Here is a 72089-nt window from a genome sequence, read left to right as displayed (position 1 = left end):
AATAAGGCACTGACATTCTTCCCAATCCTGACTATAATGATAAGAAAAATTAAAAAGAGAAAAAAATATTTATTATACATTACACATCTAACTAAAGAATTGTACTAGAATTGCTAATAGCCATAGATTATTACATTGTTAAATTTCGTATTGCTCAAAAAATCCATAAAGGTTTCCAATGTTTGAAATAGTCTTTAATTAACTTATCCTTTAGAACCCACATTAATTTGGCCATTTGGACTAACTCAGTAACTTTATCAGTCCGTTATTCCTTGTCGATGCTTCAATCCACTTCCAAGTTTGAACAAACAATATTCTTAGTGCTGTTGTCATACACTGAAGAACTGATCCATATTTACTATCCAATTATTTTATCCATAATACCAAACATTTCTGATAACATTACAAAATCTATCCTTAGAATTTTGTTAATTACCATTTAAATTTTAGACCTGTAACCTTTCTCCTTCTTACAAGTTCACTACATATGAAAAAAGAAGCCTTCATTCTTTCAACATTTTGGATAGATCTCTCTCTCCAAAGGCTTTATAGTATAATTTTTCCCACATAAGTGGTTATTAAACTCTCTGAGACTATCCAGCACAAAATTGTGTTGTTGTTTTTCTGTGCTTCTCCACCACAAAAGTATACTCTCTACATTTTCCTGCATTTATTCAGGAATTTCTTTAAACGTTTTTTAATTCTCATTTATTTTGAGTCTTTTCCTAAAGCATGCTCTCAGTATTTCATCTCTGACATTTTCATGTTTGAACCAAATTATCACATCTTTGATTTTTTCCTCTGTGCGTAAACAGGGTTTTCTCTATATATTTCTTCTATCTTCTTATCAAATTCCTCATCAGAGCAGTTTATAAGGTCCAACAAAATTTTTAAGACTCTTTTTAAAGTCAGTTGAGTCTTCCGAAATGGCTCTTAAACTAACCTTAATGAATCTTACAGTGGATAATGCTGTAGTTTCCAGGGTGCACAACTATATCAGATAGCTCCTCAGCCCACTGCTGTGCTGGGAGATTATTCAGATGACTGAATATCTGCCCTTGTGAAATCCTTCTGCATCTTTATATGCTTAAAGATAATAATAAATCCTGCAAAGCTAGGAGCAGCATGCAAATTGTACTACTAATGGTGAGCCATCTTGGCTAGAGACTTACTGGGTGGAGTTTTAGATTATGTGGAAGAATCTAGGAAACAGTTAGGTATTGTCAGATCATGTAGCATGTTCCAATTAGTGCAACTTTTTGAAATTTTGCTATCCTTAGTTGTCACTATCATTACCTTTGAGAGCCAGTGTGGCATAGTGGTTTGAATGTTCCACTGCAACTCTGGAGACCAGGGTTTCATTCCCCACTTGGCCATGAAACCCACTGGGTGACCTTGGGTAGGTCACACTCTCTCACCCTCAATGGAAGGCAAGGGCAAATCTTGCTAAGAAAACCTCCTGATAGCCTTAGGGTTGCCATGTAGTAAACGACTTAAAGGTACATAGCAACAAGAACGATCATTATCTTCATCATGTAGATGGAAAGAGTGTTTTATACTACAGTTCAGTGTCTAGTAGCATGTGATTAGTAGATAACATAATAATTTTATTCTCTTTTGATGACAGCAAAGTAAATCATTCCTATTTTACATTTTATCAGCTAACTACTATTTGCCCTTAAAACTCTAATGGTAACTAATTACTTTTGTCAAAGTAATGTTCCAAACTCTCTGAAAATTGCTAATTTACAGTGAATTACATAGAATGTGTTTTCTGTTGCACTGCTATTTGTAAATGGTGATGAAAGGGACCCTGAATTTCCCACTTGCTATTTCCAATGGAAAGCAAGGCTGCATCTGCACTGTGGAAATAATCTAGTTTGACACCACTTTACCATTTCTCAGTGCTATGGAATCCTAGGAATCATAGTTTGTTGTGGCACCAGAGCTCTCTGAAAGAGAAGGCTAAGTGTCTCACAAAACTACAGTTCCCAGAATTCCATAGCATTGAGCCATGGCAGTTAAAGTGGTGTCGAACTAAATTATTTCTGCAGCATAGATGCAGCCCAAGAAAGAAGAGGAAAGTGATGACGAGGACTATCCCAACACATTTAGAGACCAGGGGCATTGCAACAAATGATACAAAGTATGCACCCTATGCAAGACACATAGTATACCAAACCACCCAGGCTTTTTTGGAACATGAGGCCTTCTGCCCAGTACTGGTTTTCTTCAGTCCAGAGGCACTCTGAAGGACACACTTCATATCTATCACAGCTGCAGCATATAGCTGAGCCCATCCTGGCTTGCATGGTGTGTGTGTGTGTGTGTATCTTCAAGTCATCTTCGATTTATGGTGATCCCATGAATTTCATTGGGTTTTCTTTCACAAGGAATATTCAGAGGTGGTTTTGTGAGTCATATCCTCTGAAATGTAGCCTACAGTATTCATTGGCAGTCTCCACCCAAGTACTAATCAGAGCTGACCCTGCTTTGCTTCTAAAATCAGATAGGATCTGGTGTCATTTTAGGGTACTGTGGTTGCATTATAGTGTTTCGTTATTCCATTCTTTCTCATAATAACCATGTAGAAAATGCTTTTTTCCCATTACACAGACAGAGAGGGACTTCCCTTGATCCAAATCCAATATACCATTGGCTGGTTCTCACATGTGGCTTGTTTTTTTTCTCTGAAGCCTTTATTTACTGAAATATGTGTTTCTCTACCTATCTACAGCACAAAAGGTGAGCTGGAATTTCTGGATCTTAATTCACTTATCTTTTCACTGCAACCCACCCAAATTCCAGAGGGGCATATGCAGTTTTCCAGACTTTTGCATCCTGTGCTTTATCCAGACCTATTGTTTGATGTCCATGTTAAAGTTAATGTTCCGTGGTGTTCTTCAGTGATTGCCTTTATATTGCTCTGTTATATGCTGTTTGGAATTTATTGTGGCGTAGTTTTTATGGCTTTATTCTTGTGGCTTTATTTGTTTTTTGGTGTGTTGTTGCCTTTTTATCTTCACTGTAAGGTGTTTCTGAAAAGAGTTTTTGAACAGAAACACAACAATATGTAAAAGGCCTTTATAAAATGACAGAAGATCAATACCCTCTGTTTTACTGCTAATGGTTGTACACGCACCCCTCCACATTTGTGGCTTTGACTTTTGTGGATTTGATTATTCAAGGATTTTATTAATATGTTCTCTCTAGGAATATCTAGGTCCTCCAGCACAACTCTATGGCCAACTTTAACTAAGAGTCACACTGAAGGACCTAGAGATTCCTAGAGAGAACATTCCACTAGGCATTTGTAGGTCCTCCAGCACAGTTCTGTCCCTCTGCTCAGAGCCCCAGGCCACTAACAGGGGGAAGGAGGTAAGGGATTCCTGCCCCCCTGGGACACACTGTTGGGGTGCCAAGGGAGACTGGGCCAGAGGGTGCAGCTTGGGATCTGCCTTCAGAGATACCCTGATGTCTCCTCTGGACCTTCTGGGCAGCCCAAGGGAAGAATTTCCCCTACCCCACCCTGGCCTGGAGGCCTCTGACAACCACGGACTGGACAGCCACTGATGGGATGATCCTGGACCTTGGATGACAGGAAGAAAGCAAAGGGGTGGGCATGATCCACCCCTTGTGCATTAACTTCTCCCTTCATCTGCTCTGAATCTAAACAATAGCAAGTTCCCATTGGCAGCTGGCAGAACTACTGATTCCCCGTTTCTGAAAAACACAGGTTAAGAGAGATTTACCCCAGTTGCCCCCCCCCAAAAAAAAAATCAGGTCAGAAAAGTTCAGCACAAGTGTGAACGACTCCAGTTTAAACTGGTTCACAAACTGGTTCAAAACGTAGTGTGAACGACTGCACTATTTCAGTGTGCCCTCCTTCTCCATTCTTCCAGTATTAATGCTTGCTAAAAAAAAAAACAAAAGCAAACAAAAACAGCTAGACCGGACAAGGAGAAATGAGCTTGGGAAAGTGTTGAAAGATGTTATAAAAAGGAGTTATTTTGTTAGAGGATTTGAAAAATGATGTATGCCTTTTGTTTTGTTGTTGTCATTGCTGTTTACTGCATTGGTCCTTGCAAGGGAATTTTCTACATGCATTGCATCTTCTGCTTCTTTTCTTATCTGCTGGTGATAGATTATCCAATTGAACAGAGTCAATATATGCTAGGTCTTTGGTTAGCAGACCTTCTTTCTGTTCTGAGCTAGTAAGAAAATTGTTCCTCACCATATTTTGTTATTTGTGGAAGATTCAACTAATGTTGTCACCACACTGTAACCAAGCTGGACTTCGTGTACTGTTCCAGGCTCCTTGACTAGATAAGGGTCTCCCTTCAAAGGTTTTGATGTCTTAGCATTGCAGCAATACCATGTCATTATTTTCCTAGTTTACTTGGTATATACTGCTGGACTCAGAACTCAACTGGTTTTCATCAGTGGTAAGATCCATTCCTGGTGCATGCTACATTTGAAGCTGCTCAACACACATATTCCACATGTCTCAAAAAGCCAGTTTGCCAGTGATTCTGTGCATCATGCTTATTTCCCTGTTGTAAAACCTCAACTGGTGTGAGTTCCCAAAGCATCTTCAGAATCATAATTGATCTCTAGAGGTGGCATCCTTAGCCTGGATGCCACAGTTCCTCCACCCATGAAACACTCCTTCACATAGGCAGGAGGCCAATGTATACCTTTGCTCAGTGATGCTAAAGGATTTCCACTCTTAGCTCTGGTAGTGTTCCTCTTGTTCCAGACCCTGAATGGCTATTTTCATGGTTTATGTAATGCAGAACACTTTCTGTATCCAGTACAGAATGCTTTCCTTAATCAAAGATTTCTAGCTCTGTTTCATTATTGGCATCTTCCATTGGCTCTAGGCATTCCCAAATAATGCTTCTGGTTGCTCTATAGTGAATAGTAGTGACAGTTTTTATGCTAGTTGTTTTCTGTCTGTTAAAAAAAATAACTATACAAGGCAGATGACCGAAACTCAGGGTAAATCCTTTACAACTCTTCAGGTGATAAAAAGCATATCTTATAAGTTTATGTGAATTCTGCAAGAAAACATGACTCTGAGGGAATAAAATGTCCCATGTCATTGGATGATGGTTTTTAAAAAGTCTCTAGCCCTATCAGTTCTTTACATAAATAGAGCCAAAGCTGAAATGCAATGATTTAAAAATATAAAAATGTGAAATTAATGTGCTACAATTTCACATTATGTTAAAGTGCTTGTTTTATATGTTTGATTATTAATCAATATCTATTAACATAGTATGAAAATTAGGATACCTAGATTTGAGGAACTGGAATATGGCAAACCTACCAAACTTAATGGAGAATTGCCTTTGTCTTTGTAGAGGTTTGGAATGAAGTTTGATTAAGATAATCCTTTTTATTGAAGTTCATTATTTTTCTGCAAAGGCCTCAAGCAGGAGATTTGGGTACCATGAAGGCAGAAAAATGCTGCTTAAGTATGATTATGTTTTACCACCAGGAATGCAAGGAGGTGTTTATGAGATTTTCTGCCTCAGGTGCCAAAATAACCTGAATGACCTTGTGTATTACTCATGCCTCTTTAGAGACAGGAATCATTTTTTTTTCCACCTCAGACATCCAAATACCTTGAGCCAGCTTTTTTGTGACCTAATATATGCATAGAAACAGGCTAACACATGTGCATGTTGAAAGTCTTCAAACAAATCCAAATAAATGACAAACTGGTAAAAGACATCAAATTATTAAACAAAAAGAATCTTCTTCATTTAGTGGACATTATGTTAAGTGTGCATTATCTATTCTGTTTTCATGCTCAAAAGTGTGCAGAGAATAGAAAGCAGCTGAGAACCAAAAGATAAATGTTTATTTACCAGTCAATGAGGTATAATGAAGTAATTAAAGCTAGGTTCCTCAATATATGTTTGAGATGAACGTGGAGAAAATAACATGCAATTCAGAAGAATGTGAATGCCGTTTGGAGTAATTGAGAACATAATTCAGTACTTGTTTTAGAACAAACAGCACATATATCACAATGTATTTTTCCCCAGCATACTGTTTGGTAAACACAGCCTGCAAGTATATACAGGGAGAATGGCCAATTTGAAGCTAATTCTTTTGGACACCAGCCACTAAGCAATTTGAACAAATCCATTGCACAGTCTTGTTGTGTTATTTTTAAGGGAAGGGATGCCAGTATTGGACTGGTTTGGTGCCAGTTTCCAGAACTGGCACCTTGTTTGACAACAATCTGCAAACCTGTTCTATTTCTAATTAATTACTGGCTACACACACACTGTCTGCATACCTCACCTTTGCTTTGTGTTTGTCTCCTGCATTCAAAAAGAATGTTAGTCTGTGTCCAAACTATACATGTGCTTCCTCTTGCCTCCATCTACCTGTTGCTTTTCTTCTGGTGCCAGAAAGAAATATGATGAATATGAAATGATTCTGTTTGTCTGGAACCCATTCAGACCCATAGAGGCCATATTTCCTCGGGAGGATACCATCATAACTCCCTTTGTTTCCTTTCTCACTTATATGATTTTCTTTTTGAACTGCAGAAGCCATTGGACTATTTTACACAGGAGGCTTCTCATGAGTAAATTGCCATGAAATCATTAGAAATAGTAAAAGACGTGTGATCAGGGTTCACACCCCCACGTGATTCTCCCATGAGTAAATTGTCATGGAGGCATTGGGGCTCACTTCTCCCATCAGTAAGTGCCATTTGGTAATAAAGGGATCTTCCATTATTGCCAAATGGCGACTCCATTATGATTCACTGATGGGAGAAGTGAACCCCAACACTTCCATGATTCACGGGACAAGCATACAGGGGTGTGAAGCATGATCACCCTTCTTTTACCATTTCTAACGATTTCATGGTAGTTTACTCAGGGGAAGCCTCCCATATCAAAGAGTCCATTGTTGGTGCTGCCTCACCTACCACAACTCAGCAAACTTTGGCTGCCTGTGTTAAAAACATAACCAGAGATGTGATTGCTCAGACCAAAGGCTACTTTGTCCAGGCTCTTGCTTCCCACAACGGCTAACTCAGGCCTTTTCACACTACACAGTTATAGCATTATAATTTCACTTTAACTGTCATAGTTCCATCCTATGGAATCCTGGGATTTTCAGTTTAGTGCAAGGTGTTTTTCATTCTCAGCTACAGAGGCCTAGTGCCTCACCGAACTATAAACCCCATGATTTTATGGGATGCAGCCATGACAGTTCAAGTGGAAACACAGTGCTATAATTTTGTAGCATGAAAGGGCCCCAGAGACTTAACTGGAAGCCAATAGCATATCACAAGGGCAATCATAGTTCTATCCTGGCGTGTCGTGTTCCCTTCCTGCTGAAACTTGCATTCCAAGACCTGCTATCTCTGATTCTGGAGATAATATATGGCTATCTTGACTGGTCACCATTGATAGCCTCGTCCTCCATAAACTAGTCTAATTCCATTTTTCAGCTATATACACTGATGACCACTTCCCAGTCTTCTTGTAAATTCCAAGGTGAATTATAGGTTATGTGAAATCCTCCTTTTCTGGTTAACTCTGAATTTCACACCATTCATTCATTCAGGTTCACTGTATGACCTCACATTCTAGTATTATATGAGAGAGAGAGAGAGAGATTTCCCCCAGACTGTACAATTTTGCTTATCAGTGTTACTATTCCAGTTTGTACTCTGCCTTTCTTCATAAGAGCTCAGGAACATTTTATTTGATATATTTTATTACATTTATAATTTCTATTATTAATATGCCTTATTAAAATTTGTTCACATTATTCAGTTCAAAAATAGGAAACCTGTATGTGTGGGTAAGAGAAAGTAGAATATTTCTACTATATACTACTGATATTCATAAAGTATGTGCCCTCAGAGGAGAATGCCTAACCACAGCTTAACACAAACAATGACTTGTGTCCAGCATTCAAGTAAGAAGGATGTGTCCCTTGGAATACATGCCTAATTAAAGTAAAAAAGTTTAGTCTTCTGACAAATGGAAAACATAGTCTTAATAATCTGAAAAATCATTCTATCCTCTTCAGATTTTGCTCATGTAATGAATTAGATTTACTGAACTTCAGATCAAAATGTGTTAGCATTCCCCTCATCCACTCACCCACCCACCCATACATTTGTTTTTCATTCTTGGCACTTTCTATCTATATTTTTCCCTTACTCAGATTAATTTTGCACTTTAATATAATCTGATACTCTTGGAGTTTTTGCTCATATAACTTGTGCCTTCCTGAAAGAATAAAAGGAAGTATGAGAACCGCATGACTTATTAGTTTAACTGTCAGCTGAAATCAAGAATATTTTCCGTTAATAATAACCAATTAAGCTTAGTTAATTGGAAAACAGTAAGATAAAGCCTCTAGGGATCCTCAGTACATTGAAGTATTGTATCCAGTATGGACTGGGAACATTCTAAAAAGATCTGCTTCTTAGCTATATCAATGAACATATTATCCTTGTTAGGAGACAAGAGAATATATCTGGAGCAAATCCACTGAATTCAGTAAGACTAGTTACCCACTTTGTAAGTCCCACTGATTTCAGTGAGTGTACTCTACTTGAGACTAACATTGGATTTAGCCCAGACAGTGGTTCCACATGCATGGTGCTGAACCTAGAGTTATTACTATATAATATGTGAAATGGTCATAAGATATTTGATGGTCAAGGGATCCAACATTTTTATAATTTAATGTGTCACATGCGAGATTTCCATCATAGTGCTATCTTCCACCATGACAGTTTTTTAATGCTCCCATGAGACAAGAGGCTGCATTGATGGTGCCATTGCTACTGGTAGGGTCTCCCATGTCAGAAAGGCTTTTGCCAAACACCCCAATTCTGTGAAGTGAAGCAGCAATACTGTAGGGGTGACCCTGGCAGAGGATGTCTGGAACAGCAGTGGAACTTTAGTTAACTCTGTTTAGTGCTGCACAGATGGTTTTTAATGCCAGTTTTACCATTTCTGCATCTCATTTACCATGAAAACCCTATGATGAGGTATTCCAAACTGAAACAGAAGACAGTGCCAGAAGATGAGACTCCCAGGTTGGAAGCTACTCAAGTAGCTACTGGAGCAGAGCAAAGGACAAATCTGAATGGTGCCATTTCTTAATGACTCACCTGGACTCAGTCTGGAAGGACATTTGGCTGCTTACATGCTCAGCTATGAAAAAATCAAGCCTGAAGTTGCAGAAAGTGTAAACCACATCCTTGAGTTTGGAAGACCTGACTATTAATAATGGAGTTTTTTCAGGGGTTCCCATTAATAGGATCTCCATAAGTTGAAGCAAATTTGACAGCAATTAACAACAATATAGAAAGCGTGGAGCATTAGAGTGTGCAAGGCTGCAAAAGAAGTGAGATACATGATAGTTCCAGTTTTTAAAAAGTAACTGTTTTCCTAGTTCCCAACTCTAACTAAAATAGATACTTTTTAGAGGTTGTCCTTGCAGGCTGAAAGAAATACCTCACCCCATTTTGGAACATATCTGTTGAAACAATGTACATGGCCTAAATGAGAGCAAAACAGACCCAAACTGTGCTGAAGGGCTTGATACTTGAGCAAAATAAATCCTGGTTTGCTCCTCTCAGGCCAGAAAGAATGAACTATTTCACCAGCATGCAGACTGTGTGCAAGTACGGAGATGGGGGAGGGGGTAAGTGGCTGGCAGAAGTGATCAGAAGCAGGTTCTCTGGGAAAGGCAAGCCATCGATGCCATTGCATGGCATAATTTTTTTATTATTTTTTATTTTTTTGGTCACCTGCCTGTGAATCAATCAAACAAGTGCACAAGTGGTCAGCTGCACCAGTGAACCATTGCACATCCTGTGAAATGAAATGATGACAGACATGTCAGATAACCAACAATACACTGGATTTAATAAACACATCAACAAACTGGCTGGTCCAACAGGGGGACTTGGGGGGCAGCAGGGAAGAAAGTGGTATATGCAGGGGAAGCACCATGATCATGCTGTGCCAATGTGTCACTGGGTGCACCAATGTGCAGGATAGGCAGGCAATAAATCATGCAGTCAAGCAGCCATTATATTCCCCATTACCATGTACGTCCAATGGGCCGATGGCTGGCCAAATGGAAAGAATTGGCAGTTGCTGGGAGAGCGTACCTGTGCTAGCATACATACATTTGCAGAAGAAGGGGGAGGGATAATGGAGCAATGCAGCTTGTAGCCACAAATGCTCCATTATAACAGGTCCTTCCTCACAATGGGAGGGATGCAGTACAGACTGCATGTCAGTTGCTAGCCATTGTGGAAGCCATCAGTGTGGTCAGCATATTCCCTTTGTAAACTGGGAAATCCTAGGAGTAAGCCAGCTGTTCCCTTCTGTCTGCTCCTGGCCATAATTACTTAAGACACACATATATATATATACACACACCTCTGACTGTTACAAGCTAATGCCCTACTGGTACAAAATACACTCTCTTCTTGCCTAAGCACCAGAGCAAACGGCAACAACGTAAGGAAGAATAGAAGCCAGCACTTAAACCTCCCCCAGAATTTGTTACTTTGGAACACCTTTAATTTAATTTAATTTAATTTAATTTGTTTCTTTGAAACACCCCACCATTGTTACTGTGAAAGTAAAAGTATATAAGTAACTAATAAGCTAGTAAATTACTCCCAAGCATAGAGAGCCAGTGTGATGTACTGGTTTGAGCACTGGACTGTGACTCTGGAAACCAGGCTTTGAATCCTGACTTGGCCTCGGAAATCCATTGGGTGACTATGAGCAAGGCACACTCTCTCAGACTCAAAGGAAGGCAAAAGCAAACACCCTCTGAACAAATCTTGCTAAGAAAATCCCATGAGAAGTTTGCCTTAGGATCACCATAACTCAGAAACGCCTTGCAGACACATAGCAACAACAACACCTCCCAAACTTATAAACTGATTCTTTATATTCCTTTAGTGCCTGTCTCCCCTTCTGTCCAATGTAAACCTAGGTTAGTCTACTCTTTGATGATCACTGTAAAATATTGCACATGATTGAGCAACAGATCTGTCACAAACAGATGATTGCTTTTAGTGCTGACCATAGTTTGATTTACTGCTGTTTTCTTCTGTTTTATATGATTTCAGGTTGTTTTACCTCTCTCCTTAGAGTAGTTCATACTATTGCTTTGAGTCATATTGTTTATTAATTTATTAATAGCACTAAATAGACCTCACAGAAAAGTGATATGAACTGGATTAATGACAAGATATTTTGCTGTCTGAAGTCATATAGATAAGACAATGATGATGGTGGTGATGATGATGACAATGATACCCTGCCTTTTCCACAATTTCGGACTCAAGGCACCTTACAACAGTGTTTTAAAAATAGTTAAAAGTCCACAAAATACAAAAGTTAAAAAGTGATTAGACTATTAAAAAAAATTAAAATCTGTTAAAAAAAAACATTGCCAAGTATTCTATATCAGCTGCTTAGTTACATATCCATAACTATCTCATGACCTGACCCCCCAAAATCTAATGGATACATCATTCACTTGTTCTTTGACTGCTGGACAGAATGGACCTCCTTCTCCACATGCAGCTGATGCCTGGAATAGTAGCTTTTGGGGGGGGGGGGGGTTGCCATTGTGGCAATAGTGCTACAATTGTGACTAAGTAGTGATTGTGAATACAGAGGACAAAATCTAGATAATTGTTCAGTATTAACAATTGCTACTTAGTCACAACTGTGACTCTGTTGCCAGGATCATAATTCCCTCCCCAGCCTACTTTTCCAGGCATCCTGTATAGGGAGAAGTCTATTCTGACAGTGATCAGAGCATGGGTGAATGACATTTCCATCAGGTTTTAGGGGTTGGATCCAGTTCAGGCCAGCTGATATGGAATATCAAAATAATTAATATAAAATATAACATCTCTACAAGATGACACCTTCCTCAACTGCCAAAACACAGGAAACATATATCTGCCAACCTGAGTGTAAATGATCTCATTTCTCTTTTGATCAATGTATCACTCAATGTTTATGTACATGCCTTTAAGGCACCTGTTGATTTAATGTGCCTCCATAAATTTTATAGGGTTTTATTAGGCAGGGAATATTCAGAGGTGATTTTGCCATGTCCTTCCTCTGATACCAGCACCTGGTATTTGTTGGCAGTTTCCCATCCAAGTATTAGCCAGGGCTGCTTAGTTTCCAAGATCAGATCTGGTGCCTTTATGGTATTTAGGCATAGCTGTGTTAGTATCAGTAACAGCACTGCTGTGCAAATTGGCTGTGGGAAAGTTGCCATATTAAATAAAGTTAAACAATGGAATTGTATAATTGCCCCCTGAGGAATGGATGGTTCCTAAAATAAGAATTCTCTTCTTGAAAATGATGCTGATGTTGATCTTGTTAGTATTGCTACTTTAGTATGCCATACTATGGATGGAGAATACAGTGGACCTTTGGTATTTGCTGGCGTTTGGTTCCAGCACCCCCAGTGGATACCAAAATCTGTGGATGTTCAAGTTCCATTAAATACAATGGCATAGTTAAATGGTGTGCCTTAATATAAAATAGCAAAATTCAGGTTTGCTTTTTGTTATATATACACACACACACACACACACACACACACACACACACACGGAGTTGTTGATATTTTCAAGCCATGGATGGTTGAATCTGTGGATAAAAAAGTCCATGGATCTGGAGGCCCAGTTGTGCCTGACCTTCTTGTTGTTGTTAGACTGCAGCTCCCATCATAGAGTCATTGAACTGGAAAGGGTCTCATGGACCATTGAATCCAGTCCTTTGTTCAGTGCAGGATCTCCATCTAAAACATCTCCACAGGTAGCTGTTCAACCCCTTTTTAGAAATGTCTAGAGAAGGAAACCCCATCACCTTTCTAAGCAATGGTTCCACAACAGAACAGCTTTTACTGTCAAGATGTTCCTTTCTTCTAATGTTTAACTGAATCTATTCTCCTGTAACGTTATACTATTACGCCTGGTCCTTCCCTCTGGGGAAGGTGATAACAGGCCTGCCCCCACTGTGTGTGACAGCCCTTGAGGGTGCAGTCACTCACCATTTACTATGCTGCCTAAAGATGATTGGATTTATAGTCTAGCACCCTCCAGAGGCTCTCATGTTCCCTATAAAAATCCTGCAATGGGATTATAGTGCAAAGACAGCCATAGGCATTTCTCTCGGGAAGAGGCTTCAGAGTAAGTCTAGGTAATTACACAGTGGAAGCTATTACAATTCTAGCTGAGGATGGGTTTTATTGTTTTAAAGCAATCAGCCTATTAAATGTAAAAGGAAAAAATCAGAATGCGAACCTTGATGTGAACATTGAAGAGTGCTTCAATAGAGCCATATTTCTGTTTTATCTTTCTTTGAAAAAAAATTTCAGCATGAAGTCTGTCCTAAGGTTTTCAGAAAGAGTGGTTTCTATTGAAACAGCACTCTGCATTTACATGCAAATGAGAGAAACTTTTACTTGCCTCTTGGCAATGTGGGGACTGAGACAAAGGACAGTAAAATTTAAACTCCATTAGCAGCAGTAAAGTCACTCCTCTTAGGATTCAGGGTGTCTCTCTCTTTTGTGAAGCCACAGGCCCCTTTTGTTGGCAGAGAACATTGAATTTCTCAATTTGTCTCTGAACTGTTACATATGGAAAAACTTTTAAATGCTGCATAGGTCCAAGCCATTATATTCCCCATTACCATGTATGGATGAGAGAGTTAGACAATGAAAAAAAAAACAGATAAAAAGAAAATCCATTCATTTGAGATGTTGTGCTGGAGAAGAGTGCTGAGAATACCATAAACAACCAAAAAGACAAACAAACAGGTCCATGAACACATCAAGCCTTAACTCTCTCTGGAATCCAAGATGATTAAACTGAGGCTGTCATACTTTGGCCACATCAGGAGAAGGCACTGAAAATCATTGGAAAAAACAATCATTGGAAAAGACAATAATGCTAGGAAAGGTAGAAGGTAGCAGAAAGAGAGGAAGACTGCATGCCAGATAGATAGACTCAATTAGGGAGGTCATAGGCATGAATTTACAAGACCTAAGCAGAACCATGGAGGATAGGGGGGCTTGGAGATGTGTCATACACAGGATGACCATGAGTCACTGGAAACTCAAGGGCAACTAACAACAACAACAAAAAGGTAACCTTCAGTCAATTATAGTCCAAAAGAAAAAAAAAGATTTATCTTTGCTGGAAGTACAACTTCAAAGAGCTGTATTCTAGTCCTTAGTTCCCTCTTATTTGGGATTCCTCTGTTGAGACTAAGGAGATTATTGCACCACCAGTTCCCACCAGGATACACGCAGGTTGTAGTCGTAATAGACAGATCTTATTGCATTGCTCTGTGGTCAAGCAGTAAGCAGCCTGTATCTAACCCAGGCTTCTCCTGCAACTTTTCAATAATGGGAAACTCCTGTTCTTGAAAAGCTGCAGGAGAAACCTAGATTGGAAACAGGCTGCCCACTGCCTGGCCACAAGGCAATGTGATACAATGCATCTGTTATGGTTACAACTTGCGTATATCCTGGTGGGAATTGGCAGTGTGATCATCTCCTATATTAAGTATTTTCAAATCTAGGAAATCTATTCAGGTGTATTTGTTGGCTCTATAACATGTGAGTGTTGAGTAGTAAGTTAATGTTGATGTGTGAAAACAATAAATCTGCTTATAAAAAGTCGGTTTCCCTGGCTTCAGAACTCTCTTTGAGTATTTTTTGTGGGTTTTTGGGCTCTGTGGCCATGTTTTAGAAGAGTTGGCCACACAGTCTGAAAAACCCACAGAAAACTATGGATACCAGCCATGAAAGCCTTTGACTTCTTTCTGAATAGATTCGTTTTGTTATATGTGGGACCATCTAGATGTAAAAAAGACCATCACTCTTTCCTAGTTTGTAATAGTAACTCACCAACCTCAAAGGACTTTTTTTTTTGGGGGGGGGGAGAGCAAGAGAGAAAGAGAGAGAGAGAGAGAGAGAGAGAAGTAATTGGACAAAAATCCAGAAGAGTAATGCTTTGAGTAGACACCCAAGTGAGTAACACAAAATGGTTGGCTATTTACCACTTTTATTCATTTACTTAATAACAATTAAAACCTTCTGGAGAAACACTGATCTGAAAGTTCAACTTAAGTCAACTTTTTCATTTTAATAAACAAATTTAATTGTTGACCTTTTCCATCTACCGATTTCTAATCTAGTTCATAAGTTAATTGATTTTAATTAATTAGTTCCTATCACAGTCCTGTTTGAATTATACTTGCCTTCATGCAAACACATCCCAGAAGAGAACATCTTATTTGCCTGTGTTTTTAATTCTGTTTCACTTCTTATCATTGTCTCACATTATGTTTTATTAATCTATTCTTGTATTTGAAGATTTCATAGAATGGAACACAGCTGTCAATTCTGTTACATAATGAGAAATGGGATTCATTAACAACACATCCGTGGGACAGTCATCTTGCCAAGTACATTAATATGGGATTGTGTCGCATATGGTGCTTTAACACACACCTGCTTAACTGACCTGTTTTAAATCTGCCTGTTTGCTTACACTTTTCTTGTGGGAACTGCTAAATTACACTACAGACATTTTCCATATGAGAGGCACATTTATCAAGAGGAAAAAAAAATAACAAAAACCATATTTATATAATTAAGATAAATATATCCTATGTGGTTAGTTTCCCTGATCATAATTTGAACAGGAATATTAAAATCATAAGTGCATCATTTATGTATGATGTTGAGATTAAGAAATGAGAGACATCATGGTATAAATAAACTGGAAGTTCCTTTGAAGGCACATAAGAATAAATAAGGAGAAGAAGGGTTTCTAGAAATATGAACTTTAGAAAGGTAACTTGGCAATGCTTATAGGCAAACATATAATCATGTACTTGTGTGAGTGACCAACAGATAGCTCAAGCTTACTTACTAACTGACTTAACTATCTAATTGCAACCTTTACCAGTGATTTCAGGGGAATTTACAGATAAAACTCCCTTCAGCCCAGTGTAGCATAGCCAATGGTATTAGATTATGGCAATTAGAATCCAACATCATACAGAGGATTTCAGGTTGACTAACTTTATGTTAAAGTATCCCATGAAGAGAGTTACTTTCGAGGAGGAGTATGATTTGGTTGTAGACTACGTGTCTAGCCTACAGAAGTTCCTAGGGTCAATCACTGTTGTCACATAAAAAGCTTAGGTAGTAGCTAATGGGAAAGACCTATTATATGACGGTGACCTTGGAGAAGGCTTGCCAGTATGAGGAAGCAATGCTGGGTATAATGAACAAGTCATTAGACATGATACAAAGCCATTTCTGATATTCCTTTCACCACCACTAGAATATTGCTTCAGTCTGCCAGACCTTCTTTTTCTCTTACTTTCTTTAAAGCAAAAATGTGCCTGATTTACTCAACAACAAAAAAGACCTGGCAACTCTCAGCAGAGGGTTAGGCAGCCCAGGAATAGTGCAATAAATCAATGGCAAGACTTGGATGTGGCACATCCAGTTTCAAATCCCAGCTCAGTTGTCATGCTCACTGGACTGCCCAGGGAAGTCATTAAAGTTCAGTCTGTCTTAGCGTTATCTCGTGGTGTTGATGTGGAAAAAAAAAAGGCAGGGGGGAATGTAGACACACAATTGAACCTTGTGTTCTTTTGCACGGCTTAGATGTCTGGAAAAATGTTTTTCTAGAAACCTAAAAAAATTAAGTTAACTTAAATTTTAAAATGAAATTAAAGAAGATTAAATTATCTCCTGACTTATCAAATTATATTTTGAGAAGTCAGGTAACATTGGCATCAATCTTTTTCCCAAGGAAATGAAAGAAATACAGCTCTTTCCATTTTAATGGACCTGTTACGTTTTCTTCATAATCCTGTAGCCAGTTAAAAGCAAACAAAAATATTATTACAGTACTAGCTACTTTTTTAACAACAATGCATAGAAAGGTTTAGTAAGAATCATGCACTTAATAATTTCAAGATATGATTAAAGCCAAATTCAGTCTGCTCTTACTTTCATGATCTTTAATACGTAAAAAATCCTAAAACTGATTCATAGCAAGGACCTCAGCCAAACCACACTCTACATGTGAGTACCATTGCCAAACACTACTGAAATATAAACACTTTTTTTAAAAAAAACAACACATTTTATTTTAGATGTCAATGACTCTTACAAATTCTCTCAGGATGCATTTGGATGGCTGGCTTCAACTGTGAATAATCAGTGTTCCTCTGCTGTAAGATATATGTGGCAGTAGAACTGTAAGCAACTTTCTATGGTATTGGGGGACCTTTTGCTTATCTCATTTTCATACCTCTTTATGTAGCTGCTGTGACAATAGAATGGCCAGGGCCAGTTCACTTCAATTTCAGCATGCATACATTACAACTTTTACAGTAGACACATTTAAGGGCAGTTTGGACATCAGTTCTTATTTTCACATTGTCCTTTGGGAGGGGATTCTTTAGGTGCTTCAGGCAGTTGCATGGCTGAAAGGAGAAAAACTCACATCGCTTCTCGGACTTTTGGCTAAGATCCAGTGTAGAAAAACTCACATGCTAAATGTTTTATGTTTTAAATGTTTTATTTTTCCCATTCTTTTAAAAAAATCTTTTTATGTCACTGTGCCTCTGTTTTTCCCTCAGAGTGTAGTGGAGTCTCCTTCCTTAGAGGTCTTTAAACAGAGGCTCAGTAATGCAGTGCCATCTGTTGGGGATGCTTTGATGGAGGGTTCCTGCATGGCAGGGGGTTGGACTGGATGGCCCTTGTTGTCTCTTCCAACTCTACAGTTCTATGATTCTATGATTCTATCTTCATTCTCTCTTTATGTTTAGCAAAGCCAAGAAATCTGTCATGGCTTTTATAAACCAAAGGAAAAAAACAACATCTAAATCTGCATTTTGTTTTCCTCCAGTCTACAAATGTAAGCTGAGGCCAAGCAGAAGTGAAAGGGCAGTTCTGGAACATGGGGTTCAATTCATGAGAGAGTGATTCATGAAGGCTGGTGCAGAATTTTGTCTGCACTCGATATATTAAAAATGCACTGTGACACCAGTTATGCTGAAGGCATGCAAGCTGTGCCAGTTCCGGCTCTGTCTGCATGGCCAAATAAAATGCCTCATCCAACTTCTCAGCAAAGAATCTGAATGATGCCTGGTCCAAACCCCATGTCTTCTGGTAACAGACCTGACAATATCTGCCTGTTCAGCACCAAAGCCAGAGTATATCCTTCTTAAAACAGACTGTAAAAACTTCCTGTTCACTGCCACTCTTCCTGGAAGATCTAGAACCTTCCATTCCAAAGCTGGGAAGCTATTTAAAACGTATCTTGCTGTGCTGTCCAGTGTGGCTGCCACTGTAGCAGATCACTCACTCTGGTGTCAGAATGAGGCACACAGCCATTTTACTGATGATGGATGCTTCCTTCTGTCTTCAGAACAAGCAATTCACTGCCACCACAGCCACATCGGGCAACACAGCAGGACACATGTGTGAACAGCCACCCAGCATTGTAACAAAAGGTCCAAGGTAATGGGAGGAGGTCAGAGCAGCTCTAGGGCCAGGATAATCCAGGAGCATCCCCAAGTATCGTGGGCCATGCAGACACAATCAAAATTATATGGCTGGTAAAATATTTTGTATTGTATCCAATGGTGCAAATATAGCCAGTGTTTTCCAGATTAGGACTCTGTGTGATCAAGTTTAAAAGCTCTGCTTATCCATGGAAACCCACTGGATGACTGGCAAGTCACTCTTAATCAATCTCAGAGGAAAGCAATGGCAAATTTCCTTGGAATAGCAAATCTTTCCAAGAAAACCCAATGTCACTGTAAATTGAAGTTAACCACAATGAAAACAATCCAGTGGTATTCTGTTGCCCATGAGAGCACTAAAAGAAGAGAAAGAGGCATTATTTTTGCAGATCCCCTTTTTCATCCTGCAGGCTCTGATGACACCTTCCATTAAAGTCTGACAGATCCCCCAGTCCTCTGAAATGGATTGTAAGTAGTCTGTAGAATGAAGGAAGAATAGGTGAAAATCACATCCCCCTTTCTCAGATTAGCAAAAATGCATCCTGGATTAAAAACTCCAAATGGAAGGGCAGTGTTGGTTTCAGACCCTCTTTTCTGGCCCTCATTACTAAACTTGCCCATCTCTCAATAATGCAGTGCCAGAATAAATTGTTCTAGTTTAGAAGGTAATATATTTTGGCACATACAGAACTGACTAGACACAGCCAACAAGTATACAGCTCATGGTTAAAATGTACAATGAAGTGTAAAAAGAAGAAACAATGCAGGTACATTGTTTGACCTTCTTTGGTTTTAGGATTTATGAAGTCTTCCTCCAAAATTATCATAAAATATAATGCAGATAATGAAAATTCCAAATTAAAATCCAAAATGTTCAGGACAACAATGTATTCTATTAAAAATGCCCATGAAAACAAAGCTACTTGATTCAATATATTAGTCCCAAAAAGTCAACAGTGAGCAAGAAAGCCTGGCTGTTTTCCCCTGAGCTCTTTGAAAAACCTATTTGTCAAATACAAAACAAGCAATAAAAAAAAATATTGCTATTTTAAAATGCTAATAATTTGTAGCTGTAGCCTTCTCAGACATGTACAGCATGTAGTGTGAGAGTTCTACATTAATAAATCTATCACACTGTAATTGTTTGAGTTGATTTAAAAAGTAACAAGAACTGGTTATTCAGGTAGACACACTTGAAGTTTCCTTAGAAGTTGCTTATGAGGTATGAGAGGTATGATAAGCAACCTCTAAAGAAACCTCAGCTTTTGCTTCATGTCTTCCAGAGTAAAAATAGCAACATAGACAACATCTGAAATATAATGCCTTTTCCACAAATTTAGCCCTTTGTTGCAGTTTTATCGGTGGAATTATGCTTGAAGAGGCAAATACACAATTGTCATAGAGCTACAATCCTATGCCCACTTGCTTATAAATAAGAGTCAATAAACTCATTGAGGTATGCACAGGATTTAAATGCATATCTGCCAGTATCCATGTATCCTCAGCTCTTAAGGAAAGTTTCTTTTGAGGTATCACCATCATCATCATCACCTCTTCCTCCTCCATGTTCACCAGCTAGTTTCTTATTTGGGGCAGTGCTACTGAAACCAGGATAACAGCTGGTTAGTTCACAGAACCTACATTGCAGAGTTCTGCAATCTTAGTTCCAAAAGAGAAAGGACCTGTTTGATTAACATCATCAATACATCCGCAGCAGCAGAAGCCAGAAGCTAGAAAAACTGTGCGAGGCTGGTTCTCATTAAGAGTCATTAGGAGTAAAACTCTGTGTCTCTAGTTTATTGGATCTTGGAGATCAGGTATGATCTCAAAGGCTATGGAGACTTTTCTGTCCAGGATATTCTCCTTGCCATTGCCACTAATACAATATTCAAGATGTGTGCATCCCATTTTCTGTCATTATCTGTATGCTTATATATGCAGCCAGGTTTTCCCCTCCAATTTTATTTCATTCAACTTGGGTTGGGTATAGAGCAAGGAAAAGAGAGCCAGCATGGTGTAGTGGCTTGAACTATACTTCAAAAGAGTAATTTCTCCAGGCTCTGATTATTATTCAGAAAACTGTATTCTCAATCTTAATCTTTGACATAAGAAGTTGGAATTCCTATAAGGTTATTGAGAAGATGTAGACTCTAGTGCACCTTAGACCTGTTCTCTGGTAGATTCCCAAAGCTCACCAGCACTGTAAAAACTTCCCTACAGTGAATTAACATTACCTGGGTTCAAATACACAAATTGCTTCCTTTGCATCACACCTAGCGTCAGCAGCAGAATCTCCACGTCCAGTCTTCTTTTTTGAAAACTTTTGTTTGAACTCTGCATCTCATACTAAAGGGACAGCGGCAGCTATCTACAAACATCTCATGGAACATGTGTATGGGAAAGGACAATATATGCACTCATTTTGGCAAGGAGAAAGGAAAACCACAGTTTCAAACACTGCCTGGGCTAATGTTTGGTCTTCACCTCCATACAAATCCCATTCAGCATCTGTGAGGGAGAATACTTTGAAAACCATCCATAGACGGTATCTCACACCTGTAACACTGTCTAAAATGGTTAAGACACTCTCTCCAGATTGCCGGAGGGGTTGTAAATCTAGAGGCTTTTTTATGCATCTGTGGATTGAATGTCCTAAAGTGAGCAAAAAGTAACTTTTCCAAACCCTGAACAAACTCAGCCGATGGGATTCTGTTCATACTAAACTGGGATTTAAAGTTATACCAACTCAAATTAAGTGTGATAATCCAAACACTATAACACAAAGTTCTTTCACACTACTGTACAAGCATCAAGGTAACACTGCATTGCAGTGACTGAAGGAGTAACAAATCAATCTTCCTTGCTTAGGCTTGAGACAGACAGAATGGAAGATCCATTGTCGGGCTGAAACTAGGGTTTGGGAGCGTGCAGTGTTTGCACACTCCCAAACCCTAGCGTGCCACGGCAGTACCATCATGGCGGCCACCCATCCACACACCACATCCACACATGGCACAGCGTCCACACATCATGGTGCCACGCTTACATCACGAACATGCCACAGTGTGCTAATGGTGCACTGGTGGCAGTGTGTGTGTGGCAAAAAGAACCCGCTTTTAGCAGGTTCTTTTTGGTGCGGAGGAAGCTCATGTGGTTTGGTTGCTGTGGGCTCCCTCTGGAGGAAAAATGGGTGGCTCCAGACTGCCCTTTTGGGGTGGTCTGTCAAGCCCCTAACTTTCCAGAATAGTCTATCAAATGAAGAGACACACATACAATAGAGGATTGTCCAATAGGCCAGTGCAGCTAATAGTCCCATATCAGTGGGGAGATGTTATATCTTTATCCCACTGACCACAATGAGCATGAGTGGCCTCTGCATATACAATATATAAACAAGAGAATTTTGTTTTAAGCCTGTGCTCATGTAGCATTGATCCAGGGCCAGCCCATGCATTAAAGAAGGACAGTCTTTTAAAAACAAAAGAAATAGGAGTGTGTTGAAATAATGTGACACTGGCGCAGTGAGAGGAAGAGAGTTTTATTGGTATTGGTTGACCACTTTGTACATGGGAGAAGACTTATATCAGTCATTAAGGGCACCTGCACACTATAATGGATATATTAGCTCAGGGCTGGGAAGCCTATAGCTTTCCAGAACTTTTTGGACTAGAACTTCCATCATCTCTGACTTTAGGCTTGGATGGGCAGGGTTGATGAGCTGCAGTTTCCTTCTCACCGGACAGTGGAGGGTACTTTCCTCACAGTGAAAAAAAAGCCCCCCCCTCCCAAAAAAAAACAGCTTTGGAGAAAGATTGTTCTGCCATTCTGGGGAAAATATGACCATCTTTTCTCTGACAAGCAAGCAATAGTTGCATAATTACTGAGTTTACAAACTTAAACACTAAGTCTGCACTGTATTTAGTATATGAATCCATCTAGCAGGGGCATACTGCAAAATATGAAGTAATGACCATCTGTTATAGATTTTTAACCACAGATTGGAGCATTGCCAGTCTGCTTCACCCCAGTGACATTTGAACATTTCCACAGAGTTCCATGGATGAAGGAAAGTGATGACATTAATTCACCTGAAAGTACCACTTCAACTTCTCTTCAAGGAAATACATTCTCAGGTAATGTCAACATGAACCCACATAAGGAGATATCTTATTCTTCTTTACAATTTTGTGAAATAGTCCTCCTAATGGAGACATCCTTAAGAAACATCTTGAGCAAGGTAGCAGGGCCCTTTGTAGAAGTCAGGCTAATCTTATAAAAAAACTAATTCCATTTTTAAAAAATTGTAGGGGTGATACGGTTTGCTACCTCAGTACTCTACAGAGTATACCGAGAAAGACAAGCTTTTTCAGATGATATGCTGTACTTATCTCTGCATTCAGTGAAAACCAAAATGGGGGTGGTAGGCTTTTGTCCCTTCTTACTGTTCTATATGAATTTACTGGCTGTCTGTAGGATTCTCCTCACAGACAGCTGTATTAACATCCAGGTGAATGGGAGAGCCTTCTACAGAGTTGTCATGTGTAGGGGTGCTGATTATGTGCTCAGTGAATATATGTAAATAAAAGGCAGTGGGGTGGGAATTGTGTAGCCAACCAGTGTTGATGCAATGTGGGTCCCAAAAAGATCTACTCAGCACAACGAAGCGTGTTGAATGATGGGACCATCAAGGGTCCTCAGCCAAAAAGTTCTGAGACAACAGAGTCCATAGTGGGTACATTTCTCTACCATAAGCAAATCAGTGGAAGAATTATACTAACCATTTGCATAGCGTGTTCTGTGCATTTAGAATATCTGTCCATTGAGCATGGCCTTGTAGGTATAGTGACCTCTAACCATTCCGATGATCACAGGCATAGCTCTCTTTCTGTTGTTGTTTGCCTTCAAATCATTTCCAACTTATGGCAACCCCAACTATCATGCAGTTTTCTTGGCAACTTTTTTCAGAGGGGGTTTGTCATTGCCATCCTCTGAGGCTGAGAGATTGTGACTTGTCCAAGGTCACCCAGTGGGTTTATATGGCTGAGCCTGGATTTGAACCCTGGTCTCCAGAGTCATAGCCCAGTGCTCAAACCACTACACCACTCTGGCTCATAGCTCTATCTCTGTTTCTTTCAAAAATTAGAAGGCTGGCCCAGTTCCATCAGGGGCTAGCCTGAAGAAGAAGAGCCCTCCCTCCGGTCCATCTGCCTTGGTCCAGGCCTCAGAGGGAGAGAAGAATGCTGGACCTGATTCCCTCCCCCCCTCACCATTCCCTTCTCCTTTTGTGTCGTGTCTTTTAGATTGTAAGCCTGTGGGCAGGGAACTGTCTGTTACCCCTCTACTGTAAACCGCTCGGATTCCCAGTGATTGGGCGGTATATAAATAAAACCTATTATTATTATTATTATTATTATTATTATTACCCCAAATGCATAATCTAAGGAAAGAGCCATCACTTTTCTCTTGTCTCCCCATACATGAATGCAGTTATTGCAGAAAACAGTCCAAAATACATCTAAGCAGTTAATTTAAGTCTCACATCTGAAAGCCATAAATAAGGGCATGCTAGCTAGCAAGTTCCATTATTCGAAGTGAAACAACCTGCAAAATAACATCCCTCCCTTGGGAAATTGAACAAGACATGATAAACTGGCCATGTGAGTTATCATCTAATTGTTGGAGTTAGACCTATAAAAAGAGGAGCAATCAATAATTTTATAGGAAGCAATAAACAGGAAGGAAGAAGACATTTTATTTCATTTTTTTTAAAAAAACAAACGGGATGTCAGAAGCCAGGAAAGAGGTGGAAGCAATGAAACAAAAACTTGATAATGTCTTTTGACATAATATCATTCATTTTTATTTTTGACAGAGCCATGACGAATGTAGATAGAGAACTGTGTAACAATACCCCATCATCTGTTCAAATACTGTAATCTGTTTTAATCCAGATGTTTGAATCATAAATATACTGGCTGTTTAAAATGTCTCTCCTGAAGTTCTAGCCTGAAGCAGACTTAAATTGTTATGAAGAAAATAAAGCAGAGCTATGCTTCTGATTAGTAGTCTACCAGTGACAGTCTGCTATATGCTAGACCAATGGGTCTCCCGGCTGAGATGGAAAGTCTGCGCTATAGTGGTTGACAAGAGCTACATAAATAATCACCATTTCATTATGACAAATCTTTGCATTTCTATTTTTGAAGCTTTCCTGTAAGTCAGTTAGGCATTTCTAAGAACAAGAGCTGACTAATATGGTCCAAGGGATTAAAAGATAGGACTATAGAGTAAAAACAACAGGCTTCTTTCTAAGGGGGGGGGGGGGGTAACCAAAGAGGAAATGAGAAGTGTATCTATTTTAGTATGTGTTTTGATTTCTTGTTTCACAAGTAGATGATGACAATGAAAAAAAGTTGTAAATGGTCTTTCTACTTTGTTTCTGCCGGCCTTCTCCTAAAAAGGTGATGGGAAACACAAAAGACACAGAATGGTTTGGATTCTTGTGTTGTTGGGTCCAGTGTTGTTGGGTCCAGTGGCTTAGAGTTTTGCTTCGAATATTTTATCCTTTCCTTTTAAGATACTATTATTCTGTACAATATTCTGAGTCACTTGGAGGCCTGAAATGTTGCCTTCTTTAAACCTGGGTTTAAATATAGAATCCATTTCAATGGATACTTCCAACAAGTTACTTTGACAATAACTATTAGGAATACCAAAATTGACAGTAATGCAGCCTTTATTAGGAATAACTAAAATGGCACAAAAGCATGCAAATTATTGGGTTGTCCAGAACTTTGTATCTGGTAATTTTGTAACAGGTAGCTGATACAAATAATAGACGATGAGAAAGATTTAAAACAATCAAACCAAAAAAACAACAACCCCTTTCCGCTTATATACCTCCCAGAAGCACTGGGAACTATTGAAAGTATCAGATTGCACTATCTCTATGAAACCTTTTAAAGCCATCTAAGCTCATACCCATCTTCAGAACTTATGGCAATGAACTCCATAAAGACAATTATGGCAGAAGATAATCATCTTCTTCACTGAGTGAAACCAATTTCTAATGTTCGACATTGAAGTGACAAATTTTTTTATTCTAGTCACAACTTTGAAAAGTTCTATTAAGAACAGAAAAGGTGTAGATAATAGATCTATAAGTAATCATTTCCCTGCATGTCTCTATCTGCTGTGTGGCTGCGCAGGTTGGGGGGGGGGCTCTTTACCAGTGTGACAAACTCCTACATTCTGCTTTAACTCAATAGCCTGCAGAAGTATACATCTTGTGCTGTCCATTTAAACAGGCACCACAAATGTATGTTCCTTGATATTTTAATCAATCAGCTTTTTTGAGATAAGCAGGGGCCAGTGATGGATCCATCATTGAGAGCACAATGACTCTATTCTGCTATTCTGTGTCAGCTGCTCTGAGTGGAATGCAGGCTGTGCCAGCTCTGGACCCTACTTTAGCAACTGTTGGAAGAACATAGGTAAAATCAGGAGTGGGTTTACTCCAACCACAGTGAGGAATCCACTAGCTGCTTCTGGATGTTAAGTTCATCATTACCATTGCTGCCATCATGGTCTTGTTTATTTAGACCTGGTGCCTAAAGATCAGTCAGTCTTGGAGAACTGAGACCAGTTTTAGACTAGGCTTTAATCCTTCTTGTAGTTAGAAGTCACTATATAGTTGATGTGTCCCCCGTCCTCTTAACCCATTTTCTGAGCTAAGGAAAAAGAGGAAAAAGCCATTGAAAACAAAGTGAGGGTTGTGCCTGGAAGGCTGGAGATGGAATCCTGCACTGGGTGATGCAGGTCTGGCATATAGCTATGTCTCTGTAGCCACATCTCTGAGTCTTGCCCCCACAAGCCACTTTTTAGGAGATGCAGTCCCCCAACACAGCTATATCCATGTCATTGGAGGGTGTGATGGGGGAGCAAGGGAAATGCATCTAGCTTTTTTCTGTAGCTGGACTCACTGCAACTGGCATCTACAGGGACCTCTCAAGGGTCCTTGGGAAGCCCCTGCAGGTGACCTACTTGCTGCATGTGCAGCTACAGGATCATAGTTGGAAGCATTTCTGCCGACCTCTCTCCCACTCTCCAATGACACAGAAATGGTTGTGTTTGGGACTGTGCTGTTCCAAAGATACGTTTGGGGGGGAAGGGATTGTTATTGCACAGTTGGTAAATCATCTCAAACTCCACAATGACCCTACAAGTGAGTTACAATGGTGTAACTATTCCATTGTGATTCACCAACAGGATTATGTAAGGCAAAATTGCCAGTATACTTCTGGTCGAAATCTAGGTTCCCAGTGACAACATTCAATGCCTTAAAGTGTTTGGGAACTTGATAGTTGAATGGGGGCTTCTCCCTACAAATGACTGCCCAGTGACTGAGGTCTCTGGAGGGGCCCTCCTCGGTCTCCTAGTACACTGCAGGAGGAGGACATGAGGGAGGGTTGTCCTGTTTATAAGAATGCCTTCCCCTTGAAGATCTGCCTGATGCTGCTCTTCATTTCATTCCAGCTGCAGGATAAAACATTAAAGCCTTGGGGGCCTAACTGATTTTCCCCAAAAAACATTCATGAACATGGTTCTAAACAATTTTTAAAAATTGAGCTCTGTTAACTTCTTCAATTGTGTAACACGTCTTTGGTCTATTTAAAATATGTTTTCTTGTAATACATTCTGAATTGTTTTAACCTGTTTAAATTGACTATAGTTGTATGCTGCCCAGAGTTTCCACCATTCAGAATGGGAGATAAATATATTAAGAAACAGAAAAAATAAATAATGCATGTATTAAATTCAGTCAATGATTCTGGGCAGTGCTATGCAGAAAGCTTTATTTGTAACTGAGCTTAGCATCTGTTTCTTTGTCTGGCCCATTTTTCAGACATATAGAGGCCTAGCCATCCAGAAAACCAATTGACCAAGTGGTTGTATGCTTGCCTGGAAAGTTACTGTTTAATAAATGTAGCTACAAGAGAAGATTAAATCAGGGCATTTCCCTCCAGATAAGAATTCTGCCCGCCATCCTGAATGGACTCCCGTATCAACTCATTATCAGCATGGTCAAAGGGTAATTACATATTCCCAAGGCTTGCCTACACTGGTGAAAAATGCTGCACACAGTCCAAAGCTGGTGCTGTTAGTCTCCACGATGTATAGCTACTTCCAGAAAGAATCCATGTTTTTTTACTCTTAGCCCAACATTGCTCCAAAGTAAACAAAGTTAGAGAGAACAAACAGGGAACCTCTCAGCATTTTGGTGATGTGGACAGTTGGATTGGGTCTGATTCAGCTAACCCAGTTGTTCACATGCCAAGAACCATGCAATCCCATTTACCCAGAGCTGAACAGTGCAAGGAAAGGGATGGATCCCCTTCAGAGCCACCACTGCCACATCCTCACCAGCAAAGTTGTTCCATATGAGTGCCTGCCTGGCATCCACTGCATCTGCTGAGGTTATAACAGAGTGCCCATGCAATTAACAAGGAGTAAAGTGGCCAGTGCAGGCATGCTCAGAGTCAACAATCTGGAGTACCAGTTTGAAGCCACATGAGAAAAGGTGCATATTTTTTTACCCCTTGCACTAGTAGTTATAAGATAGCTCAGCTAGTCATTCCCTTGCCCATGCATTCTCTTCAGTAATGAAGAACAGAGAAGAAGCAGTGGAGTGGGGAATCGAGGTTTATGGGTGGATTGAAGCCACTGTTGGAAGCCTCTGTAAAATTCAGTGAGTGAGCAAGGTATGGCATGATAAAAGCTTTCTTTGAAATTGCTCTGTGAACAGGAGATAAAGATAATCCACAATAAAAGGATATGAACTTAGAAATGGCATAGACATATTTCTTAGCGCAGTTATTTACAGAGTAGTTCCTTAGTTTTAAACACAAGTACCATTGAAATTCTAACTAATGTATTTGGAATCAGAGTGTAATATGTAGCATCCATTACTTCATTTCCCTGTTTATTTCTTTACTTATCAGTACCAAAAGATGCAGAAACGGAAAACTGTATGTCTTAGGCATTAGTTATGGATATACTTCAAACTCTGGAAGTTACAGCATTGCTGCACAGGTTGCACAGATGGAAGCTTACTGCAGTACAGTCTACTAACTTTTATAGAGCAATGTTATCGTTCTCTGAAACATAAAACGCACTATGCACTACAAGCAATCGAGCTGTCCAATAGCCAAGGGCATCAGGGTTGTTCTTCATTTTTAGTAGCAGAACAGAATGATTAAAAAGCCAGATTTCATTAAAAAAAAAACCAGTTGTTCCACTGAGAGAAGTGATGGGCCATCCAGTTCTATTGCTACACCATTACTACCTGTATACCAGTGGGAAGCTTAGGCTCTTTTCTAGTTTTAGCCTTAGCAATAGCAGTAATAGCAGCTTCATTTATACCCCACTTCATACCACCTAAGCAGTGTCTAAGCAGTTTACAAATTATAAGCTAATTGCCACCAACAAGCTGGGTACTCATTTTAGCGACCTCGGAAGGATGCAAGCCTGAGTCAAGCTTGAGCCCTTTCACTGGTATTGAACTCGCAACCTTATTGTTTGTGAGCTGCTGCAGTACAGGCATTTAACCACTGCACCAAGCTATTTCCTAGTTTTAGCCTTACCATAAGGCAAAATGGAGCAACTTCCTCAGGCATCAGATGCTGGGAGACAACTGTTCCTCATAAAGTCTCTGCTTGCTATTGGAGGACAAAGCCTGTATAAGGAATACAATTTGTCCTAAGACCCTTAAAGTAGCCCATGGTCTCTAGTGTGTTAGAGGCTACTGTCCTGTCACAAGGACTGTAGTATATTCAACTTACTCCTATATGGGACATGAAATGGGTCTCATCTTTTCTTCCTCTAGTGGTTGCTGGTGGATCCAATGTCAGAGGGGCAGTGGTTATTCCAAGTTTTGCTAGTTTTGAAGGAACTGTCCAAAGTGCTGCAACTATTTATCAATAGGGCTTAGCACCTAGAAAAGTTCCCTTAAAGCCTGGAGTGAATTCATTACCCTACTGACATGGATTCCAGTAGCCACAACTGTTGTTCTCTTGAAGCAGTAAAATGTCTCAGAGCAGCCCTGTCCCCTCAGCAGCAAATCAAATGTCTCAAGCAAACAGGCAGTTTTTTGTTTTTTGTTTTTTTAAAAGCACTAACCAAGGAACAGTAGTTAGCTACTTGTCTCAAATCACTGGAGACAATAACTGCTTAGGAGTTATGAAGTATGGTTTAACTATATGCAAGAAGGAAGGGAATCTGCTAGATTCTGTCCCCTATCTCAGTGGTTTTTGATGGGAGACACCTGATAGGAAAAGATCCTCTTGGTATGTTACAAAGATTTTATTCCAAAACATTTTTAGCTGGGGGGGAATGTATGTGGCTTTCTTTAGGTGTTGTTAATACAGGAGAAAGGATAGTGTATATAGATTACTAACTTTAAAGATAATGTGAGTTGAACAAGTACAAAAACCACCTGTGCATATATGCCTCAAGCCAGTCAAGTGAAACTTAGAATCACAGAATCATAGAGTTGGAAGAGACCACAAGGGTCATCCAGTTCAATTCCCTGCCATGCAGGAACTCTCAATCAAAGCACCCCCAGCAGTTGGCCATCCAGACTCTGTTTAAAAAAAACTCCCAAGAAGGAGACTCTCTCTGAGACAGCATATTCCACTGTAGGATAGCTCTCACTGACAGAAAATTCTTCCTAACATTGAAATAGATTCTCGTTTCCTGTAGCTTGAATCCATTGTTGCTTGGCCTAGACTCTGGAGCAGCAGAAAACAAGTTAGCTCCATCCTCAATATTACATCCCTGCAAATATTACAGCATGGTTCTCATGTCACTTCTTAACCTTCTCTTCCCTAGCAATTGAAGTCCCTCCTCATAGGGCATGGTTTCCAGACTTTTTACCATTTTGGTTGTCCTCCTCTGAACATGTTCTAGCTTGTTCACATCCTTCTTGAATTATGGTGCCCAGAACTGGATGCCATATTCCAAGTGAGATCTGATAAGTTGCAACTTCTTTGCTTGTGTGTATGAACTTAAAACTACTGGTGAAATCAAGGAAGCCAAGCAATAAATTATGCTGTTTTAAAGGAGACGTAATCATAACCAGTCATCTCTGAATTTAGGAGTAAAACAGCCACTCGGTTCAAGCACTGAGGCTTGAACTTAAGTTTCTCAACTGGGGTGGGGGGGTGGGTGCTAGGGACGATGTCCTATGGCCACGTGTATCTTACAGATATTTTCTGGAGCAGCACCAGATACCCTCAAAAGCCCCCCAAGTTTCTTCACCTCCACTAGTACTTCAAAGCCCTCCCTCCCTGGTGTATGTGCCATACTTTTGTCCTTGTCATGTTTTTAAATGCTTTTACATTGTTCTAAATCAGTGTTTTAATAGGATAGCTCCTTTGACTGGGTTTTTAAAAGCTCTTTTCTATCATCAGGGTTTTAGATGAACTCTATTTTAATCTCTGTTGTAAACAGATTGGGGCAGGATATTAAAGAGAGAGAGAGAGATCTCCAGCATTGACTCCCACACCCAAAATTGTCTGATGAACAGGTGGAAGTGGAAACTGCAAATAGATAGTTTTGGTTTCTTCTTTCCTTTTCCTTGGCTGATTTTCAGGAGACCTTTGGAGAGGATGAAAATTGGCCTCTGCACTTTCCAGTCACCTACCTTTGCCTTAACTCTTATTCCACTTTCACTGCCATAGTTCCATCCTATGGAATTGTGGGGTTCATGGTTTGATGAACCTGTTATGCTAGGGACAATAGGAATCTGCCTTTATACCAAGTAAAACTTGTTAGCTCAGTATTATGAATGGAAGTTGCTCTCCAGAATTTGAGGGAGAGGTCTTTCCCATGGTCCATTATATAATTACAGTATACCACAATGCACTTGTACTGCTTTGGGTGCATCCCATGGAATCCTGTAGTTTGTCCCTGGCTGAGAATTATAAACACCCCTCCATGCACTGCAAATCCTAGGATTTGGCAGTCAAATGGAATCACAGCTCTGTAACTGTGTGGTGTGAAAGGGTTTCAAGAGTGCTTCCTGCTACCATGGGAACCATGTACCACCAGCTTCATTTTCAAACCAATTCAAAGACAGCTTATCTAGGTTACCTCCAGCAATTTGTTCACTAAGAGGATGCTGTGCTACTCAGCTGTAAAATACTCAGTGGAGCATGATGTTCATTGAGCCATAACAGAGGTTATGGATGATGGGACGAGAGGCAAGCCTCATTACCTCTGTACGCTTCAGCAAGCAATTAAAATGTGATTACACTTGCACTGTGCAAAAACCCCCCATGTAGCATGGCAAATTACAGCCAGTTTGCAGTATCAAACCCTTCACTAATCTCACTTTTGGCCAAAGGATTATGAACATTTTTGTGTTTGCAGTTCACATACTTGATATTGTTCAGCATCTCTCTGAGCATGGCTTGGCATCCTGGCATTGCCACTTTGTGGGAATGAATGCAATTTAACTTCATGTTTTAAAGTATATTGCAGGGGGTCATTAAGTGATGCTGTAACCTCAAGTAGGAAAGAGACATATCTTAAAACTTCAGTATCCTAATAAAATGAGCTCACTCCTCCCATCTTTAAAAGCATACACTGTTGGTCACTCGTGAAAATGGTAATAATGAAGAAGTAATCTCCATAGGTTGCTTTCATTTCTCTATAATAACCTGTCTTGCACTGATTGTTGAATTAGGACACAAGCAAAGGACAAACAGGTCCCATCTTTTAAAAATATTGACATTTATAAGCAAGAATACTGATTGCTGGGAGGCAGAATCTTTAACATTGTCAGTCACTCCAGCCTTTTTTGCTGCTACACTAGGAAAGGGAGAAAGGGCTTAATCATGGCTTCAGGTGGTAATATGTCCTTTGGAATAGATGATACTCTTCTATCAGAAGGGTTTTGCTGTCCAAACACTGAGTTAAAAACAAAGAACCATAAGGAAGGAAATTAATGTTGCCCATCCACAGCAGACTCAACAGGTGCAGGGGTATGATCTGGTCACAGATTTCCCACCGAAGTAAAATCTACTTATAATTCTGTTTAAATTCTAACAATCATTTCTAATTTTCCATTAGTATGTATAAATTAGCACAGACAGTTTATCACAAATCAGTGGCACAGCAGACAACAATCTTGCTCCATCGTCAGTATGACATCCTTTCAAATACTGAAGCACGGCTATCATCTTTTCCCTCTTAATCTTCTCTTCTGGAGGCTAAATATACCCAACTCCCTAAGACACTCCTCATAGGGCATAACATTCCAAACTAAGAACTTGAATTTGGAAACGTTCCCTTGGGGGACTATAGCTGCTAGGATTCCTGAGCCATCATGGTCACTGGTCATGCTTCCTGGGAAATATTGGGGAAGTTATAGTTCTAAAAAACCTGCAACTTTTCTAAGGCTCTGTCAAGAATACAAGAACTTTTCTCCTTGATCAGAACCAAAAGGCCTATCTAGTCCAGCATCCCATATCTAACTACATCCAGGCAGACACCATCTCTGGAAACCTCTCAGGTGAAAATGAGTGTTTGATTTCCCTCATAGTAGGGGGAGATTCATATCTGGAGGTGGACAGCTTTATTCCATAAATGTTTTGCCATGAAAATCAGTTCCCTCATCTAGCCCTATTTCTGTTTCATGAACTCCTCCGAGGATTTCCCCAGAGCATGAGCAGGCCAGTATGGCCTTCCAAATATTGTTGGACTTCAACTCTCAACATTCATAAACATTCATATGCTAACCCAGACTACTAGGAGCTGCAGTCCAACATCTGGAAAACCACACTTTGCTGTTGCCCCGGAGAACCCACCATTGCCAGACTATAAATCTTTCCTTCCAAATTGTCTGCAGTTATCTCCTTTTCCAGAACTAGTTGAAACTCTACTCCTGAGAAGTCACTTTATTTGCCTTGTTTTGTCTGATTTAAATTTTAACTAGTTAACCCTTATGCAGCCCATTATTACTTCAGTTCATCAATTCAGGGTGTCAGTGGCTAGCTAGAATTAAATAAAAAATGAAGGTAAAGCTGAGTGTCATCTGAACACTATTTACAATTGGGACAAATTCCTTTATGGGGTTCATATAGACAACAGGTTAAACAGCACAAGGAATGAGATAGAATGCTGACAAAACAATGTAATTCTGTTTGGTCATTCAAATGTCTCTGAAATGAAACCTACAAGGAAAGCACACACAAAAAAATATGTCTCAAGAAAGTTTAGTCCATAAAACCACACAAACCTTTGTAGTTTTTCCTCAACCTAAGGATCATATTGCTCCATCAATAGGTTTTTCTTTCTTTTTAATGAAGGCAACATTTCCTTAAATGCTGTCCTGTAAATTTCAAACACGGTTCATATTAGAACTTTGTGTATCTCTTTTAAAAACAATGGTTTTACAGTTGCATGGTTGTACTTTTTATTCCTTATTTGCTGCTTACAGTTGCAAAGCGCTTAGACACTGCTTAGTTCAGTATGAAGCTGTATATAAATGAAGCTGCTGTTGCTATTGCTATTGTTTATATATTGCCTAGGAAAGGCCTTAAAGCTTGAAAGGCAGTTTGCTATAGTTTTGAAATTGGCTAATAAATGATAATAAAAAAGAAACCAATATAAATATTTAAGTGGTTGCACCTGGTAATCAAGCAGATGATTACTGGCAAACTGTATTTGGAAATAATGTCTGTCCTTCCAGATTTGGTATGTTTACTGTGGGAAACTGCTGATATGCAGGGGTAACTACATCAACTATGCTTGGAATGCAAAGGCACTCTTTCAAGAAATGTGGTCTTATGTCATTCCATCTGTTATTTTCTCCATGCAAATATTAGAGACTGAGAGTGATCTTGTCCAAAATGAAGGATTGCTCCTCGGGCTCTTCCACACTTCACAATTATAGTACTATCATCCCACTTTAAGTGCCACTGCTGTATCCTATGGATTCCTGGGATTTACAGTTTTAGGAGGAGTACTTAAAATTCTCAGCCAATGAGCTGGAGTGTCTCACCAAGCTACAAACTCCATAGGATGTAACCATGGCATTTAGAGAGGAATCACAATGCAATAAATTTGTGTTGCAAAAGGGATTTTGGTACTCCTCTTTTGCAGCACTTATTCAATAACAGTGTTGGTTACATTCTTTGAAAAATCTTCATAGCTAGAAAAAAAAATGAATTTAAACATCTTTCTTGTTTAATCTTGTTTGAGTGATCACTTGTTTTTCAGTACCTGTTTTAAACCTAGACAAAGATGGAATAGCTTAGCAGGATACGGTGCCATTAGGTAAAAAGATCCCACAGCTTGTTGTCTAGGAAGCAATGTCTGTAATTCTAAAAGTAATGGTTTGGTTTATAGGCCAGCTGTGCAGCAATTTTGTTTGGTAAGCCTACGGCAACTGATGTTAACAGACTTTTTAATTTGTAAGAAGTACAAAATCTCACTCAGATGTCTGTAAATTTTCAGGTTTGGTTTAACTGTAGCAGTCTCACCAATGCTGTATTCTATATGGTCCAAGCTGAGTGGCTTCCTTCCCCCAACATGGTAATATATATTCTACAAAGAGGGCTCCTACAAATAGAGTTCTACAATTTTAATCTTGTTGGGAAGAGCTGCATCTGTAGATTAGTTCTTAATTTGCCTTAAATTTTATTTTCTAATAGAAAATCAGCATGTTAGAAAAATGATTCTAGACTCTCCTTTTCTTTAGTCTGCTAGATTTCCACATGCAAAGATCACGTGGAAGCAATCCAACTAACATTCCTCCTTTGAGACTTAAAATTGTACAGTCCCAGAGGGTCCATACCACATGATCCATCTCTTCATGTAAAGCAGCTCTACTTAATAACTGTATATAAAGATACCAACCTAGCTGCACCCTATACCTTTTCTCTGGGAGCAAGCCTCCATTGACCTCTTAACTGGGAATACGTAAGCCCCATAGGACTGAATCATAAACCACCTGATCTTGCAACCTTTTTGGATCTTTGAAACATGCAATTTTGCTTACAAATATGGGGCACCTTTGATACTGAAAGAATAAGGATAAACTTTTGTGGATTCTTCATCAGATACAAAACTGGAGTACACAAAAGCTTGTGCTAGAAATCTCAAAGGTGCTATAAACTTTATATATGTTTATGCCAGAACTTACTAACATGGCTATTTCCTTGAATGCAGTTTTGCTATATACTCAAACACAGCCGGATGAAAGTGGTGAAACTTTATTAGTGGCTGTAAGGTATGAAACTCAGGCCCAGCTGATAAGTTGGACTTCTAATGTCAGAAACTCAAGCCAGGATGGCCAGTGATAAGAAACTATGGGAGCTCCAGTTCAAACCATCTGGAGACCCAATGATTCCTCATCTCTGTTTTAAGGCAACTGCTTATACCATATAACAGATCAACTCGTATCAAAATAGTCAAGTCAGAGAGAACGCAAGATACACCAGAAGCCAGAGCACAAGGATTGTATTCAAGAGAGCTAAATAATACAACATTAAATGCCTGGTGCCCTCCTGAGCAATGCAGGAATGTTGCATGTGGAAAGGACAGTAAATTAGTGTTCCATGAACTCCCTTAAGTTCACTTATTTTAGGATCTAAGCCAATGTCTTAGAGATTGTTGGGTGCTGTTAATGCCTTTCTAAAGTTATCCTGTGAGCAGAGAGATGCTGAGTACAGACACATACAACTTTTCCCAGAGACTGTAGTCCCAGGACGAAGGATTAGGTGGATCAACTAGTGACATATACAAACTGATAGGGTGACTCCAGAACATCAAGTGACACACAGCAAATATTACTTAAGAAATGGCCCCACATCACCCAGTCCACAGTGTTAAAGGTTCAGGGCAGACAGTAGCAGATGTGATCCAGCTATAGGACAGATATGCAGTATGTGTGGCCTTTCAGATAGCACTCAAGGTGACTAAAAACACCACAACACATTACCCTATAAAACCATCACAGTAAGCAACAAACATAAACTGTTTAAAAAGCCAGTTTGAAGAGATGCCTTTCTGTACTCTTAATGAAAGGAGTAAGAGTAGGAACAGATCACAATTCTGAGGGAGGTACATTCCAGAGTTTGGAAGCAACAGAGAAGAAAATTATTTCCCACATGACTGTCAAACATAGTGTGGTGGTTTGGGTTTTGTTATGTTTAGGTTCGTGTATGTTATATATATATATTATGGCATCTGAAGATGATAGTACTGCATGAAGGCTTCCCCTGCACAGGGCTGAAAGGAACTGCAGTCCCAATGCACGTAGAAGGCCAGCATTCCCCATTCATACTATAAAAAAACCTATAGGTTTACTTATAACCCATCCACATACTTCATATTAAAGGCTAGTTGCATATCTTCCTTTGGGCCCAACTATAAGTTGATGTTCCTTTTTAGACAAGCACTCTCCCACCACATACACAAAAAAAGGATGCAGGAAACATGTGTGCTTCACACTTAGGGCCAAAACAGTCAGCTCTAAAAGGACAGCGTGATGCCACCCCTTTGAGTGCCAGATCAGGGCTATGGCAACTGCATGAAGCAGCACGGATCTGGCTATTTGCCAACCCAAAAAGAGGTGGCAAAATGTCACTCCTTTTTGACCCAGCAAAAGGGTGCCCTTTCAGCCACCACCGCAGCTTTACGACACTCCTGAATCATGCGGCTTACAAACACCGTGCCGCTGGACCATCACAACACTGCCCACCATCTGGTTGGGCAGGCGGCGTGATGCCAGCTTGGGGGCGGGCATCATCTAAACACCACGCCCACATGCCACCCCCAAGCTGGTACTTAGTACTGGTCTGTTTGGGACCTTAGTTTCATCATGCCTCTGCACCTTATGAAATGGAACAGTTTCCTCTTCCTTTCTGTGAGTTGATCAAGCTCTCACCAAGATTAAAATATAATTTTGGAACTAGGTGGAGAAAGTGACTTTTTGGACTATAATACACAGAGTCCCCAATATCTGTGGCCATGCTGATTGGGAGATACCCACAGCTATAGTCCAAAAGGGTACCTTGTCTGAATGTTGGTGAAGTATTGGTACTTTCTAGTCTTCTTGCATCTCCACTGAACCACAAAGCCGCTCTCAGTATTATTTGAAACTAGGAAATGTATCTGGCATTGCCCAGGCTGATGATGTTTATTTCACTTATTGTCTAAATGAAAGAAACGTTTGACTGATAGACCTACAATCTTTAAAATCTGATTCACACTGAAGGTCATTCAAAATAAACCAATAGCTGCCACCTCTCCTTCTCCCAAAGCCAATTTGCTGATAGATTATGAATTTACAGAAAAATGTAATTGGGATTTCCATGTCAGTATAAATATCAAGTGTGGTCAAAATCAGTTCAGAAATATTCATAGTAGAGCAAAAGACAAAACAAAAACAGAATACCAGACTCCTAGATTAGCTACTTAGTTGTATATGCATAAAAATGTCCTCATCACAACCCTCAGTCCACCTTAAGAAACAGCTAGTGGATCTGGTGAAGGAGGTCTGTTCCGCTTCTAATTAGGGCACAAAGAGGAGGATATTTCCAACTGGAGGCTGAACGGACTTCTTTTGCCTCTTAAGGTGGACTGGTTCGCTTTTAGGTAGGTTTTCAGTAAGACTACAATGCCTTAGTGAATACAGAACAGTTATGGATCTGTATTTTTAGGATGAAATCTGCAATATTAAACACCAGCCAAAGTGTTTTGTAAAGCACGCAGCTGAAATAGTTAATAAGTCAAGCCCCAACCTTTATTTTGGCCTTTATTAGAGAACATATTGTGTGATTCTGGTCACTTATGTGACCAAGCATGTGCATTTGTACAGCATGACAGACAAAAGATTTTTTAAATTACAGTATAGGTGAAAGAGCAGTATTAGCTACAATCCAGTGGTATCTTGACTGTGGGTTCCTCCACATGGCACCCTTACATGAACACAAATTTCCCTTCAGTGTCAGGAGCTGTTCAGTCTATTCCCTAGTCTTCTATAGAGTAGTAGTACAGATTCAGGAGTGAATTACGGTCCTGTCTTGTATGGGAGTCCCATGCAACTTTTGATTAGGAGTGAGCTGCATTTTTTCTGCTTGAATTATAAAATATTTGGCCTATGTCATCTCAAGCTTTCACTGAAGTGTCACCTATTTGTTTCTTCAAAATAATTCTTTTTAGAGAAAATGAAAATCAATCAACTTTATATAATTTATGAGAAGTGTAAATTGACAGAACATTTGTGTTACTTATGAAAACAGTTCTCACATATCAGTCACAGGTAACAGAACAAAAAAATTGTACTTCAGAAAAAGAACTGTCCTATTCAAAGACCAGAAATGTAACCAGGAGAAATTTTATATTCAAAACAAAAAATAAAGCAAATTCAAGAGCTTTTTTTAAAAAAAAATGCAACTGACATGGTGCCATGCCATGCAACTGACTTTGCTTCATTTTTCAGTATTACATGGAAGAGAGAAATAACATTTGGTCCCAGGGAGCAACTTAAAGCCACATTTTTCATTTGAAGCTGTCTTTTTCTGAACCAGATATGAACTCTCTTTTGTTTTAATTCAGCATCACAAAAAAGGTAGAGGGACTGACATAATAGTAGTATTTGTCTAAATGTATCTGGTATTGTACTGCCCTTTCTAAGATTTCAACCTGCTCCAGATGCACAATCTACTTGTAATCCATTGCCATTGTATTCTATATTGTAAATGAGAGAACTGAGGCTAAGAAGAGTAGTGTCACCTGGTGGACTGCCTCACTTGTAATTCAGCCATTATGGTACACCAGCCTAAAATGAACTAATTTATGTATCATTTAATGAGACACAATATCCCTGAGCATGAATCATAATAATCCAAAATCTGATGCTGTAAATAAAATTAAAATTAAGGTGTCTTAATTTTAGTGTTTTTTTTAAATAGGAACATCTGAAGGCACTTGCCATGTCAGTGGGATAAGGACAGCAAGTACCCTTGGTTTGCTTTCAAAATGTAAGTTTTCATTTTTAAAAATTCAAATCCAGTGAAATTTCATGCGTAGCTCAACATCAAGTTAGTTTTCTTCACATTACACCTGCACTGGTATCAGTTGCCATCTGAGTCCTAAATCTCTTAGTTACGGATTTTGTAATCAGGAACCTGTGGTAAGAGAGAACAAGTAGAAAAGTATCATTATTTTTCCTGAAATTGCCTGAATTTTCACAGAGCTAGGAGTACATATACCTTGAGTCTCCCTTATCCAAAGTACTTGGGACCATAATTCTTTTAGATTTTGGAATTTTTTATTATTATTATTATTATTATTATTATTATTATGGAATACCCGTATTTGCATATATGTACATATAGAAATATCTTGGCAATGGGAGCCAAGTCTAAATACAAAAATCATTTATGTTTCATGTACACCTTATTCAAATAGCCTGAAGGTAATTTTATACAACATTTTTAAATAATTTTGCACATGAAACAAAGTTTGTGTACACTAAACCACCAGAAAGCAAAAGTGTCACTATCTTAACCGCTCATGAAAAAAGTTTTGGTGTTCAGAATATTTTGGATTTTGACATTCTGAATAAGGGAGACTCAACCTGTATTTTTATATTTTCAGGCCCCCAGTTGCTTTTCCTTAGCTACACTGAAAGAAGAGCAATGCAGTAGACTCTATTGAGCTTGTAGAATAATGAGGAAGTTTGCAAGCAAAATTTCATTGACTTCAGAATCACTTGGGCTACTTTGCAACAGATGAAGAACACCAGTTGTCATTAAAATGTCAAAATTAAAATGCAGCCGCAGCAGGGGCACATTTTCCACCTGTGGGGTAGACTACATCCTCAACAGATGAATAAACTTTTAGTTCCCACTTCTGAGCTTTGGAGGGAGGTTTCACGTTAAAATTGGGGTTTGAGACATGGTGTGTGTGTGCTAAAAGCGAACTTCAGCACTTTTGAATATTTGAGGGTGATTTTTCACCCACAACCCCCAAAATCATTTAAAAAATGCAGAGGAGGTTGCAGGACACACTTTCCCCACTCCTAGGCAGGAGAGACTAGTGAAAATTTAAGAAGAACCTTGCTGAATCACATTGAAATTCTACTTAGGCCATCATTCTGTTTCTACAATAGACAAACAGATGCCTCTGCAATGCCCAGAGCCAGGACCTAAGTATAATAGCATCTTCCCGTTTGTTGTTTGCCCAGAAACTTGTATTCAAAGGAGTGATGCCTCTGATGTTGGAGGATATATATAGCCATTGTGACTGGCAGCCCTAGACAAAGTTAGGATAACAAGTTGGGCAAGGGAGAGGGAACTGGCAAGCCATAAATAGATAAAAATTTAATACATATCGAAAGACCCTAATGCATATCTGAAAGCAATATTTTCAGAAGGGGAAATAAAGAGTGAAGGCTCTAATTAAGTGGTAAGGTAGACATGGTTCATGAGGGAAAATGCCCCAGGTTCACTCATTATATGGCCGGGTAAGGCTAGGGACCCTTTCACACTACAGAATTATAGTCCTATAATTTCACTTTAACTGCCTTGATTCCATCCTAGGAATCTCAAGGTTTACAATTCAGGGAGCATCATTCAGACTTTTCAGCCAGAGAACATGAATTTGCCAAGGCCCAGTTCAACCCTCTAACCACTGAACCATAAAAACTAAAGTACTTAGACCCTAACCAGTCCTAAGCATTTTAAGTTAAAGCAGTGCATGTGCGTGCACACACATAAGCCATATTTCATAGAACAACTGTATGTTGTCATGTGACAAACTGAACTTCAGTATTCATCAGAAGCACTATTATTTCTAGATAACAGAGAGAATAAAAAGGCCAAAAGAGGAAGGGAAGAACACTCTTCTCACAATGGACTGTGAAAGTGACTTACAGCTGCCTTCAGAGCTTGGGCCAGATCCTCTAGTAAGTCTTCTGGGTCTTCTAAACCAATAGACATGCGAATTAACGTATCAGTGATTCCGAGGGCTTCTCTATCTGCCTTGGGAACTGAAGCATGAGTCATGATGGCACTGAAAAAGAACATAGTCCAGGCTTTGAGATTCATAAATAGAAAGCAACAGACCAGCAAGTACAAGAACTGTAATAACTAAAAAAAATACATATAGAAAGAGGTGAGGCAGTCACATTCTGCACTACAGCTTCAATCCACAGGCATGCAATATTAACCCATTTGAAAAATGTCAATGGATTCACTTTTAACAAGCAGGTCCACCATCCCATTCAATCATGGGTTGGCATTGCAGATTGTGTTTCAGAACTATTGACTGAAATCAGTTTTAAGATTTTTTTTGGACTGTAATTGCAGAATCTCCAGATCAGCATGGCTGCTGGCCACGTTAACTAGAAGATTCTGGAAATTGGATATTGTTCATGTGTACCTTCATGTCATTTCTGACTTATATCAACTCTAAGGCAAATCTATCACAGGGTGTTCTTGACACGATTTGTTCAGAGGGAAGTTTGTCTTTGCTTCTATCTGTAGTTCCACAAAAATCATTTTTCCAAGCTCTGCATGGAGTCCACATCACATGTTCTGGGGAAAATTAAATAAGTTTCTGAAGGGTGTGGAATTATTATTCTACTATGTAGCAATTTAAGCAAATTAAGACTGAAGTGAACCCTGAAAACCTGGTATACTGTATGGAGAATCAAACATGTAGGCCATCAGCAGGCAAGGAATAACTGCAGGCACAGGGAGACAAGAAGCCCAAGAACATAACTCACAGGAAATTCTTTATAAACAAGTCCAAATTTATACCTGTAGTTGCAGATATGAATAGCAGCTGAGCAAAACATGCATGTGGTTATCAGTCTAATCTTTATGTAAGCTTTATGTAAGTCTTTGTTTTAAAAAGTGCTTTTAAAGTGACATATGAAGGTTCATGTACTTGTTCCTCTTGATTTTTCAGAAAACATTTGATCATATGAGTGTATGTGTATTTGGGAAGGATGATGCTTCTTGGCAGCACTGTGGTGAGGGTGAAGAATATTGGTCATTCAATGTCATACCTAGCCAACTTCTACTTAAAACTTGCAGGGCCACCCCCTCACCTTTGACCAATCACAACAATTACCCTCTGTATGTAGGTTAAACAGCAGACTAGAATCTTATTGGCAAGGCTGAAATAAATATGTTGATAAGTGTCTCAGTTTCATGTTCATTAGGAGCCCTGGTGGTGCAGCGGTTAAATGCCTGTAATACAGCCACCGACTCACAAACCGCAAGACTGCAAGTTCAATAAGAGCCAAGGGCTCAAGCTCGACTCAGGCTTGCATCCTTCTGAGGTCATTAAAATGAATACCCAGCTTGTTGGGGGCAATTAGCTTATGCATTGTAAACTGCTTAGGGAATGCTTAAGTGCACTGATAAGTGGTATAGAAATGTAGTTGCTATTAAACAGTTATTTTTAAATAAACTCATATCAACAGAGATTTCAGATAAACTTTACTTACGGATGCTCTGCTAGACTTTCATAGCCTCCCAGACTTTCAGCCAGGGCAAAAAGCTAGAGAGAAGAATGGAGAATGTTATGTTTTTTCATTCAGTTTTCCATATCTTTTGGTCCTAGCAGAATTGGGTCGGTGGTTAAGTCCACTGGTATATGTTTAAACAAAAATGTCTTCAGCTGCTTGTGAAAAGAGAGCAGTAAGGGGCTGTGGAAGGGAATTCCACAGTCTCAGAGCAGCCATGGAGAAGGCTCTCTCCCAAATCCTCACCAATTGCATCTGCAAAGATGGTGGAGCATGCAATTCTCTTCTGGCTGTCAGAGAAGTGCTGTTCTGCATAACAAGGAAATACTATGCAAAACAGAGCTTCTACTACTAGACTAGGGGAAAACATTGACTTCTCAAGGCTATTTCATCCTGCTGGAGGATGAGGCTGCAGTAGTAGGATATTCTCCCCAGTGCTCTTACTTCTGTTTCCCTACTGTGAAATCTTACAGACTACAGGGTCTTGACTAGAAGAACATAACCCTATGCTGGCAAACTAATGATTAAAGGAAAAGGATATACTTGGATTAGGAAGTAGCACTGATTTGGCTTCATTTGCTTGTGATAAAAATGTTATTGTATCTGCGTGTTTCCAGAATCTCCCAGTATCTGCGAGACAGCAAGCTATTGTCTATGCTGCTATTACTATAGAAGCTTCCTAGACCAGAGTTTACAAGTAGTGATATTAACAAGGTAGCAGAGAAACTATCTCTGGTTTTCTGTCAATTTCTTTCACAGGCAAAAGATGCCCCAGGAGGGCTATTCCTACTGCTACTGCCTTTCCAGGATCAACTGAAAGTGTGAGCAATGGCATATCAAACCACAGTCTTAGGAAACCTGGGATACAAACTTCTTTTCTAGGTTCCATGAAACCCAACAGATAGATTAGAAGCAACTTGTTAGGTTTACCACCTCCATGCTAAGATCAAGATGAACTCTTGATCTTAGCATGGCAAGCTGCTTCTAATCTGTTGGGTTTCACTGAATGTAAAAAAGAAGAGGAGAGCAGGCAAGAGAAGCCCGGAGGCCTAGACCATCCCATTTTCAGCTCTTCTGAAACTTTGAAGGGCTGCACAAGAACTCCTTGCAACTGTCATGTTGGACTATTCAGGGGAGGTGTTTTGCTGTTTCAGGGCCATTCCCAACCTTGCTACCCACAGACATGCTCTCTTTCAGGAAATTCCTTTCCCTTTTCTTACTCAACCTTTTTACCCTGGAGGAACCCTTGAAATAATTATCAGCTCTCAGGTAATCTCTGCATAAAAATTATTATATCTACAGTTCAAAAAAACCCCATGGTTTTATTTTTTATAATTTCTTGCTGAACTGCTTGTGACTTCTCACAGAAACCCTGGTTGAGAAACTCGGCCCTAAACTATCTGTCTATAGAGCTTTTCTTGATTAAGTTCATTACTCCAGTTGTGCTAACAGAAAAAGTGTGTAAAACTCCCTGGATCCACATGTGACATCCCTGTCCTAGTCTGGAGTTTGGGCACCTTCTTGCTATCAGCCTGAATTCTATTTCAATTAGAATAGACTCCCTGAGTTAGCAGAAATGGTAAATTTACCAAATTACCACAGATTCAGTAGGGAATATTCTAGCTGGGATTAACAACAGGATTTAGTTCATTGTTATTAAAATGATTTCCTAGTGGCCAGGAACAGAATTAGGACAAGATGAGAATCTTATTACAATTACAGTTATTAAGGTATCCTATCATTTGGGATGGCATGGAATGCAAAGTAGAACACACATGCTCCCAGCTCTATTTTTATGGCAGCATAGCCACAATGACAATTATAGAACAGGAAGAACACTTTGGCCATTTTGCAGGTTAATTTAGTTGCCAGTCATTGGGGAAGTGACTGCACACCTGTATTTACGGTGATATGTATTGGTGAGGAAAAATTGGACAGAGTTTTCTGAACTCAAAATCATTTGGGAGGCATTTAGGAAACATCATGCCTTTGTTACATCAGCAAAACCAGCCTTGCCTTAAAAATTCATTTATAATTGTGGCACAGGGTGAGCTGGCAGCTGGCATGAGGTGGCATTACTTGGCTCATATTGGTGATGCAAGCACTAATCACTTGAATAATTGGGCCATGTTAGTTTGTCTACACCCTTTCCCTTGTTTCTCATTACTGCCACCTCTCACAACTATATGGATGATTTATATTTTGAGACTCCTCACAAAGTCTTTGACTATAATTTGCCCTGCATGCTTGAAGGCAACTTCCTCCTCCTTGTGCTAGCATCCAGAACATGGTTAGATCACAAGGTGGTGCTGTTCTTCTTTATACAGGAAATGTACATACATTCTGAGGTCTTTACCTTTATGCTTTTGAGAAACGTGGAGGCGTTTTCAAGATTTCCTTTAATGTAAAAGGAAATCATCCCTGGGCAGCCCGTACACTGACGTTTTACTACCTCATACTGTGGATGTGATGGCAAACCTGAAATGAGTCATGCATTATATAAACAACTTGATTGTTTTAACACACATACATTCACTTATACACTCAGCCTGCTAGAAACATGAAGTGGCTACCCAAAAGAGTGAGTTTGGAAAAGTTGCTACCTTGAGCTGTACCTTCCAGAATCCCCCACTATCAATCCTAGCAGCCAATGAACAGGCATTCCATTTATATCTTCACACAGCTTGGAAAAACTGTTTTCTTGAATTTCAGGTAGCAGAATTCCCCAGGAGGTTCAAGAAAGAAACTTTTCTGAGTGGCAAGAAAACATAAATGTAATGTCCCTTTGGGGGCTACCAGGACTATACTTTATATAATACTTTGACCACTTAGCATTGACCAGTGCTAAGATTCAAACTGCACAAATTACAAAACAATATTTGCCAGGGGTGGGGAATCATAAATTCCTTTTTGAAACAGTTTAGGGTTGGTACGGTCCTCACAAACAGACGTGAGGGGGCCACATGTGAACCCTGGTCTGCTATACACATATACAACATAGGAAAATATATAGAATTTTTGAATGCATTGCCTGGAATGAATGGTTGTTAGAACAGTAAGGAAATGATGAGTGGAATAGATTATGAGGAAGCTCATGGAGGTGAAAACAATATGGAAGAAACTATTAACCAGCACTTGTTGCATCAGGCCTTAATCATCCATTAACTTAATCAGCCATTAGCCAATTTGAGCCTCTGGCACTGAACTGGAAGAGTGCACTTAACAGCATATTCATCTATGCACCTACTCAAAAATAAATCTCTTTATTTTAAATGGGGCTTACTAACAAATAAGTGGATATAACTTTGCAGCCTTATTCATGCAATGTGGCTGATGTTCCCTGGCTGCCACCAGTTGCTTTTATTTTATTTTATCATTTTACATTTTGACAAGAACACTTTAGCTACTGCCAGGTTCTACACAGGTAACTCACCAGGGAAAAGGACTTTTTCAACTCTAGGATCTGACTCAAGAAACCGGGCAACAGCCAGTGCATTTTGGAAATGTTGTTTCATGCGGATTGGCAACGTCTTTAAACCCCGGTTGCAAAGGTAGCAGTCAAAAGGAGATGGAACTGCTCCAATGGCTACAAAACAAAACAAAGAAATCACCTACTTTGCTAATGACTTTGTCACCCTCACCAAGCTATCTATAAAGAGCCAATGAATGCCATTGTGGGAGAAAGGTGGGATATAAATCTTTGGAATAAACAAATAAAATAATAAATAAGCAACACAATTCTGCATTACTGTCAAAATATATTCCCTTGTTCACAATACGGTAAGTATAAAACATAAACAGAGCTTTAAGCTAAAAGTTAAAGTATAGCTATCTGGTAGCAGAGTACTATTAAGTGATGCTTTGGTGTGAACCAAGAACCTTAGAGTCAGGGACTGGAACTTTGGGCCCAAACAGACAGGCCAAAATAAAGCTGCTTCGGGTCACTTTGGAGGTATGCTGCTTAAATGACACACACATCTTAAGAGTCCAGAAGCTGCGCCAAAGCTGCTCTCCAGTCTTTAGGACTGGAGCGTGCCTTTGGTGTGGTTTCCAGCCTCTTAGGACACATGCATCATTTAAACAGCATACCTTCAAAGTGACCTGAAGCAGCTTTATTTTGGCCTGTCTGTTTGGGCCCAAAGTTCCAGTCCCTGACTATAAGGTTCTTGGTTCACATCAAAGCATCACTTAATAGTACTCTGCTACCAGATAGCTATACTTTAATAAAGCTTTAAGCAGCTTTATTTTGGCCTGTCTGTTCAGGCCCTAAGTGAAGTTATATATTTTGTCCACATTTCTGAATACCTTTCAGACAAAGAAGGCAGTGGTGATATTAATAATTAAATATGCTGATATTCTCCCCTTCCTCAAAACATTTCAAGATAGTGTAAGTTTATCTTCCCCATCCCTTCTCTCCCATATGCCACATTTTATCCTCACAGAAACTCTGGGACAGATGATAAGATTAAGAGCCTGAGCAGATGGGTAGGATACCACAAGACAAGCCCATGGAATCCTGCCCCTGATTCTGATCCAGGTCAGTCCCCAGGCCAGCACAGTGATGGGCGAGCGTTTATACATTCACCTGCCTCTGCATCATAGATCTGCTGCCACAATGCACTCCTTACCTGCCACCCCCATGTCTTCTCTGAAGGCCTCCCTCACAGCCTGTAAGGTCAAAAACAGGGTGGTTGTCTATACTCACGTGGCCAGGCACCCCCATCTGATGGCACAGGCTGTAACAGGGGCCTTCAGAGAAGATATGACAGTGGAGGCAGGTAAGAGGCATGTGGGTACCCGTTGTCACTGTGGAGTTCTCAATAAACTCCACAACAATCAGCTGGTCTTTTTACTCCACACTAAGACTGCTTTGGGCCAGGATCAGGCTGGGACCTCCGGATTGGCATACTGACCTTCACTGTCCATGCAGGACACGAGGCGAGGGGGAATAAAGGCCTTTTGGTCCATGTGTACAGGCTGTCAGACATGGCAAGGCAGCCACTGAGCTAGCAAACTGGCTGGATGAGTGAGATTTCAATCTATGTCTCCAAAGGCCAAGTTCTGTATGCCATATTGGCTGATATACAACTTCAGGCCCTCAATAAGGCAGAATGTAATAGTGCTATGGATTAGATAGTCATGACATCAACTTTAAGAAACAATGCTTATACCTTTCCTGAGACAATATGATGCTACCATTTGTTTTCTGAAATTCAGAATGCGTTTTTTTCTTTTTGCTAAGATTACAGCTTGTTTACTGTTCCTCATCTTGTACCTACTGTAGACCAGCATTAATCCATTAAACATTAAGAAGCAGTTGTAACTTGCCATGAAATAGCTGGTTTATGATGGAAGATTGATTCAAATGTTAAAATATCTTTACTGTAAGGAAAGTAGGGTGGTGGTATAAAGCAATCTCTCCTTGCTGTATCTCTTTAGAAGTAATTTATAGGTGCTTTATATTGGCAGAGATTTTAGAGAGAAAGAGAGATCACAGACCATTTTGGGGTATGTTTAATTTATACTTACCATATTGCAAGAATCTGAGTTTTTCATGGACAGCATCATCATTTAATGAGACCAGTCCCATTACAACATCACTGTGTCCTGAAAATACAAAGAGGAAAATGGAAATGGAAAGTTGGGGGGGGGGGGGGGGGAGGAAGAGATTAATTGTAAAACAGACACTTTTCTAGTTGTTCTTTTATTTTTGGCTCTATATTCCTCCTATATACTTTTAGACCATGACATGGGATTTCTCCTTAGTGGTGCCACCTCCCTTGAACTGGCCACTCTGAAACCAAACCCTGGTGTTAGTTACTCTAAGACAAAATCATGCAGTCTGCTATCCTATGGTATGTTTGTCAGTCTTTCCATATACAGTGCCATTGAGATGCTGACTGGTGATGATGGGAATTGCTCCTGTATGCACCCCCCTTTCCAGCCTTTGGTCCTGCCTCTGAGATCACAGAGGTCTTCAGTCCATTTAGTGTTTATGCTTTAGATGTGAACATCTGGAGGAGGGAATGTCTGCATGTCTGCACACTTAGGCTGCATCTGCACTATAGAAATAATGCAGTTTTGACACTATTTTAACTGCCATGACTCAATGCTATGGAATTTTGGGAGGTTTAGTATTGTGAAACATTTACTATTCTCTATCAGAGAGCTTTTGTACCACAAAAACTACAGATCCCAGAAAATCATTCTTCATTCAGCACATTCACCCCGAATACTGCCTTGAAGCATTAGTGTAGAAATAAAGAAACATCAAATAAATTCTGCAGAAGGGAAACCAGTCTAGAGACTAATGATTTGTGCACATATTCTGTATTGGAAGGGAAGAAGCTTTATATAGTTATTAATACCACTATAAAAACAATTAATTTGCTTTCTTTTTCCAAAGTACCATGACAAAGATAAAAATAATGACCACAGGGGATTTACATAGATATAAAAGTGGATAACAAGGACATTTAAATAGTTCAATATTTCCTATATCTCAGCTCAGTCATTAATCAAAACAGAGACTGCAGTCAACAAATCAGAATTTGACCAAGATTTCAAAAGGTAGCCATGAAGGAAATACTAGATGTGATCCTCCTATATAAATACATATCTTTAAATACCAAATTCAGAATCATCCAGGTTATGTTGTCATTGTGTGCCTTCAAGTTGTTTCTGATTTATGGAGACCCTAAGTCAGCCCAACCCTATCACAGGGGTTTCTGAGGCTGAGAATGTATGACTTGCCCACGGTCACCTGGTGGGTTTCCAAGGCCACACAGGAATTTGAACCCTAGCCTCTAGAGGCATAATCCAGTGCTCAAACTACTACACCAGACTGGTTCTGTATGACATCCAAGCCATGCTATTTCCAATTTTTATGGTTGCTAAGATGGACAGTGAAGAAAGCTGGCAGCAAGAAAATCAATTCATTTGTAAAGCAGTTCTAGAGAAGAGTTCTATGGATACCATGGACTGCTAAGAAATACAAATGAATGGGTCTTAAAGCAAATTAAAGTAGAAACAAAAAATGAGTAAACTAGGGCTGTTTTACTTTGGACATAGCATGAGATGACATGACTCATTGGAGAAAACGATTATGCTTAATAAAGTGGAAAGCAGTAAGAAGAAAGGAAGTCCACATTACAGGTGGATTGATTCAGTGCAAGAAACCACAGCTCTGAGTTTGCAAGACCTGAGCAAGGCAGCTGATGTCCAGGGAACCTGGAGGGCTCTCATTCATAATGTCACCATAAGTCAAAGTTGACTTGATGGCAAAAAACAACAAAAGCAAATAATGAAGAATATTAAAACTTGACAATGAAAAGGAATCACATACTGCCAGATACAAAAGAGATTTTGACTGCTTGTTAGAATATAAGCATAAAGGTTCATGTTTTACATAGCACTTACCATTCATGTATTTAGTAGCTGAATACATACAGATGTCAGCTCCTAAAGCTAAAGGTCGCTAAAACAAAATAAGAAAAAGTCAGCAAAGGGTGAGGGCTTAATTTTTTTTTTCTGATGAGAAAATCAACAGGAATTAAAAGACAAGTGCTAAAGCACAATTATATATTTCTATTCAAACCAAAAACCAAGCAGCAATTTCTGCTGTACAGAGGTTAAGATGGAATAGCAAGAAAAATGCTCTTAGGTTCCAGTAATATTTTGTGAGACGCTGCTCATGTAACGCATGTAAGCAGGAAAAGATCTTGCCTGGAAAGGTGTGGAAAGGAGAAGTGGAACAATGGCTGGGGCAAGGACAAGCTGGAGATAAAAGAAGAGGTGGCAACAAGTGGGAAGAACATTGGATTCACAGAGTAGAATCCAATTTCCTCATTTAGTGGAAACAAAAACCTCCATGATTAAATTCATGAAACCTAGAGGAATATTCGGGAAAATATTTAGGGAGGGAAAAGCCTTATTACATGAACAGAAGTCTATTAATGTGATTTGCCTTCAGTTCAAGGCGTTAGAACTCAGTCCTTCAAATACTATCTTTTTTCCTAGGTTACAGCCCAAGGTTCCTTGCCTAGAAGAATGCAGCCCAAGGCTGAAGAAAAACAATGTGCTCTAGCAGCTAAATGTGCTAGACTTGAAATGAAAGTATGAAGGTGTAATGCTCAGTCGGTCATGAAACTTGCTCAGTGGGTTTCGGAAACTCATTCATGTGTAGTTTTATTTTTCTCATATGCAAAGGGATCCTGCAGAACCTTTGAGACTAACTGAAAAAAAAAGAAGCTGGTAGCATGAGCTTTTGTAGGCATCAGTCTACTCTGTAACTCATGCTACCAGCTTCTTTCTTTCAGTTAGTCTCAAAGGTGCTACAGGACCCCTCTGCGCAGTGATTGCCCAGACTACCATGGCTTTGTCTCTTAATTTTTTCATATGCTTCAGCATAAAATGGGACAAGCTACAAAGAGTGCTTTACAGGAAGGGTGGAATACAAATCTGATGAATAAAGTAAGCTAGATTATATTGTGGTTTTACATGATTGTATCTTTGATGATTAAAGAACATATACAGTCTATCTGTAGGGAAGGGAAGATATTGTTTTTCATTGCAATTAGCTAGAAAATGCACTAGAACACCTTACATATACTTCTCTGTATACTAGCTAAGTCAAAAGCTGTACTGTCAAAGACCAAAACTTCCAAAGAAAATGGAAAAAAGTAAATAAACTATGGGAATGAAAATTAAAAGGAAGAGGAAGAAAGGGAAAGGGAAGGAAGGGGGAAAGGAAAAGAAAGGGAGGGGAAAGAGGATTGAATGTTTTTAATATATATATATATCCCTTATTTATCTTTTGGCTGGAAACAAAACAACAACAGTCCTAATGGCAAAAATGGACATGCTGCATTTGAACATAAAAACAACGGATGACAACAGAAAGTAAATGTCGTACACCCGTTCTAACAGCTCAACCATGTCAGCAAAACAGAGGAACAATATAAGTATGTTTTATATGTTTTATTTGTTTTGTATTTTTTTTTGTCTTTTAAATGTTTTGTATGTCATGTTAAGTCAAAATAAAATTAAAAAAATAGTTGTACTGTCAAGATTTCTAAACTTTTTTATTATCGTTATTTTTCAAGCCATCTGGCCTGTTTTTACAAAGAGTAGTTCTTCCACCTAACAAGATGGTTCATTTACATATCTCAGATCGACAGCAGTGACTGGGACCCTGTGGCAGTCCAGATATTGTTAGACCAAAGCTCCTAGCATTCCTCACCATTGGTTATGCTAGCTTGGGCTGCTAGGCAGTGCAATTCAAAATCCTGTTTTCACCTCTGCCCTAAAGTGTTTCAGGATGTGATAAACTGATACTGCATAGTAACCCTTCCACAAACATTTCAACACAGGAAAACTGAAGCATAGAGGTGGGGTAGTGGAGAGAAATCACCTCATGGTGGTGTGATCTTTGAATTGAAAAAGATTTATTTTTAAGCAAAACTGCCTAGTTTTTAGTATCTTTTGGGAGTATTTGATGAGTATATTAATAGGTGTTAGGAAGGCAGAAAGAGATCTTACAAGAAACAGGTTATTCCCACAATAGCCTCCCTTTCCCTTTCCCGTGAATTTTCACAGAGAACAAAAGCAAAATAATCTCTGTTGCTCATTCGTTAGGGTCTGTCCTATTGTTTTTCAATTAACACAGCTTTTCTTTGGAAATACTGCAACTGTCGCAGTGTTTTTTTCTCTCTGTGCTCCTGCTACATGGCAATTTGGATCACTGAACATTAGTGTCCTCTTTTATATTGGCTAATCTATTAGGAATGTTTCATCATACTGGATTAGTTTGGCAGAATGGGCTAGATTATAGTTTGGCACCACTGCCAGAGTTCTAATTCCACAGAATTAATGGTCTTCCATTTTCCTTCTCTGTTTTTCAGGGGCTGTCTCAGTGTAGCACTATGATTAACTATGACACCTTTTCCTGCTTTCAAGTGAGTTACTAAATTATAGACTCTGAACTTTAAAAATCAAAGCATATATTTTGTTTGCTCACAATGCAACCACATGCGTCTTTACTCAGAGGTAAACTGCATTTTGTCTAATGGGGCTTGCTCTGTAATAATTGTTCGTAGCTGAGTCAAGGACTAACCTATGCTCAAAGCTGAGTCGAGTATTAATGTATTTTATATGCCTTTACACTCAAACAAGATCTTGCTTTTTAAACCCTCTCAGATTTTATGTTAATTGTTAGCTAGGAAGAAAGCATGTACCAAACACCATTTCTGACAAATGGAACTATTAAGGCAAAATAGAGAACTGGATAGATTTGGAAGTCTGCATTGTGTTACCTTCACCAGAACAACCCCCTTTCCCCATCTGTAAAAGAGATGATATTGGTTCCATGAGACCAAAACATATCAAACAATCTCTCTCTCAATTTTTGTCTTCTTTTCCTTCCTCCTAAAAAGATTTCCTCCAAAATTCAGGGAACTCAGTGCTGCAGGGGTTGGCAGAACCCACACAAAACACCCTTTGGAAAAACTAAATAAAAACCAACACTGGATAATAAGCTCACCTGGAAATATGCAGACATAAAGGTGTTATCTACTGCTAAAATAGCTCCTTTGTGTTTATGGACAATCTTGGCACACGCTTCAATATCAATAACTTTCATCATTGGATTTGTGGGAGTTTCAATCCAGACAAGCTGTGAGATTAAAAAGATGAAAAATGTTATAAAATAGCAAGATGTTTATTTGATGGCATTACCAACAAAATAGGCATCACCATATATTCCTGTATGTCTATATTTTATCACACTTATAGAAAGTACTAATTTAAAAGCTATATATCTGAGTTTCATACACTATAGACACCCTTTCGTTAATATTTCTTGAGCAGATTTTTTCAGTTATTATGGTAAATTCATTCTTTCACATTGGTTTGCCCAACAGGTCTAGCAGAAACAGGTCTTCCAGCCTCCTAAGCCTGTGTGCCAAATGTTTCAGCTTCACTTGCTATCACTCAGATGTACACCTGAATTGTGAATCCATGGAATGAAGGATGGGTGGACAGCCCTGCCATTTAAGCATACTGCAATTGATAGGAACAAGTGACCTTTGGATTGCTATTAGTCTATGAGAAGCATCTTAGACTTGAATCCTATTGCTAGGCCCAAGTAAAGTAGATCACCTAAATTAGTGGAAGTTACATATGTGTTGACTTGTTCAGATTCCATTGATTTAATGGATCTCGTTTAAAACTCTTTTCTTTGTACTTCCAGTGAGGACATCATCTATTTTTCTTTCCTATTGCATTATCTGCCAGTGCAGAATACTTTTTGGTAATGTACTGAAGTGGAGCAGAAGTCACATAGTCAAGGCTAGAGTCTGCTACAAGACTTAGAGCCTCTGGGCCTGCTGAGGGACTTAGCAGAGACCTTACTCCCCCTTGCTTTACCCTATCAGTTCTGCAACTAAATTACTGGCTCGGGTCCTGGCTACTTGCAGGAGCGTCTCCTTCCATATAATCCACCCCGTACGCTTCGAGCCTCTGGGTAAAATCTGCTACAACCTAAGAAGACTAGACTTTCAGCAGTGACCCAGAGGTCCTTCTCATCAGCCGCTCCCAGGCTCTGGAACTACCTGCCGGATGAGATCCATCAGATTACCAGCTTGGAAGCCTTTAAGGTATTAAAATGGCTCTCTTCTGGCAGGCCTTTCCAGACTAGACCAGATCTACTGACTTGCCTCCCCCCTACTTTCACCTTTAAGCCATCGTTGCGACACTGGAAGTGTTATTGATACCATCGCTTCCGACCCCCCACCCAGAAGATGACTCATTTCCTGCCCAAATCTGCCTGAAATTTTTTACTTTATTGGTCCTGGAATGTTTTAAATTTTTCCTGTTTAATTTCTTTTTAGGGATTGATTAATGATTTTATGTTTGGGGGGAGGGTTGGGGGTTAGGGGGGGTTAACTGTATTTAAAAATTGTATGTGTGATTTTATCCTGATATTCCTGTAATCCGCTTTGACTCTTTCGAGAAAAAGTGGAATAATAATAATAATAATAATAATAATAATAATAGGTTTCAGGTCACTCAGACTGTTCCACCTTCCCAGCCATAATCTCTAATTGGGAAATGGGGAGGGGCAGTATTGGAACAACAACACCACTGAGAGCCCTGCTAACACTACTGTTGAAATTTAGTAACTGAGGTCCAAAACACATTGCAGAAATAATGCAGTCTGAGACCGCTTTAACTGCCATGGCTCAGTACTAGAGAACACAGCACTGCTACTTAAAAACAGCTGGAAATAGGAGTGCAGGTATGGTACAAGCTAAATAGTAAAAGGGAAGGCTGAGGACCATGGAAGCCTTGACAACAAATGTTCCAGTATTTTTAAAATGGGTGAAAAATTCTGTTCAATTAACTCTTCACTGGGACTTTTAAACTACTGAAAATCTTGCCTAGAATCTTCAGAGTGCTTTGACAAGGCACTGTAAGAAAATCTCTCTGCTCCTTTGATCTTAAGTACCATATTATTTTTTCACCAGTTTTATGGATCCCAGCAGAATCTCCAAGCAATCATGAGAAGACAGGCAGGTTCCAAAAAAATCTAAACTATCCTGCTCCTATTCCTATTATGCTTCACTTGAAAAAAAAAAAAAGAGAGAGAGAGAGAGAGAGAGAGAAGGCATTCTATTTATGTCATGTGCATTTACATCAGCAAACACTTTACCAGCTATCTACCTGAGAGATCAGTAGTTATGTAGTCCTGTTGACTTCTTGTATCAAAGAAGAGCTAGTATAAAGATATATACACACTATATCACCTCAGTTTTTTTCTGCCGCTTATGCTTTTGGCAGCTGGGGCAAACATATTATTTCTCAAGTTGTTGTATACTAAGAAGGGATTGGGGGGGGAGTCATTCCAGACACACTGATAAAAGCACTATTTTAAGAGCATTCAATTTAAAAAAAAAAAAATGTACCTTCGTCTGAGGTGTCATTGCAGCCTCGAGGCATTCCAGTTTAGTACAGTCAACAAATACAGCTTTCAGGCCCATCTGTGTTGCTATATTTCTGAAATATCTATTGGTACCTAGGACATAAAGAAGCATCATACATTAATTATAGTTGAGAGATTTGCTCAAGTTGGCACACATCTTCCTCTTCATGTTCTCATCACAACAACCCCATGAGGTGAGTTAAGATGAAAGAGGGTGTCCAAAATTACCCAGTCAAATTTATGGCTCATTGGGGACTTGAACCTGGATCTCCTGAGAACTAATCCAGAACTCTAATCACTACCAACAGTGGCTCTCATATTACCCATTTGGAATTTGTGATGCAAAGCACATGATGGTTAACCACAGCAATATCTTGCGGGTAAGTAAACTGATAGTTGCACTGACAGTAAATCCAGGAGGCTTCCATGGATAATACTTCTGTGTAAGCAGAACAAAATATTTTACAAAATATTTTACAGCCCACTCAAGATATTTGATTGTAAAAATACTTGCCTCTTGATCTTTCTCTTAAAAGGTGCCATGGATATCAGATTTGCCTAATATGCACTAAAAAAGCCCTCAAATTAGAAAGGGCAGAAACTAACATTTTGGGAGAGACCATAGTTCAGTGGGTAGATTACCATCTTTAACCTGCAGAAAGTTTGAGGTTCAGTGTTTGGATACATTCCCTTCTATTTTGTTTAGTATTGCAATCTGTAGCTTTAACATAAGCTCTAATGATCACTGAAATTTCATCAGACAATATAATAGATACAAATGGAACTTTCATCAGTGGGCACTGTCTTAACATCAATTTTTCAATTTTGAATACCATGGTTTAATTGGGCACTATGAGAACAGGTATTTATTTTGAGGCCACGATCCTATACATGGGTCATTAGAAGTGCCATTGAATTCTGAGACTTACTGCTTACAGCAAGGCCTGGCAAAATGCAGCCCACATGTGTCAAAATGCTCCAAAATGATCGCTAATGGGTGTAAAGGGCATTTCCACTATGTGTGGAAACCCAGTGGACCCCCAAGGGGTCAAAATGAAAATTTTCAAAAATTTTCAAAAATAAATTGTTTTGCCTCAGAATGCCCAAAAATGCCCGCTAGGGACCAAGAAGGCCCCAAAACATGCCCCTATGTCTTTTTACAGGTCTTGGAAGCAGCCATGTAAGGGCAAAAATAATTTTTTCCAGGAACAGATGTGTGGAGAGTGCAGCACACCAAGGTCTCCAAGAGGAATAATGTGCCGCACTAGTATTCCACAGTTGTGCACCCCTGTGTTACAGGATTGCATTCACAAGATTGTTCTGTCACCCAATTAAATGCACTTAACTGGTAAGTAAGGAGAGGTGGAAGAGATTACACAAAGCCACCCTCCCACACACATTTTATTTGGTAGTAGCATTAGGCTTCAGCATAATACAGATTTTCCTGGAAAAAAGCATTTATTTATGGTGGCAGTCAGAGCCTGGAAAATATACCTTTGAATTACAAATCTCAGAATCCCCAACCAGATGAGGATTTGGGGGTTTATAGTCAAAACATAATTTTACAACTTTGGTGGTACTTCCACATCCAAGTGAACAAGCACAGGGTTGTGCGATTAAAGACGTCTCTAGTGTTAGGGCCCACTTTTTTCAAATGAATACTGTGACAATTTCTTTAAAATAAATAAATATAATAAATTACATTCATTATTATTATGTAATAATGATTGTTTCAACCATGTGTTATCTTCACTACAGAAAATTATGTGCTAAAACCCAGTCCTACAATAAGTTGCTGAAGTAGTACAAAATAAACCAGTCTTGTATTAATACACATACTCACTGTTGTTCCATTTTTAAATGAACTATTAATGCTCTGAGAAATATGAAATAACTACTAGTATACTACCGTTTTTGGTTGAAATTAAAAAGGGAACAGTTGGTACACAGTCATGTCCGCCTTGCTTTCGTAGAAAACATGTTTACGTCTTCTCACATGAAGGCAGTCACATTACTAACATGTTACTTAGCTATCGTAGCTGGGAGCTACAGTAAATGGACACCTATTTTGCTTATGCTAAAGCCACCTTTGGCTGCTGTCCCAGGAAAAGCAGAAAAGTGAGAAGCACACAGATGCTTGGAAAGAGAGGGTCATCTTTACCCAGAGAAATAACCGAGAAAAGCCATGGAGCACTGGTTTATTGCATATGGGTTATGTGTTTTCAAAGAAAAGGGTTTAAATTCAGCAAAGTAAAACCTTATTGTAAAAAGAGGTGTTTTAACCAGCTCTTTGCCTAGTTTGAACCATTCCTGACATTGTTGTAAAATTATACACAGTGGTTTGGATCCAAGATATGCTTTTAGTGGATGGCCTCCGCCCAGTTTTTAGAAATCCCTCCTCCCTTTCCACCATAGCTAATTCTATTCCCTGACCATTTGTGTAGTGTTTTCTGTTGGCTACACAGGCGAAACTGTTCCAAGGAGGTGGGGTAGGGAATTGGTTTCTACCAGTCCTGTTGCCCACCAAAGTTATTCCATTTCCAATGGTGCAAAACCATTTTAATTGCAAATAAGTCATGCAGAAATAGTATGCATCTTGAAAGAGCTGCTCCAGTCCCTAAATACACTCAGAGGGGACCTAGAATAGGAACCTTTAGGACAGGAATGGTTATCTATTTCTGGACTGCAAGTCCCAGCAACCCAAGTCAACAGAGCCAATAGCAAGAAATGCTGGGAGTTGCAGTCCAATAACATCTGGAAGCATGTTTTAGTAACAGCACAGTGAAACATGAGCTGATTAGTAGCTTTCTATGGCTCAGGGATACTGTGGCACAGAACCAAATGACAAGTAGAAGCAACAGAAGCAACGGGTTTTTGCTTACAATACCTTCTCAGCTATACTATTTCTTCTTTCTAACAACCCTAAATTTATCATTATAGCTGAACCACAAAATGATGGTTTGCTTTTGTTCTCCATTTCAGAACTGGAATCCAGTTTCAATTATAACTTGGGGATCAAGCAGAAACAAGTTTCCTGGTTATACTGCAACAGCTGACTAAGGTATAAACTAAAGAAGGAAATGTGTGAACATAGGAAAGACCCTGTGGCACATTCCCAATCTGCTAAACTTGGGTTTGGAGGATTGGAGTATAATATGTGAAGCAACATCACTATCTGAAGAAACATACATCTAAAGCAAGAGTGAGGTAATTTGTCCCAAGGCTGTTTTGGCATCCCTCAAGGCCCCCCATGTCCACCTCCCAAAATTTTGGAGTCCACTTTTTTGCCCCCAAATGGCAAATAGTTGCATGTCGTCCGCCCCTCACTCCAAGCACCTCCACCTGGGTGCTATTGCCCTTTCACTGCATTTTCAGGTCTTCTATCATGTTGTTGTGAGCCTAAATCCTTTCAAGTATTTGGCAGTCCCAAGGCAAACCTATCACTGGATTTTCTTGGCTTGATTTCTTCAGAAATCACTACACCATGTTTACCCTCACCCTTTTGTAGGGCCATAAAAAACAGATAAACAAAAAGCAACTGGCCACTTCCTGTTTGTACAAAAGACCTGGGTAGACCTGAAGACTGGTGAGGGATGCAAACATTCCTAAAAATATAACCAAGTGGCTAACAATGGCTAGAGAGGCTTAGCAAAAGCTATTGGCTTTTTGGGAGTAAAGGTTTTTTGAACCCTAGCGTTTTGGGAGTGTGTGAAAGGGATGGGGTGAAGAGGTATATTAGTGTGTTAATACAGTCACTCATCCCATCCCTGGCAGTTGCCCATTCTTTATCTAAGGACTTAGCGGTGTTTTTAAAAGTGCATCAGATAAGGTACACTAAGTGTCGCTGTATGCAAGAAAACATGTATGAGGGAGGACCAATTATTACCTGCTGCCAATATAACTGAAACCATTAATACAGCCAGGCAATTGTAACTCAATCTGTTGAAGGGCTTATAATTGTTGCTTTTTCAAGTACCTAGGCTTTCTTTAAAAGGAGAAATGGGGACACTGACCTTACTGAGACATAGCTGACTCACAAATACAGGAAGAACAGCAGGTGAGTCACAGCTGGATATGTCAACTACCTGAGCCTAAAAATTACTGTGCCTAAAGAGATATGAAAATGCCACCTACACTATCTAACCAGTTGGGGCCGTTTAGGTTACCCTCAGTGTTTCAGCCATCAATGAACATAAATGTGCAAATTCAGGTTAAATATATGTTTATATGCCTTCTGTGTTACAACTCAAGAGATTACACCCAGGACACTTAAGACCTACCAAACATGAGAATGTCCACTCACCTCCATAGACATCGTCTGTACAAATAACAGTATCTCCTGCCTTTAACAGATGTGCAATGTTCAGGGTAGCTGCTAACCCAGAAGCATATGCTAAACCTTAAAGAAAAGAAAGAAGAAACACAAAGCAAACTTGATAAAACAAACAAGTTGACTCTTCACTGTATTTAAGCAAAGCATGAAGTAGGGCATAACCTGGGCCCTTTGGACACTGACTTGTTTACAAGACGCAGCTTGCTGTGAAGAGTGTTCAAAATACTGGTTTGGTTTAGAGAGGAGTGTCAAAAGTTGATATGGTATCTAGAAGCAAACATATTTATCTTGAAGCACAGGTTACACACAAAGCCCAACAGGACTCTACTGTAGAGGTACACACATCTATAGTGTATGAACACTTGCAAGATGAAGTACTTCACACCCAAAAATTTAGGTTAATAAATGGCTTAATGTCATGAACAAAAATTCTAATTCGGTGTAACCAAAAATAAAATAAAATAATGGACAGTGGGTCTTCCACATTCACTAGGATTAGGGGCACAGGACCCCTGTCACAAATAAAAAAACACATTTTTTAAAACATGAGAACACCTCTAGGTATCTCTAGGTCCTCCAGTGCAACTCTATGTTCATCTTCTGGTAGAGTTGTGCTTGAAAACCTAGAGACAAATTATAATCAAATCTGTGAATAATCAGATACGCAAAAGTCAAAACTACAAATATCAAGGGCTGACTGCAGTTTCATCACTGTATAGCATAATAATAAGATTAACCATGGATCTACAGTTTAAATTACTGTTTTTCTAAAGAAAGTGTGTTTATATATATATTTTTAGTCAGCCGTATGTATAGAAATAGTTTTCATAATGAAATTATTAATGACTTACAATACTTGGCACCATCCAGGGCTGCCACAGCCTTTTCCAAACAATCACGTGTCGGATTTCCACAACGGCTATATTCAAAGCCCTATGAAAAAGACAAAAAAGTATTGAAACCTCTTTAGCAACAGCAGACAAATACTTAGAGCAACTACACAAATTTACTACAGTTTTGACAGATAAATAGTAACTTTACTCATGACATTATGATTCCAGAAAATCTGGAAAGACTTTAAAAAAACTTTTAGGACCAGATCAGTTTAACATAAGGCAACATTATGCAAGTACCAAGAAATTAAGTACTGTCTGAGAATGACAACTGAACACACAAAATGCCAGCATGCTTCATAGGCGGCCACACAAGTTTTCCCTTGCCTTCATTTCCATATTAGTGGGAGGCAGTTAGAATTAAACCAAAACATAATTAGAAAGGAAGAGTTTTCCTCCCTCCCAGTTCAAGACAGACTCCAACCAGACTTACAAGCAGCACATACTCATTTGACAACATACTTGATATTCAACAGGGCACTTTTCCTAGCAGAACGAGTCCAATAGTGGGATACAAAAAGGACCTAAGTTCAGAATGCCAAAATGGAATATAATGCCAAAAGGTAGTCCCTCAGAGTACAAGTCCAACATTCAAATGACTATGCTGTGCTGGCTCCCACAAATTATCCATCCTTTAGATTTAGATGAGAGTGGGCAAGTATGTTTGGTCCAGGTGCCAATTATCTGCCTGAGATCATCCAAGAGGCACATGGACTGTCAAAAAATGGGTTGAACCTGCACATCTGCCAAAAAAGAAAGAACAAGGCTTGTAGGAGAGACTTAAGAGACTTTGGAAACCTAGCTACTTGTAGGAGAGCAATACATCCCTTTTTGGTGATACAAAGGACTATTCAGGGAATCTGGAAGGTTTAAGAATAACAGATAGAACCTTGTGAGGCACATGTAGTCTCAGGGGCACAACTCTGCCCATCCCTGCTTTAGATTCACTGTAAGGATTTAAATTATTATTATTGTTTACTTATATCCCATCTTTCTCCCAATGCAGGGACTCAAGGTGGCAAATAATACAAGTAGAGCCAGTGTGGCATAGTGGTTTGGGTGTTGGACTATGACTCTGGAGACCAGGGTTCAATTCCCAGCTTGGCCATGAAACCCACTGGGTGACCTTGGGCAAGTCACATACTCTCGGCCTCAGGAAAAGGCAATGGCAAACCTCCTCTGAACTAATTGTGTCAAGAAAACCCCATGATAGGTTTGCCTTAGGGTCACCATAAGTTGGGAATGACTTGGAGGGACACAAAACACACAAACAAACCTCAGTTATCTTTCTTCTATTCTTATAACTGGGTATGGTGGCTATATGGAGTTTAGCAAGAACACACTCCCTCCAATATTTCACAGATGAAAAACAGGACTTGTGCGGCCAAGCAACACCAGAGTATGGTCAAGACAGCAAATGTTACTAGTGATGAAAAACATTAAAAAACACGCAGCAGAGTCTGCAGCAGTTTTGTTCTCCCCCCCCCCATGTATTGTGAAGAGTGGTCTGAATATTCTAAAGGCACCAAATCCTGTCTGATCTTGGAAGCGAAGCAGAGTTAGCCCTGGTTAATACTTGGATAGAAGACTGCCAATGAATATGAGGTGCTATAAGCTATATTTGAGAAGGAACTGACAAAACCACCTCTGAGTATTCCTTGCCTAAGAAAACTCTATGAAATTAATGGGGTTAACATATGCCAGCAGGCGACTTATCAGTTGCACTCTATAAAGGACAAGATTTTTCACTGTCTGCTCCCCCACCCCAGCTGAGTTATGAAGTTGGTACACAGGCACACAGAGGTGTGTGCATGTGTGCGTACACTCACACCTTTGGCAGTCTGAACTCAGTTTGCAGCAACTTAAGTAAAGGGGGAAAGTGGAGAGAGAAATCAGGATATTCTAAAAACAGCACCAAACATGGGATGAATCAGGACTGTCCCTACCAAATTGGAACAGCTGACAGATACAAGAACTACAATCAAACTGCACTGTAGCCAAAATAAATAATAGCCTTATTCAATTAAAAGCAAACAAGCCCACAACCACATTGATTTCTTGCCCTTGAGATCTATCACTGCAAACATGCCTTAGGACTCTTTACACACACATTTGCGTTGCTTTATTACATCAAAGCTTACAGTCCCTTCACAGGTTTGATAATTTACAAGTTTCCGTAGATCTGCTGCAAAAATGACAAATTAGGGCACAAAGCCAATTAACCTTCAGGCATCAGAAGTAGACCTCACCATTCTTTTGGAACAAGATATACTGTACTGTGCAGATTCCCAATTGAAACAAGTCATGTGGAAAAAAGGAATCCTTCTAGTTTTGTATCTTAAGTATACCCGCCTGGCTAACGTCTCACTCATTAACTAGTAAAGTATTAAATATCTTACTGAACATTAACAGATAAGCAATTGTTAACTCTGCTCCTGCATAATGAACAAAGTTTCTTGTGGCACCACAGAGACAATAAGTCTATTTCAGCTTTTACTGAAAGCCTCAGTGGGTTTCACTGAACATGAAGCTTCGTGGCATTTAAAACACAAGTGCTTTTTCCTGCTCAAACTTTGTAATGAATCATCTAATACTTTGGGAAGTGCCCAATCGCTTTTGCAATTTTCATATTGTGTTGTATCATGCAGTGGACAAGGTAGAAAGGCAAGTTTCTTTTGTCCTGCCCTTTGAATCTGCTGAGTTTAAATGACTGAGCATTTCCTTCTAACTTGGAATTACTCAAATCTATGATGATTATTCTACACTGAATGAGTCACAGTTAGATACATACAAATCTTGTTCTGGACTGATACAACTTTCTTAATTTGTACAACTGAAACACATACACAAATAACATGCATATCTTCCATATCAAAGACAGAGACTTAAAACAGGATCTGAGAAAGGAAATAAGGAGAATAATATTGCTAGCCCAGAGGGGTGGATAAAGAAACAGCTGAACAGTGGGATTTTAACTTTCAGGAAATAGACAAGGGGCAGGTACAGAGACAGACAAGATATGTAACTTTGGTGGTACAAACTAGACAATGTCAAACGTATGATTCCAAAAGATGGAGCTTCACTAACCATGTCATGAGCTGTCACTGATCCTGCCAGCTATATACACAATGCTCAGCAAATTCCCATTGCTGTGAAAACCTTGCACTGCATTTGCACTGAAAGTTAGGCCTAAACTACATACCACAAATAATGTACAGTTAGGAGTACTTAGGGGGGTTTAATACACACACACACACACACACACACAGTCTAATCTGGAGTCCCAAATCAAATTTGGCCCATCGTGTGGGTTATTTCACTCACACACTCACTCACACACACCACATGGACTAAGAAAAAAGAGAGTGGAGAGTGTCTTAATTGGAGGACATGCAGGTGAAATCTGAAATGAAAACCAGCTTGGAGAGAGGAAGAGAAACAGATATGTATGCTTACTTACTTGAATACAAAGGAAGAAAAGTAATCTTAAACTACACTAAGCTTTTTAACATACAGTTGGCCTTCCATGCCCATGGATTTTTTATGCACAGATTCAAACATCAATGGGTTGAAAATATTCCAATATAACATAAATTCCAAAAAGCAAGCCTCGATTTTTGCCATTTTATATAAGGGAGACCATTTTACTATGCCATTGTATTTTATAGGACTTGAACATCCACTGATTTTGTTATCCACTGAGGGTCATGGAACAAAATCCCAGCGGATACTAAGGGCCCACTGTACTATACACTGCACATTTACAGCACTATGATTCCACTTTAACTGTCTTGGTTGCATCCTATGGAATTCCAAGGGTTGTCTGGCATAGCATTAGAAGAACTCTCTGACTGAGAAATCTAAATGCCCTTCTCAGAACCGCAAATCCCAGGGTTCCATAGGATGTTGCCATGGCAGTTAAAGTGAAACCATACTGCCACAACTCTGAAAGAGGCCCCACATCATTTCAGGATACCGTACTCTCAAACAGCTGCTACAGTCAGCACTACCTATCACAAACCATTTTGTGGTTGTTCTCTTTCCCTCTTTAACAGGTATGTATGTGTTGAGGGGGGGCGTAGAAGAATCAATAAGGGGGGAATGTTTTACAGAGGGATGATAACATCTTTATCCCCACTGGGCCTCAACATTTCATGAATAAGACATGATGATTGCATAATATGAGCCTTTCTTCTTGTTGCGTGCCTTCAAGTCGTTTCCAATTTATGGTGACCCTAAGGTGAACCTATCATGGTATTTTCTTGGCAAGTTTCTTCAGAGGGGGTTGTCATTGCCATCCTCTGTGGCTGAGAGAGTGTGACTTGCCTAAGGCCACCCAGTGGGTTTACATGGAACAGAACTCTGGTCTCCAGAGTTGTCCAACACTCAAGAAACAAACTCAATCTATTAGCATTTTGATTTGAGAAAAAATTGTTATTATTATTATTATTATTATTCAGTGCTGAAGCTATGGGCAGAACAAGGAGAACTTTAAACAGTAAGTACACTGAACCCCAATATGGTTTAGTGCTCCAGACTGGGCCTTGACAAAACCACATTTTAGCCCCCACAAGTCACAAAACAACCAGGTAACCTCTTTGGGTGCATCGATTGTAGAAACAATGCACTTTGACATTATTTTCAGTGCTGCAACTCAACTTTATGGAATCCTGGGATTTGTAGTTTCACAAGATCTTTTACTTTCTCTGCCAAAGAATGCTGGTTAATGCTGGCTGTTAAAATGGTGTCAAACTGCATTATTTCTGCAGTGTAGATACTCCCCTTTGTTAGTCATTCTTCTTTCCCTGACCCATCTCACAGAAAGCATGTCCTCCACCTTGAGTTCACTGGACGAAAAAAAATGGGTCATAAAAGGTCCAAAACACACTGCAGAAATAATCCAGTTTGAGACCGCTTTAAATGTCCTAGCTCAGAGCTAGGGAATCCTGGGAATTGTAGTTTATTGTGGCACCAGAGATCTCTGACAGAGAAGGCTCAATGTCTCATAATTAGTTTCCAGGATTCCCTAGCACTGAGCCAGGGCAATTAAAAGGTGTTCTCAAACTAGATTATTTCTGCAATGTGTTTTGGACAAAAGTTAGCTTTATATAACACAGAATTCAAAAATATGGCTGTGATCGTCTGTAGAATCAGAATGTGGTGAGATCTTGTATGTAGCACCTTTGAGACTAACTGAAAGAAAGAAGTTGGTAACAAATAAAATGTGCACATGCACAGCGGAGGCAGGTTGCGATTAAGGGAAGTGGGGAAAAAGGAAACTTGATTTCATAAGGTAAGATGAATAGTCATGAAAAGGATGCTGTTTGAGTATAGAGAGCAGATCAAGCGTGAATTCTCCCTGGAAACCACAATGACTAAACTGAGATTGTCTTACTCCGCCTTCATGAGAAGGCAAGATTCATTAGAAAAGACCACAATGCTAGGAAAGGTAGAGGGAAGCAGAAAGAGAGGAAGACCATATGGCAGATGGATAGGCTTGGGGCCGACTCCAAAGTCACTGGAGAGTGAGCCCCTGTGGCGTCGTGGCCTGAGTGCTGGACTGTGACCCTGGAGACCAGGATTCGAATCCCTGCTCAGCCATGGAAACCCACTGGGTGACCTTAGGCAAGTCACACCCTCTCAGCCTCAGAGGATGGCAATGGCAAACCTCCTCTGAAGGAAACATTGCCATGAAAACCCCAAGTTAGGGTTGTCTTAACTTGGACAGAACCTGAAGGCACACAAGAACAAACCTCAAGAGTCCAGTGCTCCAACCACTGGGTGACCCTGGGCAAGTCGCACCCTCTCAGCCTCAAAGGATGGGCAAGTCACACTCTCCCTCCCTCAGAAAGGGGCCTGTGGTCTGCCATGGAAGCCTAGTGGGTGACTCTGGACAAGCCACACTCTCTCGGCCTCAAAGGATGGTGCATCCTCTCAGCCTCAGGAAGGGGTCTGTGGTCAACCATGGAAACCCTCTGGGTGACCTTGGGCAAGCCACACTCTCTCAGCCTCGGAGGATGGTCAGGTCAAACCTCCCCTGCGAAGGAAACCTGTCCCTGAAACCCCCAGGATAGGCTGGCCCTAAGTCAGGAGGGAGCGAGGGGGTCCCCATGCTGCCCATCCCTCCCTCCCTACTCACGCTGTGCTTGCCGGGCGCCGCCTGCTTGAAGGTGGTGGAGAGGGAGATGGGGGGCACGACGGCCAGGGACCTCCACTGCTCGGGCTCCTGCCCCGCGTGCACCGCCTGCGTGGCGAAGTGGCGGAAGGGCGCCAGGAACCCGGCCCCGCTCCCCTCTGGCTGCCCTTGCTCCATCGCAGCCTCAACACAACAGAGACACACACAGAGAGAGAGGAGGAAGGCGGCTGGTGCAATGTCTCCCGCGATTGCTCCTGGCCGGCTGGGCAGCAGCAGCAGCCCTTAAGGCCACGAGGCTCCGCCCGGGCGCCTTGGTTGGCTGGAGGGAGCCGGGCCGCCCTCTCCGGCCCCGGCCTCAGGGATTGGCCCAGCAGGCGGAGGCGCGCCCGGGAGCCCGGCCTGCCTCGGAGGAGCCAGGAGGAGAAGGGAGACCCAGCAGCAGCAGGCCAGCCCCCCAGCATCGCCCCCAGCATCAGCTGCAGAGACGCCTCCTCTTCATTTAGACAGCTGCTTCTTTGAGCCTATCATTTATCCATCCGGATGGAGAGGCAGGGTCTCATTGTTATTATTATTTCATTTCTATTTATTTCTATTATTTTATTATCATTATTGCTGTTGTTTAGCTGAAGGCGTTTTTTTTTTAAAAAATAGGCATTTACTCGTTTTATTTTATTTAGCTGAAGACATTTTTTTATTGATTGATCTGGGGTCTGTGATTTTGAGAGAGAGAGAGAGAGAGCACGCCATAATTAAAATTTACACACACACACAAATACATATATTTAAATATATATATATAAACAACACACACACACACAAATACATATGTAATATATATAAATATATATACACACCCTCATATCAATATAAATAATATATATAAATACACAACACAGACATATATATATATATATATATATATATAACACAGATATATATATTAATATATAATATATATAAATATACATAAGCATATAAAACATATGTAATATATACAGGTATAAACACACACACATATGTCAATATATATAATATATATAAACACACACACACACATATATAAATATGAGCAAGTCATACTTTCTCAGCCTCAGGAAAAGGCCATAGCAAACCTCCTCTAGGAAGTTCTTGCCAAGAAAACCCCTTGAGAAGGTCACCATAAGTTGGAAACGGCTTGAAGGCACACAATTGTTATGGTTATGTGCCATATATATATATATATATATATATATATATATATATATATATATATCTAGGCATAAATTGAGGGCACAAAACAAAGACATTAAAAATCTAAGTTCAAAAAGCACAGCATAGTTAAATCCATTGAAAAGGGTGTGTGTGTGTGTGCCTTCAAGTCGTCGTCCCACTTAGGGCGACCCTAAGGCGAAGGCGAGTTTCTTTCACTACTAGTTTTGGGTGCCTTGGTCGAGCCACACTCTCTCAGCCTCAAGGGGAAGGCAAAGGCAACCCCCCTCTGAACAAATCTTTGTCAAGAAAACCCCATGATCGGGGCGACAGAAGTCGGAAAAAACGAGTTGAAGGCAAACAACAACATTAAAAAAAACAACTTTTTCATGTTTTTTTAAAAAAAAAGAACAATAACATTGTGAGCCGCCTGGCATCCTATTTTGGGAAGAGGGCGGGCTAGAAGTCTAAATCAATCAACCAATCAATCATAACCAGACCTCCTCCTTCCATTATGGACTGAAGGAGCCCACAGAAGGGAATTCCTTGGACTCCAGCTCCCAGCATCCACAAGCAGCCAGTTCCCAGAATCCACACTGCGAAGATGATGCAGTTTGGTACCGCTTTAACTGTCCTGGCTCCATCCTACAGAGTCCTGGGGTTTGTAGTTTTGGAAGGCGCCAGCCCTGTTTGGGGCAGAGGCAGAAGACCTTGCAAAACCACAAATCCCAGGATTCCATGGGATGGAGCTACAACACTTAAAGTGGTGCCAAAAGTGCATCCCCCCCCCCTTACAGTGTAAACACAGCCATGTGGAGCCTCCTTTTAATGGAGGGGAAGCATTGCCCGTTTTTGAGAACTCTCTACTGTGCAGAAGATAAATTGCCAGCCCTTGGGATGATCTAGGTAGGAGGATACCATCTAAGCCCACTATAAAAAAATAACGAAGCCAAGCAAGTTGGGCAGGAGTACCTTCCCCATTCCTTGGCTCAGATTAGCACTTTCAGTAGTGTGTGCTCACAAAGGAACTCAGGTTTTGAAAAGGAATTGATTGAACTGCTGAGGATGGCACCCAACAGGACCCTTGTCTAAAGGTTTCCCTGGGTCTCTGAATCGTAAGATCTTAAACAATTTGTGGGGGAAACCCACTGACTGAAAGGCATACTGTGAGGTTTCCAGGATAAATTGACTATACAGTCTATGAAGGTTCATCTTAAAATATCCTAAAAGAAAAAAGGCAGGCTGTTGAATGGATTTCTAGACACTACATTTTCATCTGGACAACTGGGCTCATGCTTTTGAGTCTTCAATTATTCTGCCCTGTTCACAAGATTTTACAGGAATCCAAATACTAAAGCCTTGTCCCATTCTTGCTGTCTTCCGCTTCCTATTCTATTAAATGGGATCCATTAAGGAGGAAAAGACGGGAATAACTTTGTAATGACTTTTAACTGGTAGCACCGAGAGTCTTCAATCTGGAAGCACCTTTAACCTATCTGTAAGGGGTGTGAAATGGGTAACACAACCTCTTAAACACAAACACTTTAGTCAATGGGGACAACAGTGCAGGACAAGCGTTGCAGTAAAGAGCTAAAGTACAAGGAGTTCAGGAGAAATTACAATCAAACTTCACACTTACGGGTTTTGTTTTGGTTTTTTACCTCCTAAAATACAGTCTTATAAAAGCCAGATGTATGATTATCCACTGAAAAATAAATATACTGACAAGTACACTTTTGAATACCTGCGGATTACAAAAGACAATATAACAATAAAATATAATAAAAAATAAAAATTCACAATTATAAACAGTCCCATATCCCAACCCTCCCCCTACTTTTCTCAAAACTATTTGATAAACTCAACAGCTGGAAATCCACGTTTGTGGAGCTTTTCAAACTGATATGACAGCAAGGTGTTTCTTTATTGTGAAAGTCTGGGCTCAGTTGTTTTTTTCCATCCACCCTAATTTTTTTCTCGTGATCTATATAAATAATTTGAAATGAATATTATTTTTTATTCACTGCAGAAAATATATACTGTGGGAAGGTTGAAATAAACATTTATGTCTGAAAGAACTGACTTGATGGTGGATAGAATCAGAGTTGCCCTTCTCCTTCTCCATCTTTGGTTGGCAGTTTAATTATGTTGCACAACAGAATGCAATTATCTTGCACAATTTTATCTAGTATTAACAAACATTATATCAGACCTTGAACCAGAGTTTGCATTTAACAGAACGGTTGCAGTAAAAGGGGAAAAAAGTCAGACTAATGGATTTCTAGACACCTGTATTTATGGCATAATGTACTCACATTTTGTCCTCCGTGTTCTTTCCCAGATGTAATAAAAATTAGTAATGAAAAATAACAGAGCAATCTCACCCATGCTAATTCAAATGTAGACTCATTGTATTCAGTGGCACAAAACTATCTAGTAATAATAAGCTTGCCAGTTCAACTGGGAGAGGGGCTGACATATTGCCTTACTCCTTTACCATGAATAGAAGCTTTGTTTGCAGAAATCCACATGAGATTTTTTGTGGCATTATCAATTGCTGATGTGGACTTTGTAGTCAAGGACATTTACCTCTAAATAAACGTGTTTGGGCTTACACTGCACGACTACAATCCTATGCAAAAAGGTGGTTGGTGCCAACTTTTTTACTACTCCATCCCAGTATACTTTGTACAGGGGTGGAGTAATAAAATGTTTGCACCAACCACCTTTTTGCATAGGATTGTAGTCATGAAGAGTAAGCCAGGGCATATTTATTTAGAAGTAAATGTCCTTGACTACAATGTCCACCTGAATGTGTGCAGAGCAGTGGGCATAACTGCAAAAAGACTTGCACAGACCAATTGTACACATGCTTATTATGAAATGCTTTTCCTTATCTAAAATGGGACTTAAATGTTTTGAACAATGTATTGCAGTTGTATTGCCCTGTTCTGTCAAAGAGCCTGAACAAGACAGGCCAAAATAAAGCTGATTTTGGTCACTTTGGAGGTATGCTATTTAAACGATACACACATCTTAAGAGGTCAAAAGCTTCATCAAAGCTATGCTGCAGTCCTTAGGACTGGAGCATGGCTTTGGCATGGCTTCTGATCTCTTAGGAGGCATGCATCATTTAAACAGCATACCTCCAAAGTGACCCGAAGCAGCTTTATTTTGGCCTGTTTGTTCAGGCCCAAAGTCAGCTGCAAAGCCATATCCATGGTCAGGCCTACTACTGGGAAGTGGGTATTTATGTCTGATCCATCAGAGGCTGTAGGCTGAAAAGGATGTGGAATCTCTCCTATGAACATGGGGTGCTGGTGGTCAGAAATACAAGGGATTAGGATTTCTTCCACTTGAGTAGTCATTTCCCTAAAGCCAGTATGGGACCATTGT

General features: G+C 39.8%; 1 protein-coding gene across 2 annotated transcripts; it reads right to left on the bottom strand.

Annotated features, from left to right (window-relative positions):
- Positions 1-38852: 38852 nt before the first annotated feature.
- CTH (cystathionine gamma-lyase) lies at positions 38853-67911 on the bottom strand. Of its 2 annotated transcripts, none has more exons than XM_089515436.1 (12): positions 67509-67906; positions 61328-61409; positions 60447-60542; positions 56127-56236; positions 53705-53836; positions 50584-50641; positions 48694-48771; positions 46598-46750; positions 45521-45642; positions 43147-43199; positions 41564-41702; positions 38853-39814 (listed from the first exon to the last, which is right to left on the bottom strand). In XM_089515436.1, the coding sequence occupies exons 1-12, from the start codon at positions 67680-67682 to the stop codon at positions 39788-39790; spliced, it is 1224 nt and encodes a 407-aa protein (XP_089371562.1). In that variant the 5' UTR covers positions 67683-67906; the 3' UTR covers positions 38853-39787. The 2 variants fall into 2 exon arrangements, 1 of the variants encoding a protein (XP_089371562.1); XR_016280489.1 differs by lacking the exon at positions 38853-39814 and adding an exon at positions 42072-42375 and having other exon boundaries at positions 41621-41702; positions 67509-67911.
- Between the last annotated feature and the right edge of the window lie 4178 nt (positions 67912-72089).

This window comes from Sceloporus occidentalis, unplaced genomic scaffold (assembly GCF_023333645.1).
Source record: "Sceloporus occidentalis isolate IW3139 unplaced genomic scaffold, rSceOcc1.0.p SCAF_3, whole genome shotgun sequence".
NCBI classification, from domain to species: domain Eukaryota; kingdom Metazoa; phylum Chordata; class Lepidosauria; order Squamata; family Phrynosomatidae; genus Sceloporus; species Sceloporus occidentalis.
Note: the sequence above shows the minus strand (reverse complement) of the source record. Positions and strands in the feature narration are given on the sequence as shown.

Coding starts and splice junctions, on each gene's coding strand:
- CTH (XM_089515436.1), bottom strand. CDS start 67,682: ATGGAGCAAGGGCAGCCAGAGGGGAGCGGGGCCGGGTTCCTGGCGCCC. Junction 50,642..53,704: donor TTATGTCTGCATATTTCCAG/GTGAGCTTATTA, acceptor ATTTTGTTTTAG/CGACCTTTAGCTTTAGGAGC. Junction 45,643..46,597: donor TGAAAAAGTCCTTTTCCCTG/GTGAGTTACCTG, acceptor GACTCATTTCAG/GTTTGCCATCACATCCACAG.